The sequence below is a fragment of the Micropterus salmoides genome, unplaced genomic scaffold, assembly GCF_014851395.1.
Source record: "Micropterus salmoides isolate LMB-PRFRI ecotype aquatic unplaced genomic scaffold, ASM1485139v1 Ms_hic_scaffold_6, whole genome shotgun sequence".
In the NCBI taxonomy this organism is placed as follows: Eukaryota; Metazoa; Chordata; class Actinopteri; order Centrarchiformes; family Centrarchidae; genus Micropterus; species Micropterus salmoides.
In genome coordinates, this window is record NW_024044348.1 from 38,487,128 (window position 1) to 38,559,216 (window position 72,089).

General features: G+C 40.0%; 2 protein-coding genes across 2 annotated transcripts; one reads left to right on the plus strand and one right to left on the minus strand.

Annotated features, from left to right (window-relative positions):
- The first annotated feature begins 16,958 nt into the window (after positions 1–16,958).
- vstm2b (V-set and transmembrane domain containing 2B) lies at positions 16,959–38,324 on the plus strand. The gene is made up of 5 exons (XM_038701858.1): positions 16,959–17,592; positions 18,135–18,322; positions 18,972–19,001; positions 19,840–20,278; positions 37,294–38,324. Exons 1-5 carry the CDS (start codon positions 17,520–17,522, stop codon positions 37,380–37,382), a joined length of 819 nt encoding a protein of 272 aa, XP_038557786.1. The 5' UTR covers positions 16,959–17,519; the 3' UTR covers positions 37,383–38,324.
- Positions 38,325–59,065: 20,741 nt separating this feature from the next.
- On the minus strand, positions 59,066–61,171 carry LOC119889899. Its single transcript, XM_038700812.1, has 5 exons — positions 60,955–61,171; positions 60,194–60,345; positions 59,743–59,956; positions 59,412–59,629; positions 59,066–59,238 (listed from the first exon to the last, which is right to left on the minus strand). The coding sequence occupies exons 1-5, from the start codon at positions 61,169–61,171 to the stop codon at positions 59,086–59,088; spliced, it is 954 nt and encodes a 317-aa protein (XP_038556740.1). The 3' UTR covers positions 59,066–59,085.
- Positions 61,172–72,089: the final 10,918 nt, after the last annotated feature.

The following is a 72,089-nucleotide window of genomic DNA, read 5'->3' on the forward strand; positions in this document are numbered from 1 at the left end:
GAGATGGAAACACTTTTTCCGAATAAGTTTTGACGTAGCAAACTTCTAACTCACGTCTAATCAGCTTTTTCCGCAATGGGAATATCTGGCATATCCAGCCTGGTTTATTTGCTCAAAGCCAGCTGATGGTAACGCACTTATTTCTATAAAATTTGCATGACGCATGAAACATGGCTACTGTGGGTGAGCCAGGCCCCAAGAGATACTGAGTGAAGTAGTTTTTGGTTGCGAATGTGTGTGTGTGCAGCTGTAATATTAAATAAAGGTGTGATAACAATCTCCTGGGTAGGCTTCTGCACTGGGGTAACCAAACTAGCAGGACATCTTTGCTACACTCGCTTTTAGGCCCGTATTATCAAATAAACGGACGTGAAGCATAAATAAATGCAGAAAGACTAAAATGCAAGCGTATTTGTTGCATTTTACAGAAAGCAAGTGAAATAATTTACCAGTCTGAAGAGAAGTTGCTTTGGCTTGTCAACTGCCGATTCCGTTGTGAATTAACCAGGCAGGGAAGAATTATGTTTCTGATTTATAACTCGCATTAACTTGCTTAGTTGGTCTTTGCTTAGTTGGTTGCTTGTTAAAGTTAACTGGTAGACATTGTGGCATTGTTGCTGGCACTAACTGAGCTTGTTTGCCTGCTTCTAAGGCAGGCTCTCGCCCCCTTCTGTAAGAAAGAAAGCTTGGTTCGGCTGTGTCTGCTCTAAGCGGGCTCCATGCAGAAGAGACCTCTGGCCTCAGAACTGAGAGGCAAGCTGAAGTCCAGGGAACCAGCTGCAGTGAAGATGATTCCTGGAGAAAAAAGAGAGAACAGAAGGTGAGCGGAGGTTTTGTGGACCTGGTGACCTCATCTATCACAATAAAGGTTCAGTTTCGATCATACAAATGAAAGTCATCTGTGGAATAATCATAACAAATACAAATTTCCACAGATACGTAGACGACACTGAGTTATACATTTCTATTGAGAAAACTAGTATTAACCCAAATGGCCTGTTTGGCTACAATACAACAATTGATGAGTGACAATATTTTAAAACTTAATGAAAATAAAAACAGAGCTAGGTCCTAAATCCAAGACAGAAACACTTTTTAAACAGACCTGGGAACCTGGCTCACTAGACCAAAATAGACGTTTAGTCTTGGTGTCATCTTGGACTCTGATTTAAGCATTGAACCCTATATTAGCAAAGTGACCAAGCATTAATTACTAGCACATTACACAGATTGTAATACACTCTTCATTGGCCTACCAAAAATAATCAATAGCATAGTTATGCCGCCCAAGACTTTTAACAAAGACTAGGAAAAGAGATTGCAATACTCCAGTTTTAGCTACCTTGCAGTGGCTACAGGGTTAAGGTCCTTTTACTTACTTTCTATCTGAGGTGATGTCTCTGAGTGCAAATTGAACCTCCGTTTGTGCTAACAAGGCTTTCTGAGAACTCCATTAGTGAATTAATGAATATACATTATGTAGCATGCACAGCAAAAATAAAATCTTTCAAACAAAACATGTGGTGCACACACACAGTCTCTACTGTGAAATCATAATAATCAGAAACACACATACTATCTACAATATTCTGGCAAAATATGTCTAACAACCCCTATTTAATGTTAATGTCAGTCTCAGCCAGCAAGTTTATCTTTCCCCCCAACAAATGTTATGTTCATGAATTCTCAATCACAGCCAATGTCACAACACATTGATTCAATCATGAAACTTAATGTGGCAAACCACTGTTCATATTTTTTGATTACATTTTAATTCCCTCCATAATAAAATTGTCAGGAACTCTGCTGAGCACCCTGGACACAAATCAAAGACCTGCTGAGAAAAGCATAGTTATGTTTTGCAAAACTTTGGGCCAGATTTACTAAAGGTTTGCGTGAGTAAAAACGTGTGTGTGCAAACTTGATATCACCAGCAAATTAACATGTAAGCTGATCTACTAACGGTGTGCACACAGAATGACGTCTTTCAAAAGTGCAAGATAGCACCTTTTGTTCATTTATTACTTTTGCCTTAATGAATATGCAATTCGGGGCGTTTCAATTTTATTGTGAAAAGTAATGGGAGGGTAACATATTTATTTACTACACGATCTAACAAGCTTAAACGCATTTTCATGTGAGTGCAACAGCATATGTATTTAATACGTCTGAAAGGAAGGTGCAAACCGCCAAGTGTTGCGCAGTGATGTCTGATGTTATCGTTTCCAGGAGACACAGCCGTAATGAAATAAAACTTAGAGAAATTAACAATATTAGATAATATTATTCTATATACAATATATAGAAATACAATTATTTTATTTATTGGATGAACTATATGAATTGAATTTTTTTTTTGTATTTTCCTTTAGCTTTGGCAATATTGTTGTATTAACATTCATGCCAATAAAGCAAATTTCGTTTCGACCTGACTTATTTTCTCTGTGAGATGGAAGAATTTAGAAAGTTGCGCTGCGGAGAGCCCCCAGCTGCAGCATGGATCACATGTAAAATTTATCCAGCCAGAGGGAAAGATCACCAGCTTTTCACAGCGTGCCGGTCGTAATAGCGACACAACCCACTGTAGGTACCGGAGAGGGAATGGGGCGTACAGGGCCAGGAGATCGCAGAGCTACCGGGCACTGTGCGGACGGTTGGTGATTGTTCCCTCTGGCTGGATGAAGCACGATCTGCTGGCATTTCCTCGCGTCTGATCATTCCAGCACACTGTAGCTGTTTCTGCTGGGGTTTTCCAAAGCAATTTTTCAGGTGCGCTGTCCCAAGTACTTAGTGCAATCAGGATGGGCAGGTGCATACGATTTCCACATACTCGGGATGCACTGAATGAAACAAACCAAAGTTTTTACGCAGTGGTGGTCCAGACTGAAATATCTGACATTCACAATCCCAACTATTTGGATGGATTGCCATTAAATTTGGTACAGATATTCAAGGTCCCCAGAGGATGAAACCTAATGACTTTATTGGTCCTCTAACTTTCCCTTTCCCTGCAATAACTTTGTTGAAAAAATAAATAAAATCCTGCTGGTACCTGACTTTTCCTAAAAGTGTCTGTATTTTCATTTAAAATGTCATATAAATTACACACAAGGCAAAAAAACAAATGAACACACTTTGGCCTTTTTCTATTCAGCAGGCACTCTGGCATGTTTGAGACTACCACAAGAGGATCTAGTTACCTGGAAGGAGAAGCAGAGGAGATGGCTGGTGAGCAGTTCAGGCAGTGTGTCTTTCCATGCCCGCGCTACATCACGGCTGGGGACACTCATGCCCTGTGTGTTTCCTTCTGGGGATGCCGCATGCCCAGGCAGCTCTCGAGGGGGCTGCTTGCGGCCATTGCGAGGCCCTGCCCCTGAGGGTGCTTGGGCTCTCTCCCCACCAAGCTGTGTCGGACGACATCCGCTTTGGTGGGCAAGGCCTACATGGCAGCGGGTCGAGCTAGTGCAAGCCTGCACACTATGGCCATCTTGCAGGCGTACCAGGCCGATCTCAAGACCTAGGGGGAGGTCCCTCTGAGGAGGACCTGACTGAGCTCTGTAGAGCTACAGACTTAACGCTCCGTGTTACCAAGCATTGGTGACTACGGAGCGCCATCTGTGGCTCAACCTCTCGGGCATCGAGGGGAAGGAGAAGGCTTTTCTCCTGGATGTGCCCCTCTCTCCTACTGGCCTGTTTGGTGAGGAGGTGGATGCTGTTGTCATTAGGTTTCAGCAAGCTGGAATGCAGGGAGAGGCGTTTGAGCAATATCTCCCCTGCTGGTCTGGGTCCAGGACGGCGACGGCTGAAGAGAGACGAGCTCAGCCCTCGTCTACCTCCTACCGCAGGAGCCAGAAGCGAAGCGTTGCTTCCCATAGTCCCCCTCAACAAACCCGGGACGCGAGGCGGCGCTCTCGCCCACCAGCCCCGCACTGGCCTGTTTGGTGAGGCAGTGGATGCTGTTGTGTTGTCAGCAGGTTTCAGCACGCTGAAACGCAGGGAACAGCCCCCCAAGAGGCTGACAGAGGTCCCCTCCCTCGTGGCGGCTCAGGCAACAGGCTGTATTTCCTGCCGTCTTGGCGCTTGGGACACGCTAACCGCCAGCGAGCTCTCACCAGTCTTACCGCCTCGAGGGGTTGCAGCTGGAAAATGATCGGGCTCACACACCGTGGGTCGCCGTTGAGTTTTCCCTGGCGGACCTCCGTTTAAGGGTGCCACCGAGGACCTACGCAAGACACCGTGACAGGTGTCGAAGAAAGCCCCCCTGCTCTGCAGCACCTCGGAGGAAGTTCATGCAGCAACTTGCAGAGGAGCTGAGAGCACAGTTCATGGAGGAGAAAAGTTGGCACAAGGTTCCAGTCAGCATCAGAAGCAACCACTGCAGCAGACACCAAAGCGGAGGCAGTGCCAGGTTTGGAGAAGCAGCAGTCAAAAACAAAACCCACGACACCTGCAAATGCTGCAAACCCGTGTGTGGAAATTGTGCGAGGAGAAGAGAGGTCACTTGCCTTGACTGTGAAGCTTAAATAGCCAAGCACTATATTGATGCAAATAGTTAACATATAATTTGTTATAATAGGCTAGTGTTTTTATGTTTCTGTAGCCTATGCCTCCTTCTTGGTCCTTCTTTATTAAGTTTTAGATCAGCTCGTTTCCAGCTTTTTTCTATTAGCCTATTTTCTGTGTTAAAATATTAAAATAAAATGTTTTATAATTAAATAAGATACTTTTAATTGTTATTATCTTGTTCTGAGTTAGGTTCAATGGATATGGAAATATAGCCTATCCGATAGGCTACTAATAATAATTATTATTTATAAATGTATAATTAAACTTGTTTAAATGTCCATTTTGGTGTTATTTAGTTTTTTTAAAAGATATCATAATACAATAAATGCATTAATCTCTCAATTGGGTGTTTATCATTAAAGACATAGAGTTGGAAATCTAGTGGTCATGAGGCAGTTCTAGTAGTTTTGGAATTCTGGCACTTCTAGTGTTAAGTAGGCTACTTTGTTAAATGGTTTCTTTTTTGTCTGTTTTAATAGTGCTTATTGTTGTTTTTACAATCGAGAATCTGCATTTTACTTTGAGTATTTTACTTTGAATATTGACCGGATGAGGTCAGGTGGCCGTGGCGTATAGGCGGACTCAGTGGAGGCAACACTGTGTGAAAGCACACACAAATGCCGCGTTTATTGCGGGATTTCTGTGTGAAAGTGGCTATTCTGCAAAAATCAAGCAGGTCTTTGTGCAGGTGCCCTCGAAACGGCACCAAACTACGTGGTTGGTACATGATTTGGGTTAAAATAAGTATGTTAGGAATAAGGGTGTGATGATACACTTAGCTGATAGAAGATACACAATATTGGGTTCACGAGAACGAGTGACACGATATTTTAACACTATTCAAAGACGGAATATATGACTGGAAAAATGATCTTTTATTTGAGTGAAAGTCACAAAATACAAAACAATGCAGGTGCATTTTGAAATGTTGCTTACATATTGTTTGTGTCTTGCCTGTCACTAGAGGCTGTTGTGGGTGACTGGATTGCAATCAGATAGTGCTTGAAGATTTGAAAGTACAGGTGTAAATGCCCCCGAGATGCAGGGAGGACAGATTGTGATCTGATTGGCAAAACCACCTCTGGAGGGGGTCAGGAAGGCATTGTGACCACATGGAATAGAAGTGTAAACACAAATGCGCTGTCTATCTGCATACAACAACTAAGTGGGCGGAATATGTACTGGTCGCAGCCTTTGGCAAATCAAATCCAACAGACAAAAGCTGAGAGCACATACAGGTAGCGTGTCCATACAGTGTTGTGCATAAACGTGCTAAAACAGCACAGATCATTTATTGTGAATGTGAACTCATGCACTGTTGTGTTAAATTCAATATAAACTACTAAAATAACAGAAAGGAGTGTATTTTGAAAAGTAGCAAGCATTCAGCTCAAAGCACCACTGTGTCTAAGTGCAGCTAGCACCGTGGATTCTTACATCTAAAAAGTTGAAATAAACAAAACAAAAACATACTGAACAATTCAGGAGCAATGACCATAATCAACAGATACGAAATGATTTATTGATAAACAAACAGAAAGATGTATGATGCTTGCAGTTGCTGAATAAACATTCAAAAAAACCTTATGGGGAAGTTACGATAGGGAAATCCGCCATAGTGCCCGGGCACGACGGACCCCCATGGAGAGGAAGAAGTAGATAAGGAGACCGGACAGAGAAAGGGGTGGGTGGGAGTGGTGCAGAATACAAGAGCGAAGAAGAGGATGTGGGTATTTATGGAAATGCCGGGAGTGATGTCACAGATGTGTGGTCCCGCTCCTGCAACTCTGCTAGTATCACCACTAAATGTCATACAGGATGCTCTTCCTCTAACAATAAACTTTATGCAGCTGGAAAATTTGAATGAGAAGATTTTCTGCATAACAAAGACCCAAGAAAAGTTTGTGGTTAGAATAGTTCTTGAATTGTGTGAACCCATTTGTGTGAAATTGGTACTTTTAAATTATTGTGTTTGAAGATGCTGTGCAAGTTGAACAGAAACAATTTGTCTTTTACTCCTTATATTTTTTCAGATCTAAAAGAAATCTGCAATAGAAAGAAAGATTCTGTCAACATACTGTGTTGTCCGAAGCAAATAAATTGGCTTTGCTGAAGAGACAGCTGGAATACAGAATGAAAAAAAGAACACGTTGAGAGCAGCCAAGACAGACTGAGAGAGAGATGTGGGCAGAGATGCAAATGACATTTCTATCAGAGTGACGACTGAGATAAATGTGCAGAGCTTTTGCTTCCTGTTTGATACGAAATTACTTTTTATAACTAAAGAACGTGTGCTTTTCTGTCCAGTCTCTTTCAATAGAGGCCATTAAGATGGAAGTCTGATTTGCCACAGGGAGGAGAGTGAACAGAGTGAATGTACTGAAAGGGCAAGGTCACTTTACAGCAATTTAATGACATGGATGTACTACACAAGTGTACTAAAAAAGGAAGGATATTTCGCTGTCCATATTTGTCATAATGTCAAAGAAAACATTATTTGTATAGCACAAAAAATAAGGTTAAAGTATCACATAAAATACCAGTAAGAGAAAAAGGATTAAAAAAAGCAACAATAAAACCTAAATGTCATAATTTATGGGCAAACATTGGATGACTATTAAAATATTAGATTAGATTAAATTTCACTCTATTGTCACTGCACAGCCTGCAGATAATGAGACTGTCCTGGGTGTGTGTGTGTGTGTGTGGGGGGGTGGTATGTTGCAGTCACGCTTTTATCCTAAACAACTTACAATACAGTTTTTTATGATTGCTTACGTACAATTTTTTCAACTGTAGGCTATTTTTTGCAAAGCTCTGCCCACTAATCACAAAACCTTACACCAAAAAAGAAAACATTCCACATCTCTTGCAAAAGCAAACAATTCTTGCAAAACTCTTCAAACTGTTTAAAAAATTGTGTTTTTGTATCAATACAGTACACACAAACGTCTTTGAGTAAAGCACATGGAGCAGCAATTACACACTGACAGTAAAAATGTAAAACAGTAAAAAACACTTGTGGCCTTTGTGTTTTCTATGTGTACGGCATAGCAATGAAGTTTTGTCATGCATTCAACTCACATACACACAGGTGCCCAAATGTGTCAAGTTATGGATACGTGTTCCTTACTTGTTTTACACAAAGTAAGTTTATTTTGAAAGGGACTCTGTAGTGACTAAGTGACCGTGATGGGCCCGAGGAAGAAATTGAGCAGGAGGAGAGTGGACGTGATCATGGAGTAGCTCAACCTGTAGGGAGGGAGCAGGGAGAGAGGGTGATTTATACTGGGGACGCTGGGGACATGTAGGCTACCCACCACTTTTTGAAAGCATTTGTTAAAAATGTTCTGAAAAAAAACTTGCACCAAGAAATGTTAATTGACAAATGAAAATGCTATGAGAAAGGTTTATTTGCACAATAAGCCTGCAATGCAATGTAAATATAGAAGAAAACTGTGTTGTCCAAAAAAGTAACTTAGGCTAAAAACAATATTATAGTTTTTTACAACTGCTTACACACAAAATCTTTACTTTTTGAAACCTCGCTCAAAGAGCAAAACCTCATCTCAAATCTCCAAAACCATTAGCTATTTCTCAGCCTTTCACTTAGTTTTCAATTGCATAAAACACTTTTTTCAAAACACTACACACAATTCCCTAGCTAAGACACAGACATCTAAAAGGAAGGGACCTGCTTTCCTTTTCCAAACACAACCAATGAAAATGCTACGCTTACTCACCAGGTCACACAGCCGCTCCTCACATGTGCAAACTGCTTTACTGATCACTTACCAATCACTGCTTTTTGTATACAGTAGACCTATACATATGTCACAGGTCAGATTACCTGTTTTGAACAATGGATGCCAACAATGGACAAAGAGCAAGGGGAGAGGAATAGGACGACAACAAGGACAAATTCAAGGTGGAAGAGTTGGAAGAGGAGGAGGAGGATGAGAGCAAAGAAGAGAAAGAAGGAGAGCCATCACTGATGAGTTCAGGGTCACACTTATTGATCATGTGACGAACCACAGCTTCTACCTATGCGGTTCAATCCCCGGCACCCCCAGGCCGCATTTCGAAGTGTCAAGATTCTGAACCCCGGGCAAGTGTATGAATGTGTGTGAATGTTAGTTTCTGTTTGAGCACTCAGTGAGTGAATGGTGAATGCAGAAGTAGTGTAAAAGCGCTTTGAGTGGTCAAATAGACTAGAAAGGCGCTATACAAATACGGAGCATTTACAGGTTGAGAATGAGAGAAGCCAAACTTGAGTCGCTTTAGAACAGGTTGCAGTTAATGGTTATTTCAACTGTACAGTATTGTAAAGTAAGTTTGTCACATGTTTGCCATTTCAAAACACTACCATTCAAAATGACACTAAATGAGCTAATTGGCCAATTACATGTGCCACCTGGCCAAACACCTCAATGGTTAATTGTTAACACTTCAATCAGTATGTAAGCACTATGAAAAGACCACAGGTGAGCACCTTTTTTTTACAACAACAATGGAAGACCTTGCAGAGAGAGGAAGAGGAAGAGGGAGGTTGAGAATAAGAGGGGGAGGAAGAGTGAGAGGTAGGGGTAGAGCAGGTAGAGGAGTTCATGGCCAAAGAAGACAAACACTTTCAAATGAAATCAGAGCAACCTTAGTAGATCATGTCATCAACCATGGGCTGACCATGCGTGAGGCTGGACAGAGAGTGCAGCCAAACTTGAGCCGTTTTACCGTCACCTCTGTCATCCGGACCTTTAGACTGGAGATCAGGTATGTAACCAAAATTTTATGTAGTACACCCCATGTCATAGTGTATCATTGGGTGACACCTGTTTACTTAGTGTATGACATCAGCCATTCATGAACTGTACAAGTTTCCTGTACAACGTACTCTACTGTGGGGGAAAAATATTTAGGCTGCATTGTCCAAGCCCTATATATTTTTTTATTTTATTTTTTCAAAAGGACTGAGAGACGACACCATGGTGGAGGAAGGGCCCAAATGTTCACCGGGGTACAGGAAGCTGGTATTGTAAACTTGGTTTGGGAACATAATGAAATCAGATTATGAGAAATTCAAAGCCACATCATCCAAGACAACACCTTATTCAACAACATTCAACGAGTCAGTCTGTCCACATTGGCTCGCATTCTCAAGCAACACCAAATCAGAATGAAACAACTTTATAAGGTGCCGTCATGCCAACCTTGGACCATACAACACAGCCCATATTCTCACATTTCTGGACAGACTTCACAACATTCTCATACCACCAGAGCGTATGAATGATGCAGACCATCAAAGAAACCGGTACGTTGTAGTATGGGACAACGTGAGCTTTCACCGTGCAGCCCCAGTCCAAAACTGGTTTGCTGACCACCCAACATTTCTTGTGCAATACCTCCCACCATTTCTGAACCCCATAGAAGAATTCTTTTCGGCATGGCAGTGGAAGGTATATGACCGGCAGCCCTTTGTGCGCATGCCTCTTGTGCAGGCCATGGAAGAGGCATGTGATGAGATTGATGTGGGTGCAATTCAGGGAAGGATAAGGCACTCAAGGCACTTCTTCCCTCGATGTCTGGCAAGGGAAGATATTGCCTGTGATGTTGACGAGGCGTTGTGGCTGTGCGGCAAGATGCTTCCTAATTATTTTTCTTGCCTCTTTTTTTTTTTTTTTTTTACTGTAATGTATTTTTTCTGAAATTTTCTTTTTCAGTTTACTGCTTTTTGTAAAAATATTTTTGTTCAGTCCCATGTAAATATATCTGCTGTGCGTATGTTGCACTGACTTGTTTACTGTAGTGAAAAATTAAATAAAGTTTCAACAGCATGTGTGTGTATCTGTAAATATTTCTGTGCATGTGAGCAATCTGATACATATTTTAGTATTATGGCAAAGCATACTAAAGATGGGGGTGCTTTTCATTATGCCCAACAGTGTGTAGTTGGTTAGGCAAAAATCTGGTAATATGAATGAAGTGTGTGCCATTTCATGCAAAAGTTTGATTTTGATAATGCTATGTGTAGTTTCGGTTGCAGTGCTTCAATTTTCAATATGAGGTATTTTTTTGGGTGTGTGGTTTTGTGAATTGTGTTAAGTATTTTGATAAAACCAGACTAGTTTGGAAAATTGTGTGTTAGCAATTGGAAAAAACTGTAATTTTTGGCAATAAAAGTAAAAATGATACTTTTGGTTTACATGTTTATGGTTCCCTTTCCTTGTATGCTGCTGAATACAATGCTGTGCTACTGTTACAACAGTAATGCTTTGCTGTTTCAACATTGCATTGGTGTTTACAGTGTACTTTTCAGCACCTCCTAGCAGATTACTTTCACTCTAGAACATTGTATGGAAATGTACACATAAGCCGTTGAAAGACAAAAGAGCTTTAGATTTAGAACAACAGTGTGTAAATGGTATATCAAAGAACTTACTATTTTGAAAAAAGGGTTTGCCATCTGATGCAAGTGCTTCATTTAGGGATGTGTTTATGGCATTTTGAATGCAGTGTTTCATTTTGAAGGACACATGAGGCATTTGGCATTTTGTGTGAGGAGTTTTGGGAATTGTGTGTAGAGTTTTGAAAAAAGGAGACATAGTTCTGAAAATGTGTGTAAGCAGTTGTAAAAAACTGTAATCATCCATTATATTTTATTATATTTTTATATTCTGAATTGTCACCTGCCATCTGAATTTTGTGCAGAAAATGTCCCCAGAATGCAGGAGTTAAGTTTTAAGTTTTTAATGCTTATAATCTTCTGGCCACCAATTTTGGTGGGCCACCTGGGCCAAAAATGCCAGCGCTGACTTTTTGTACCAGTCCAGCCCTGATGACCATATTTACAAAGTGGATCTCCTGCTCTTGGGTGAACAATTATCCTGTTCCACCAGATACTGGCTTTCATGCAATTCTATAAAAACAGTTGATTATTTTTACCATAGTGACAGATCCTTGTCATTACACTACTGAACTAGTACCACTGCTGTACAGCACAACTGGCTCAGATTGGTGGAACCTGTTGCCCAGGTTTCATCAGGTATGTTCCTGCCTACCCTCCCTCTTCCCCTTCCTGGTCTTCTCCTTCTCCCCCATCCTACTTGATCCTGCCCTCTCCTCCTCTTACTTCTTCACCTCATCCTCCTCTTCTCCCTGTCCATGTCCTCCTAATTCTCACCCCACTAAAGCATCCATTGTTAGCAAAACCAAATGTTTACCTGTGGCCTATTTATGTGTAGAGCTAACAAAAAATAAGTGTTTTTTCACATGTGTCAATGTGAAATGCATTTGGCTACAAGTGTTACTGGTTTCAGAAATAGCACTTCAGGAATGACTGAAGTATTCAGAAAAAAATTTAAGTGAATTTCAACTATGTGGATACAATCCAAGCCAAGTACTTGCTCATGGTGGGAAGTGTTGAGTCACTGTTAATATTATAAAGAGTACGGTCTAGACCTACTCTATCTGAAAAGTGCAATGAAAGCATGGCTCATTTCTAAACACAATTGTAAAAACTTACACACAAAACCACACACTCTAAATCTCTTGCAAAAGCAATTTCTGCATTCAAAACAATGTTTTGTCTTCTCAAAATCAAACTCTTCAAATGACACACACCATCAAATGAATACACATTTCTAAGAACGTGTTGAAGTGCTCATTGGTACACAATGCTATGAATGTAAAATGCTACAATGATAATTTTATCAGTAGGCCGTTTGCATTTTCAGTGTTACACACTGTATGTTAAGTTGCCTTATGTTTTCATACTCAAATATAAAACACACATAGAACAATAGAATGTTTTTATTCCGAAATACTGCATACAACTCAGCAAACACTGTGGGATTTGAAAAGCATTCTTCATACAAAACGAATAATAGGGAAAAAAGCCTTGTCCATATACTGTGAAGAAAAAGTTTCAACCTGGCCAAGTACTACCTAGCATGGTGAGTCCAGCCCTGAGAAGCTTCACTGTTAGATTAGTCCAACTCTCATCAGAGATTATGGTTCTCCGTGGTCTTCCTCATCCTCCTCCTCTTACTCTCACTTGCCTCTCTCTCCTATGTTTGCATCTATTGCTACAAAACAAAAAAAGCTTACTTGTGGCCCATTTTTGATAAAGCTCTGAATGCCTATTGAACAAATGTGCAACATGTGTCTGCCCATGTGAGGAGTCAGCGTGGATAGCATGAAATGTAAGTTTAGCGTGTGTTCCGTAAACAAAAGAGATTTTATCATGGAAATTGTTGCAAATGTAGAGAAATGTGTGTCGTGTGAAGTGAAAAAAGTGTGGTTTAGAACTGCAGCCTGAGCAGAAAATGTGCATTTAGCAGAACTGGTTCAGGCGGTTGGTACGTGAATTAACGATTGTGGTGTTTATGTCTCAAGTACTAGTGTAAGTGTGTTAAGAACAGCAAAAAACTGTAATATTTTTATTTTTCAAGGTGTAGTCTCAAGAGATGGCTTTTCAGTATGGACAGAAGGTGTGTTTTCACTCTGGACAGATGAGTTCTCCATCTGTCTCTCTCTCTGTCTCCGCCTGTCTCTCTGCATGGTGGGTGCTGTTGCTAACGTTTGGGTTTTCTGGCTCTTTTTACTTCTTGTGGGACAGTGTTTCGTTTGAGTGAGTTTGTTTTATTTTTCAGAGGCAGCGGCTGCCAGTTTGGACTAGTTTCATGACTCTGTTAAACTTTTCATGACGAACACAGAACATATTGGAAAAATAACTCTTACTCTTTTGGTTTAGATGCAGCTCAATATTTGATACATGCGACATCAAGCTGGGCTTTCTAAACATTAATGGTGCCAGAAACAATGTAAAAAGGGTTTCACTCAGGGTACATTTAGCTCAGTTGGTTGAGCAGGTCCTGAGTCCATAGCTTTCCAGGTTTGAATTCAGCCTGCAGCCCTTTGTTCCTATTCACCCCCTTTCTCTCTCCCACTTTCCTATCAAAAAGGCAAGAAATCTTTAAAACAAGAGCTTCATTCTTCTTAGTTTTCAGTTTTTTTGAAGGTACTCATAGAAGTGCACCTTTGATAATGAGGCAGAGTGAAAGAGGGAGTGGAGTGGAGAGGACTTTCTAAGCCACAAAAGCAGCAACGTTGATGGAGTTGGAATTTTGTTTTCAAAATATTTTTTACTTGTCTCCTGTGTCCCTGAGGAAATTAATGAAGGTCACTTGAATTTGTGCTGTATTTGAAAATGTACGGTGTTTCTAAATGTTAATGCTCCTACTGTTGGCATGAAGCTTTCAGCTATCCTGGATGTAACAACTAATGCTGTAAATAACTGTAATAGTGAAGATTATTTATTTTTGGGTAGAGATTTCAACTGCACTGAAAGTGCAGCTCTGGATAGGAACTAGGAACCACATAGAGCGTCCATAAGCTTTCATTAAAACCAGCATCAATACACCTGGGCTTATTCTAAAGATACTCATCAAAAGGCAGACTTGACAGATTCCATCATTTCAAAAATAATTAATTCAGTTAAATGTTGTTCAATACATCCAGTTGGATTATCAAATCATTCTCTTGTACAGTGCTCAATTTTTGTTGAGAATTCAAAATGTAATAGCGCATACAGGCATTTTAGTGTGGCCCTTATCACTAATAATGTTTTCAAAAAAAGCTTTTACTCTCTTTTGGAATTACTTTAAGAGCACAAATCTGAAAGTAGCCCTCTGCTACAGTGTGGGACAAAATGAAACAGCTGTGCCTTCAGTACACATTTTGGTGCTGATGTATTTATCACTTGCCACATTGATCCGTCAACTTTAACAGCAGTTGTTGAGCAACTGCCTTTGGTCCTGGCTGCTTTCACTGCAGCAACAGGACCTGTTGAAAATTGTGTCAGTGACTTAAACTCAGCCCTTTCTAGCCTCCTGCATTCAGTTGCACCCATGGTTCGAATTACGGGGTGGATTGGAGGGGTTTGACCCCCCTAATTAAGGCTTGGCGCAAAAGACGCAAAAACAACAGTTCAGGGAGGTCTTTCTTACCTGTCATTGTAAATATTACAATATATTTCCCATACTAATGCCTTATATCCAAGAATCTTGAAATAGGATTTCAGACACCCATGAAATGGACCATACCATTTCCTAACCTTGATGTTAGTTGAACGTCTTGTCCACTCGCTGAGACAGCTGCTTCAGTCCAGTGCATCACACGCTAATGGAGACACTGCAGATTGATGTCAGTAGTAGATCTAGCTTGTTTAATACGCTTAACTTTACTACCTTCAGAGTTTCGTAATTAGCATTGATTTACTTTAAATTAGCTATGTGATGTTAGCTAGCTGATCACCCATCATATCATTCCATTACCACTATATCATTTCATATTTTATGTATTTGTTAGCCAACACTGGTGCTTAGGCATGAGCAGTGAAATTGAGGATTAGTTATTGTAGATACACATTTTGACATCAATATAGAGTTTATTATTTCATTTTAAGTGTTTTCTACAAGCATGATATTTGTTTTCACTCTGGAATTCTGGAGTTTTACCTGGCTAGGTAAATGTTAAAATCCAAGTTTGTTATTTCAAATGTTTTCAGTTTTATTTAGCACCAATTCATAATAAAAGGCATCTCATTGCACTTTTTATTTAGAGCATGTCTAGACAGTAGGCTACTCTGTTTAATATTATGTACAGAGACCCAAAAATTCCCAATTCCCCAACAGTGTATGTCAACTGTTTTATTGAATGCAGATTATATTGCATTCACAGTCAACTTGAGAAAGAGGAAAGGAAATATTTGCTAAAAAAAAGTTGAAACTTAAAATGACAACAATTATTAATTAGATATGATAATGCAGACTGTATTTTATGATAGTGTCTTTGGTTCTGGCCATACAAAATTGCAATGCAACAAAATTAAATAAAGACAGATGTTTATTCTATTCGAGTGAAGTATTTAACGGTAATTTTACAGCAACCCTCTGTTTTGAAGGCGAGGACATCCAAAACAACATCATCCTGAGTTGAGTTTGTTGCAGAACAGATGTAAGATACAGGCTGATTTCCTTGAAAGGCTTTATACACTCAAGTCACACATCGGGAACAACTTGGGGTTTAGTATTTTGCCCAGGGACACTTTAACATGCAGACTGGAGGAGCTGGGGATCAAACCACCAATCTTCAGATTAGATGGCAACCTGCACTACCTCCTGAGCCACAGTCCCTGTCATTTCAGTCCTACAATAGTCAAGTAAAGACAAGACAGTCTGACTGAATGAAAGTACTGATTTTGTAGCTGTACAAAAATTTCACATTTCAGAATTTTGTCTTCCATGGCCACACATAGATCTATCAGCGCCTATACTGACCTTACTAAGGAGATCAGGTATCTGCCATGAGGTTGTCAATACACATTCAATTCAGTTTCTTCATTGTCACTATAAAAATCTGTGATTTTATAACAAATCTGTGTGAGAGAAACACTGGCATCGGTTTGGTACTCAGTATTGGCAGATACCCCAAATCCATATCAAGGGAGGGAAAAGTTGGATTGATGCTTCAAATTGCTGCATGAGGGAACACGAGGCAAAAGGAAAAAAAAAAACAACTAACATAATCTAAAATTGAAATGGAATGGACAGCCCTAGCTTGTCCTTGTATTTCCCCCAGTATTTGGACTTTGAATTTTCCCCCAGTGAAAAACCACTGCTGAACAATTGGTGATTGTTTGTATGCTACACATGATGCCACCGAAATTCATGCCTGATGCAGGTGTTGGAAATGTTCAAATGGGGACAACAATGTCTGGGGAAACACATTATAAGCCTGTGCACTTGTATTTGATTCAGGTGAGGGATTTAATGTGAAATAAGCTTAGGGAACTGTCTGTCTGAGGCTGTTTGTCTTGAAGCTCTTATAGAGATAGTAAGTCACACTGTGTGTGTGTGTGTGTGTGTGTATTTCATGTTTTTAGACCCTGTGGGGACTGAATGCACACTAACCAATGGGGACTTGTGCCACCATGGGGACAACAACTTCAGTACCCACGGGTAGAGACACTTTGTGAGGGTTAAGACGTGGTTTTAGAGTTCAGGTTACATTTGGGTTACAGTTACGGTGAGGGTTTACCTTGGGCATGCGGTTATGATGGTTAATTAAGGTTAGGGTAAGGGGCTATTGCGTCAATGAAATGTCCCCACTGGGATAGAGGAACAAAAATGTGTGTTTTCATAAATGAAAGAAGAAAAGACTTTATGGAAGCCAGGAGCAGTGAGTGGAAGACGAGGCACAACCACACTGTAGGGGGAGAGAGACAGAGAGAGAGAGAGAGAGAGAGAGAGAGAGAGAGAGCGCAGAGGACCCCTGCTGCTCGCGCCCTCGCGGTGCGCTCGCGACGCACACCAATCCTCGGGAAGGCTCCGGGTCTGTGACAGCAGCTAGAGGAGAGAGGGTGAACCGCAAACACGGGCAAACGTCTGTCTCTTCCCAGCAATCACTCCTGTTTCTCCGTATCAGGGGGAGGCTGTCCTTTCAGTGTCCTCCCCGGCTGTGGCAGCCTCTCTCACACAGAGGATCGGTTATGTGATGGGTGTTGGAGCGGAGCCCGGAGAGGGAAGCGGGGTGATGATGAAGAGCAGGTTTCTGCCGCTGTCCGGGAAGTTCGGTATCCACTTATACACGACGCTCAGCGGGGAATACAGGAGCCGCCGCTTTCACTGAGGGATTAACATTACTTCTTTGACTAATTTGCTGTAGATTTATCGCAGTTTTGTCTTGTTTCTGAGCTGAAACGTGGTTTAATGATGCTCCAGCTCACCTTCGGATCGTACATGTTGCCTGGCTGATACAGAGGCCGCCTCTGGATTGTGGTTCTTCTATGCCCATATTTGGAGCTATTTGAGTAGGCAGTTAACAGGACGCCACACATCCAGGTCAAATGACCGTCTAATGTCCCTGCTGAGAGTGACGAGCCTTACTGTGCCATGGAAAAAGCAGGATTCTACGGCCTCCTTTATTACTTCATTCTCCATTCGCCCTTTATGGTTTGTGCAAATGGTAAGTGAACCCCCAGAGAGGAAGCAAATGGAGAATGAGAGAAACAGTGGGAATTGACTGTGGCTTTTAAAAAGCTATACTTAAAAATAAATGCTAGCTGTCCACGGGATTAAACATGCATCCCACTAGTATTTAAACCAAGCCTGTGCATTTTTACTGTTCAGTTATTCCTTCTGTGTGAATAGTTGGATGTTTATAACAGTGCAAAACAAACCCACAGAATGACCCAGCCCTGCCCATAGCATCATGGAAAGCTTGGAGAACTGCTTTCCATTATTTGATTAAATAAAGCTGAGGCAGATTATAGATCACAGGTGCTCTAATAAAACCATTCCAGTCTACAAATGCCGGTTAATGGGGACTATAGGAGGAGAGCTTAAAATAGAGGAAGTCTGCATGATGGAGGGAGAATGGACGGCCACACACAGCAGGTCAAACTGATAGTTACAGGCTCATGAAATTTGTTTCACACACAGCAGTTTCACTTTGCCACCCCGCTCATTAATCTGGTGTCTCTCCTCTCTCCCCTTCATATGCCAAAGCTGCATTTACTGAAGTCCCCAAAGATGTGAGCGTGGGGGAGGGAGAGGATGTGGAGATGCCCTGCGCCTTCAAGGCTGTCAGCTCCGCGCCCATGTCTTTGGAGATCCAATGGTGGTACCTGAAGGAGGATGTGCCTAAAGAACTGCCTCATGAGCTGCAGATCAGCGCTCCGGCCAACAGAGCCAAGGTAACAACAACACTAACTCTGACAACAGACACGCAATTGTTTAATTATACATAATGCTAAAAATGTGTCCTACATGACCTGTTCCTATTTGTTGGACAAATACTGTACCTTCACACCTGAAAAAATCTGATCATAGGAATAGATAACAGTTGCACTTCTGCCATGTAAATTTGCCACCAACATTCGAACACTTTGTAGAAAGGCCACTTGTTGGTTATCAACATTATATTCCTCTCAGGTCTGCTGCCTAAAACCGCCATGATAGGATACTGTGGCAGGACGCAGTGGGAATTACTTTCCTCCTCGGCATTACAAATCAGTCTGAGTCTTTTTCAGTCATCGGGGGAGTCAGGGACAATCACATCTGCTGCATTTCCTCTGCGGTTTAAGCACATTAAAACATGCAGCGGGGGTGAAGAGAGCAGAGGAAAAAGATGAGAGGGCGAGAGAGAGAGGGAGAGAGAGTATCAATGGCGTCTTTGAGAAATGTACGCAAGCAGCTCTGCTCATGCCTCTCTCCACCACATGAAAGAAAAATCTTGTGTTATTGTTGCCAATGATGTGCATCTTTTAGTGTTTTAACAGCTGGTGTTTAGTTACTTGATAAACATGTTGTATATGTGTGATTCCCAATGCTTTCTCTTTTCAGGTCACTCCAAGGGAGGCCACAAAAATAAGTGTAAGTGTCTGCTTTCCTGACTGCACAGACTGAAGAGTGATGCTTAGCAGGCCAGAGGACAGTCATTCAATAAATTGCATTGATATTTATAATACTTAACATGTCCGAAGAGGAAAAAAAAAAAAACCTACTCGACATGGGGGAGGACATTATGTTTAAAAGGTGGAGTGTAATATTTATCCCACTGAAGAACATGCTCCTTCAGGCTGTCTCTTTGTGATAGCAGGACCAAAGGTCTGACTAGTGACTGATACACCCGACACGCATTCTTAGTGGATTATTTGACAAACTGGGTGAACCAGCATGGTTTCTGCTGCTTAGTGTTTAGCCTGTAATCATTTCTGGTAAAAAACAAAAAAACAAAAAAGAAAACAAAAAAGCTTTATCTTGGGACCTCAAAACTAAATTAAAGATCCATTTTATGCCTGAATACAAGTTGTCCATTTATATCAACAGATGAATTAGTCTAAGAAATCCTGTGACTATTATTCACCAAAGAATTTCTTCAGTGCTCTGCTATCCCAGTTCCTTCAGACTTGGTGTCCGTGTTACACATGCTGTGGCAGGGCTATAATAATATGTTAAATTTTTATTGTTAACATGTACCCTTATTAGGGATAATTGAGCCTCTTTAAGAACTAATGTGTCGGTCTGCTGAGCAGCTAATACAGGGCCATGAGTTGGGGCTTTTGCTGATGCCTGTTCCTCCCCCTTTACTCAAAAAAAATGAAGCTACCCGTATTAAGCTGCTGATTAATGCATATTTAAACTGGTATTTGATCAAGAGTTGCTGTTTGCAATGTTTCAGTGTTTCACTCCTCCTCTGCTTTGGTTCTAGACTGTGCGTGTTCAAGGCAACGCCATATCCCACCGCCTCAGCCTGTCCAAGGTGAAGAAGGAAGACGAGGGCGTGTACGAGTGTCGCGTGTCTGACCTGTGGGCCGACGAGACTCAGGAATTTATGGTTCGTGCCACGCTGCACGTCACGCCGGGTGATGGCATGGTGGCCGAGGAGGCCGTGTCGCACATCCAGAACCGCTGGCCCCTGAGGAATACCAACACGGCACTGGGAGGGGGCGGAGCGGGGAGGGCCACTTCAGAGCCCGGCCAGGGGCTGGCAGGAGGTCAGAGGTTAGGGCAGGGGAAGCACCGCGTGCCTCAGCAGGCCCAGCCTGGCCTCCTCCCGTCCATCTCGTCCACCACCACCTCGGTGGCCAAGTCGTCAGCCTCACCACTGCCAGGGAACGCAGCCATCCTCCGGCAGCAGCATGGAGCTGGTGAGTGAGTGTAGGAGGGGGGGGGGCGCTGGAAGTGAAACAGAGCCACAGTGACCCCTAGTGGTGGTGGAAGGGAGGAACCACCTGAGATTTACACACAGATCTTAGCAGACTTTGCAGGTGGCTGCTGTGCTGGTCTGCATCTGTCTCAAGGTTCATCCATCTTTGTAACTCAGATCTGAGCAAATGTACCGTTGTTTTTCTTTGACAGGGACCTTTTATCTTTGTGTAGCAGTGGAAGATATTTCAGTCTGAGATTCACCATGAAGTCCTCTGATCAATTGCACTTGCCACTATATTTCTAAGTATGTACAGTTTCTGCTACATACTTGACAAGTCTGGAGTCTGCCTTATTTCCATTTCATATTGGACAGAGTACTTACATAATACCATCATGCTTATATAGCTACTGGAATTACTAGGAATTTAAAATTGTCTTTCATTTGACCAGCTTTGGAAAGAGTGTGTATATATATATATATATATATATATATATATATATATATATATATATATATATATAAGGGGCGGCTGTGGCTCAGGAGGTACCCGTTAATTGGAAGGTCGGCGGTTCAGTCCCCGGCTCCTCCAGGCTGCATGTCGAAGTATCCTTGGGCAAGATACTGAACTCCAAATTGCCCGTGGCGGCTGTTCCCCCAGTGTATGAATGTGTGTGAATGTTAATTTCTGTTTGAGCACTTAGGCTCAGTGTATAAATGTGAGTGAATGGTGAATGCAGATGTAGTGTAAAAGCGCTTTGAGTGGCCAGAAAGGTGCAATACAAATACGGAGCATTTAGTATATAAATATATATTCTCATTCTGTCATCAGTAGTGACTCTCAGATTTGGGGGCTGCCCTGCATGTGAGATTATGGATATCTCTGCATTCACACACACTGTGTGTGTCTTCCCATGTGCTGTATGTGAGAAAACGAGTGTGATCACCCAGCTCCGCGTTCTCCGTCATCTATTCATATGCTGCTGCCCTACCTCAGTCACACTCTTCAAATTTCTCTTTAAATCAGGGAAGCGTTTTTGTTAACTTGTATACAAACACCTATTTATGGCAGCGGCTCTGCCAGTGGCTTGGCAGATGGTATGGGAGGGATGAGAGCAAGGGGGGGGTGGAGAGTTGTAATCTACCCCCCCCATAGCTCTTCTACCTGCCCCAGTTCTGAAGCATAATGTGAATAATTAAAACTCATCCGAGTCTAGTGGAGTCTTGTCAGCCGTGCTGCTGATACAGAGAGTCAGCCCCAAGGACTGCATGACAGATGCTGTCTGTCGGCTATGAAGGGCCTGCGCTCTGGTTGACTCCAACATTTAAACGTCCATGTGCTGGAATTGTATTGCGATATGACAGAAGCTAGTGAGAGGGTTTCAAGGTATTACAGTTGACATTGTTTCTGCTGCTCTCTGTGTCTGCTGAAGTCTGCTGTGTCAATTCAGAAGAGTATCAGTCCACTGTCCTCACAGCTTTGATCAGACGTTCAATGACAGGGAGAAGGGAGAGGACTTCATCACTCACTGATGCTGCTGCTCCTATATGTGTTGCCTTTTATGAGATGTCTGGAAAGACAGTCAGCATCTGTGTGTCTGTAAAGCAATATAAGCCAAACAGTCACGCAATAATAGCTTATGAATTTGTTCTCATACCCGTAGCAGGCATTGGATGATAGAGTCATTAGCCATAGATGTGCATTTGATGTATTTTAGGATCAATTTTACATGTAATGTTGTTTGCATATGTCAAACATTTCGAGTGACTGTAGAAGATTTGCCTCTTTTAATATATGCAAAAGGCAACAGCAACTTTTTCAGGGAACCTGTCAAGTCTCCACCTGCCCGAGAAATAAATACTACAACAAAGATTAGATTTCTGCACTTGAGCTGATGTAATGTGTGTTGAACTCATTCAGTGATTGCAGACACTTGAACAGTGTGGTGTTTAGTTTAATCAGGACAGGTACTAGCAATGAAGGGCTTTTTTAGACAGCTGCGTCTGCTCTGAGCATCGGAATCCCCTCTGGTGGTCATGCGGCGAGACATGTGCTGGCGCAGTGAAATGGAAAACACAGTATCTGACCACAGAAATGGTCAGTTATCAGTTTGTTTTAGGTTAAATGTGACAGGCCCACCCTGCAGACTAACCTGTGATAAGGCCCAATTCACACATCCAGTGATAAAACTGCAACAAATCCAAACCTGCTGTTACTGGGACACAGACTTCATCCTCCTGTATCTGTGTACCTTTCAGTAAGCCCCAAACCAAAAACAAACCAATGATTACCAAGAAGTTGTGAAGCCATGTGTCCACTGTTTATTTATGTAACCTACATCTGTTGGTTGCATTCTGGATGATTGCTGACGCAGCACATAAAACCTCACAGTCAGAGGCTCGACTTCAATTACTGGCCAGTCAAGCCTGATGGTTCAATGCCTCTAAGTGTTTGGGTCTTTTTAAAGCAGTACGGTAATGATGTCAACTGTTTTCTGATACAAGGCTGAGGACTCTAGAAAATGAAAGGTGACCATAATATAGATAACTGCAAATAATGATGATGATGTTTGTCATTTTGTGTGCTTCAACTACAGATAACAGCTCTCTGTGAGCCCGTTCCGCTCCGTTCTGTGCAGGCTACACATCCCACATCAAGCATTTCAGAATAAGAGCGTTTTGCCTGCCTGATTTTGCAGACTTCTTCAGATTTTGTTTATTTGTTCAGTTGTCTGTTCAGTGTTTAACTGTGTTTATTCTATAGACTCGCAGTGAATATTGAACTTTAGCTAAACCTTAAAAAAAAAAAAGCACATTGAATCGTAATCACAATATCTGGCAGAAAAATCACAATTAGATTCTTTCCCCAAATCATTCAGCTCTACTCTGACTCCAATTGTGTTAAAATGTGGTTGCCGTCGCACTAGTTCCCTCAGATCAGTGATTTCCAGTCTTTTTGGCTTGTGGCATGTACCTCGGTAACAATTAATAAACTGTGAATATCTTATTAAATACACACATTTATTACTTGTAATGTAAAATAAACAGAACTCATGGACTATGCATCTACTTTTTCATAGCACAAGAGGGACTCTTTTACAGGGCTGCTGTTGTAGCTAACTTCAGGGCTGTAGGGCCCTGTGAAATCAGTTGAAATTTGTTCCCAAATTCCGTGTTTTCCCATTTAATTTTAACGGGGCCCTGTCCACCTCTTTGAGCCTGTCTACAAGCTCTCTGATCGATTCCACTGCTGCTTTGCTGTCTATTCTGTTCCGTGTTGAAAGGAATTGCTCATGTTCACACCCCCTTTTACAGTATATGGTTACCAATTGAGTTAACCACCTCGTGAAATTAGCAATGTAATTATGGATGGCAATCATGTAGTGTATTTTACAGTATTGTATTGTACATCCTGTAATCACTGCAGTGGTCCTTTGTGGCTCTGTTAGAGCACTAAGCTACCAAAACTGAGGTTGTTGGTTTGAATCCCACCGAGGTCACATAAAAAGCTCATACCTGTGATTCTGTTCAGTTAGGAATAAGGAGCATAGTGATAGTAAACGGTATTTTAACAATAGCAGGGCTCAACGTTAAACTTTTTTGCAACTGGACCAAAAAAAAGTCATTTATCAGTGTTACAACAAAACCAAAGACTTACAAGTTATGTTATACTGTTAGCATGTTTAATCAGTTATTAAATACATCCTGGATATAAAAAAACTAAACTAAAATGTAATCAGTTCAAACGGTAGCAACCTGTCAATCACAAAGTAGTTCCGCCCAAAAGCATATGCTGCATTATCATCTATTTCCCCCTAAATAGGACCATAATTTACTCAATGAACATCATGTTATTTTTTAAAAATACAAATGTTTTTTCACTGGCCTGATTGGGCAAGTGAGTTGCTAGTTCAGCTGTCCCGACATTACTTTTTACTGGCCCCGGGCCATCGGGCCACCGTTATTGTTGAAAATCTTATTGAAAATTACGCATTTACTTTGTGTGAACATAATGTACTTTAATGCGAAACATGTCTTTCTACATGTTTTTGCTGTACTCAGTCAATGTCAGATGTACTAGTATATTACCACATAATTGTGTGATAGTACCATAGCGACAAAAAAAAAACTGTAGGCATATTTTGTCTTCTGAAAGAGTGTGTTATCATGTGATGGATAAATACAATTTCAGCAGTTTAATAAGAACATATTACAAATGGAATCAGTATCCATGAATTTGATGTATCATGCCAATATGCTTAGAGAAAAATTCAAATGTATGTGCATGTATTATTTATGGGAACAATTCACAATAAATGTTTTGCAACAGTAGGGTATTGAAATACTATAATACTATTTAATAGGGGACAATTCAAAATGAATGTGTTGTTGCAATACATGCACTGTGAATTGTCCCACATAAAATATGTTAATACTTGATTACTGATCATTTCCTCCCACGGATGTTCTGGAGGACAGCCTTATCAAATTCCAAAATTCCATCCATGTTTTCCACATTGAGGAAATCAGAGGGCCCTAGTGCTGTGTCTAAATATTCAGCTGCTGGTTAACACAACTCAGGAACTGTGGTTCTTTAGAGGCTGCATCACCAACTGAATATTTACTGTTAACATTCATGGCTAACCGGACTGTGCTCCGACCTCCAGCACACCTCCTTCACCTGAGCACGGACATAGTGCCTCGCTCTCTCCGCTACTCTTTCACTATTTCCACTTGTTTCTTTCTCACCTGAACTGGCCCCGCAGCTGCAATTCTCTAACATTGATACATGAGTTGTTTGATCTGTTTGCCATTCACAGTTAATTACATTGCTTAAAACTGCAGAATGGAACAATACTGACTCGACTAATGAAAAAAAAAAAAACACACACAGCAAACTCTGGTTGTGTATTTAAGCCTGTAGAGAGAGATTCTTTATTTTAGTTAAAGGGCAGGCATATAAAGGAATGAATTTAAACAATCAATATGACCATAATGTTGGTTTCTGTTACTTTTCAATTATAGTTTTTCTCATTTGCTTGAACACATTTGTCCATTCAGAAGTTACATTTTCAAAAAACTTCACACACAGGCCAAAACTGAATATTGCTGGCCAAAATTACACATTTTGTTTGCAAAATGCTCTAACCCTAGCAAAACATTGAAAACAGGCAACTAAGTAAATATTTCCATCAAACATCACAACTTATGGTCAAAGTAATATATTCTTAAAAACAAAGTACAAAATAGAGCTATCAAAATGAACCAGTTCAACCTTAATTTGTGCTGTATGCCTGTACCATTTGTTGATACTTTAGTATCTAGTATGTGGCTAAAAGGCAAGCAAGCACATCACAGCATGAATTGTATTATTTTCTCCAAAGATAAGAAAGTGCGACATGAGATGGTGGATGTTTTTGTTGTAGTTTCAAAATGTTGCAAGTGTCTTGCTCAGGGACACAATCCTGGATGTGTCACAGTGGGGAGTAGAACCCGAGTCTCTCACACCAAAGGCATGCGTCTAATCCGCTACACCATCACCACCCCCGCATCCACCACCTTTGCATCACTAGTTTAATCAGTAAATGACAACTCAGCTGCTTGGCATAGCATGTTTTTAAACATTAAAAAATCATATTTCAGAAATTATTTCAGCATATAATGGAATAACATTAAATAGATCATGTTAACAACAATGAACGATCATAAGTCATTAGCTTAGCTTTACTTCTTTTACCATTAAGGGACAAATAAACATTTTTTTCTACCATAACATATAGGGATGGGGATCGTTAATTTTTATTGATATTGATACCCTTATTGAGACTGCTTAACGATCCGATTCTTTATCGATACTTTACTATTATTTAGTGATGGTTATTTGGTAAGACCAGACCTAACGGGCATGAGGTACAGTGGATAGAAAAAGTCTACACACCCCTGTTAAAATGCCAGGTTCTAATGATGTAAAATAATGAGACAAAGATAAATCATGTCAGAACTTTTTCCACCTTTAATGTGACCTATAATATGAGCAATTCAATAGAAAAACAAACGTAAATCTTCAAGGGGGAAAAATGAAAAATAAAAACCTTACAATAACCTGGTTGCATAAGCGTGCACACCCTCTTATAACTGGGGATGTGGCTGTGTTCAGAATTAACCAATCACATTCAAACTCAGGTTAACTAGAAGTCATTACACACCTGCCATCATTTAAAGTGACTCTTGATTAATTGATTAATCACAAATAAAATTCAGTTGTTCTAGGAGGATTTTCCTGATATTTTCTTAGTTGCATCTCTGAGCAAAAGCCATGGTCCACAGAGAGAGACAGTCAGGAGACGGGAACAAAAGAATTTCCAAAGCATTAGATATACCACGGAACACAGTGAAGACAGTCATCATCAAGTGGAGAAAATATGGCACAACTGTGACTTTACAAAGAACTGGACGTCCCTCCAAAATTGATGAAAAGTGGTCAGGGAGGCTTCCAAGAGGCCTACAGCAACATTAAAGAAACTGCAGGAATTTCTGGCAAGTACATGTGACAACTATCTCCCGTATTCTTCATATGAATTGGCTATGGGGTAGGGTGGCAAGACAGAAGCCTTTTCTTACAGAGAAAAACCTCCAAGCAAGGCTGAAATTTGCAAAAACAAACATCAAGTCCCCCAAAAGCATGTGGGAAAATGTGTTATGGTCTGATGAAACCAAGGTAGAACTTTTTGGCCATAATTCCAAAAGGTATGTTCAGTGCAAAAACAACACTGCACATCACCCAAGGAACAGCATACCCACAGTGAAGCATGGTGGTGGCAGCATCATGCTTTGGGCCTGTTTTTCTTCAGCTGGAACCGGGGCCTTAGTCAGGGTGGAGGGAATTATGAACAGTTCCAAATACCAGGCAGTTTTGGCACAAAACCTTCAGGCGTCGGTTAGAAAGCTGAAGATGAAGAGGAAGTTCACCTTTCAGCACGACAACGACCCAAAGCACACATCCTAATCCACAAAAGCATGGCTTCACCAGAAGAAGATTAATGTTTTGGAATGGCCCAGCCAGAGCCCAGACCTGAATCCAACTGAACATCTGTGGGGTGATCTGAAGAGGGCTGTGGCGATGTCCTCGCAATCTGACAGATTTGGAGCGCTTTTGCAAAGAAGAGTGGGCAAATATTGCCACGTCAAGATGTGCCATGCTAATAGACTCCTACCCAAATAGACTGACTGCTGTAATGAAATCAAAAGGTGCTTCAACAAAGTATTAGTCTAAGGGTGTGCACACTTGTGCAACCGGGTTATTTGAGGGTTTTTTATTTTTCTCCCTCAAAGATTTCAGTTTTTCTATTGAATTGTTCATATTATAGGTCACATTAAAGGTGGAAAAAGGTCTGACATGATTTATCTTTGTTTCATTATTTTACATCATAACAAACTGGCATTTTAACAGGGGTGTGTAGACTTTTTCTATCCACTGTAGGCCTGCACGGTATGAGGAAAATATTCAATGTGCGATAACGTTATATATTGAGATGACTTATCACTTGCGATAAATAAACATATTTAAGTGTACATATTAACTGCCTGGTTGTTTTTAATTTAAGATTTTAAATACAGCTGAATGTTTCTAGACAACTGCAAAGTAACTCAATAACTTTATCTGACATCACATGTAGGGTGACTGTATCAGTCCCTCCTCCTCTCTCGCTGGCTGCAGGTAACATTACCAGGTAGAGGTTCTATTTAGCTTGTTTTTAACATTTGGCTAATGCCAAGCTAGCGTTAGCTGTGCTTGTAGAAAACATACAGCATGAGATACTGAGGACAGAGATTAACGTTACCTTACAGACAGGTGGACTGATAAAGTATTGTCTTTTTACTTGCGAAGGTTTTATTGCACATACTTACAGTAACGAGTGTAGCTGTCATCAACTAAAGTTACAGTAGTTTGGAGCTAACCGTATTCCACCGCGACGGCGCCGCCTCACACTCTGCTCAATACAAGTTCAATACATTTTCCATTAAGATATAGTGACTTAAAATGTGCTTCACCAAACATTAAAGGGTTTTACTATTTACAACACTTGTTACATTCACCCATTCACACATACATTCATACAGCGTCTACTGTCCTCAGTGCTCATGATAATACTAATATACCCATACAGCATTCAGGAGCAATTTGTGGTTCGGTATCTAGCCCAAGGACACTTCGACTGGCTGGGTATCGAAGTGACCCTCCAATTACTAGACGACCAGCTCTCACAGTTTAAAAAAACTTTAAGTTGTTTTTGAGTTTTTAGAATTATAACTGTCACTGACTGATTTCCGAATGCGTCACTGGATCTAGAGGATCTCTGGAACAGATTTCTTGGCAAAATCAGAGAGAAAGTGAAATCCTCCCTATATTTTACAGTGTTATTGTGTGGGTGTAGATCAGTTTGTACCCGTAGACAAGAAGTCATATCAAGACAGCATGGCTATAATGGAGTTGGTTAGCAACAACAGAATCTAATATTTAAAAACTACATTAAGACCTCTGTCTATTGAAGAAAAAAAATCTATTTCTTTAGAAGGATACACATTTCTCCAGAAACAGTGCAGTAGCAAAGATATGTATGGTATTTTAAATAAAGAGGGTAAATGTGATTACAGGAAATTAAAAAGCACGTATTAAAGCAAAAAGATGAGACAGAATGTTTAACCACACAGTGAAAAGAATGTACTGAACATCACCAACTGAAAACCTACAACTGTGGAAGAGTATCCAGGCTTAGAAATTCCCTTTTCTGCAGATCAAACTATTCAAATGAGATGATAGAGAAATAAATGATAAAGGTCAGCACTAACATGTACAGTAGAAAGATCAGAAGAATTAAATAACTCCTTCAACTAAGCCTACTAATAGCCAACTATTGAGGCTATATGTTGGTCATTTCTGAGGATTTATAAGCAGCCACAGATGCAGTGGCAACGTTTTCTAATTGCATTGCTTCCTCTCTGATCTCGCTACTTCACTGAAGCACATTATACCTTCTACAGTTTAGCTGCACCATGTTTAAATCACAGCTTCATTTTTCAGCTCAATGAATAACACGCCGTGTTCAGAACCTGGTGATACAAATTCACTTGAATCCATTTCATAAAGCAGCTAACAAAGGATCATCCAATGTATCTGTCACATTATGGCCATCAACATGTTGGTGGGATTAAAAAGCTTCACTGTTAAAATGAAATTTCCGAAAGTGTTTCCTATCCAGTCATTACAGCTGACAAGAGAACTAACGGAGCACAGTCAGCACAATGCTTATATACTTATATACTATATCCCGGATTGAATTACTAACATTGAATTTGTATTTGCAGTCTACTTTTGTTTTGACAAGAGGGAACACAAGTGACCGATCACAGAACAATTATTTTCTTTGTTCTTAATCCAGATGATCCTGTGTTGTCCTCTTTGCTCAAATACATTTATTGTAGTTTATCTAATCTATCTAATCTACTTTTTTCTGAAATGCTGCTGAAATCGAGCAGTCCTTTCGTTAAGTGCACCACTAACCATTCAGTTAAACAAAACGTATTCATCCTGTTTTATCTTGAGTTTCCTCCTCCACATTGCGTTCATGGCTAGTTTTAGTTTGTCTAAACTGCTGTTTACATTTGTTTCCTGTCTTTGTCACATCTTACTGTCTATATTCCTCAGGATTAAAAACCATAACAAGCATTACATTCTAGTAGGGCTGTGCAATATGACTAAATAGGTAAATATAGGTAATTTCATATTCCAATAATGATACATAAAGATCATTTATTGTTAATTCAATGAAATATCATGAATTACTGTTGGAATTTCCAACAGCAACTCATTCTCTGCATCATAAAGGTGGGATAACATGCAATTCTGGGGAAATCCTATACCATGACAAATACCATGATAATAGCTAATGTTAGCTAGGCTGTGGCTAACTTACTTGCTGCTGCAAAGGTAACGTGAGAGGACGAGACGCTCCCAGGGCAGCACAGTGATATTCACAGCTCTCCTGCTGCTACAGCATCACAGCAACAGCATGTTTTAGTGAAGAAGAAAGTAAACTGAATGTCTGTGGGCAACTCATTAAACGTTAGCTGACACACACATCATGCCTGGAGCTGCTGCAATAGTGTAGCGTGGTTCAACAGACTTCTCTCTTTGGTATAAGCTCCTCGTTTTTGCTTGCATGGTCTGATTCCTCTTGTTCAGTATCACCAAGTTCCGAGTAAATGTCGCTCTCGTCCACATTTGTTTGTTATGAATGCAAATTTCTTCTCCGCAACACCGGCATGTGTGGAAGAAAGGACCATGGTGACGTTAGTTTCAATTTGGATATTGGATATTACATTGGATATTCAGCAGATGTCTGTCAAAAATCCAACATAAAACTAACTTCACCACGGTGCAAACAGTACAAAGCGATGAAATAAACGATAGAGCATAATTGTAAACGATAGATGTTTTTCTATTGTCAACGGTAGATATCGTCATATCACAAAGCCCTACATTCTAGTGAACATTCCAAAGTTGTCCCAATTATGTCAGGCTGAATTTGGGAGAAATGTGTACATCTTTCTACATGTAAAAAATATTAAAACACGTAAAATTGAATAGGGCGTTAGCCTGCTGAGATCAACAATGATTTCCACACTGTCAGGAAAATAACTGTTTGTCATGCTCATAGTCAGTGTTGGGAAACTTACTCAGAAATTGTATTATACTACTAGTTACTTATTACTCCTTAAAATAATATAATTATAAAATGCGCTCCCCTGATTGGCTGCTGACAGCTTTGTTTGTTAGTTTCGCTGGATTGGATGGCTGTAGTGGAGGTTGTACCAGAGTGTGGTTTAAAAGTACTTTAGCCGACTTGTCTTAAATTCAACACAGAAGCTGAGAGTGTTACGCCAGGAATCCACAGACTCCGGCTACAGCACGTTATGGCTGCGCCACGGTTTTGATGCGTCCACTGGAAGCGTTTCAGCAGCAGAGCGTGCAGCCTCCTCCACTTTATTTACTTGTTATTAATTTGTCCTTTTTGTGCTTCTACTACCATCTTCTTCTTCTTCTATGTGGCCCCGTTTCGTTCCGTCCACTTCAGGCTGCGTGTCCCACAAGAAGCATTTCAGAATCTGAGCATTTTGCCTGCTTGATTTTGCTGACATGTTTAGATTTTGTTGATTTGGTAATCAGAGTTTGCTCTTCGTGTTTCTACTGTGATTAAGTAGGCTACATAGTTAAGTCATTTCTTTTTGTGTCTGTTTCAACCGTGTTTATTGTTGTTTTATGATTGGGAGTCTCCACAGGGTGTTTTATTTTGAAAATTGACCGGATTCTCTATGCCATTCTGTGTCTGACTTCCTGTCTGGTTCGATCTGCTCTGTGCTGTTTGACGCGGCTTGTGTCAAAAATAGAGCTGCTACCTTTTCTCTGCGGAGCGGAGAGCCACTTCTGGTGGACTCAACAGCATTGAATATAATGTCAATAGATTTTAGCCGTTAGAACCCTGCCTCTAATTTGCACTGTCCTCTGTTTCCATGAGCCTTCACAACTGCCATCAGTGTTGGTTTGGTCATTTTGTGACAGGACTCGATTTGTAACATTTACAGCCTGCCATGTAGTTGCTCGTGTGTACAATGATGCAGCAAAAAAAGAAGAAGCAGAGATTCTATTGATTAAAACATGATTAAGTGATGATAAAGTATAAGTGATGTTTTAAAATGATCTCTGGTTGTTACTGTGGTCGTATTTGCCTCATGATGATGAAGGTTTTTTATTAGATGGTTGGTTGTCGAAGTTTAGTTTTTAATAACTGCTTAACTTTATGTCTGATGTTAAATTTGCACCTGGGAAATGTTTTACTAATTATTCTTTATTGGAGAAAAATGTTAGATAAAATGGATTTTCCTTGAGTAGCATAAAGCTGGTGCAGATTTTTATCTAAAAGTGTTCCTGATTATTATTGTGGTGGTATGGGCTGATATTTTCATATTTGAGTCCTTGAGTGGATTGTCAACTGGGAAGGCTGCTGGTGTCTGTTACACACTGAATCCATTACAGATTAAGTGGGTTGTTGACACTTTTCTGTTGACAGAAGAACCTGTAGGAATCCATCTCTGCAGTTTTGTGTGTTTTTTTTTTTGTTTTTTTTTACAGTTTTCTCTGAGTTGATCTGCTCTAAGTATATAACAGATGAAGGTTACAACTGTGACAAAATTGAAAGATTACCCTATGCTCGCTCTCGGCTCTGCTGCCTTATCCTCAGTAATAACAGGAAACAGTAATGTGAGCGGGGGAGGGGGACATCTGTCTCTTTTCTGCAATGTCATCTGACATGTGAGTGGCAGAAACAATTAATATGGGAGGAGGGACGTTGGCGGCGGCTGGCAGGGCGAGGGGAGAGATAAGCTGTCAGGTGTCTCAAATTGCCTCTCATATTTTTATTTTTCATCTGAGGTTTGGGGGGGCTTGCGTAGTCACTGATAAGCCTGCCCCACCCTTCTCTCTCTGTCTGTCCATCTCAGTCAGGTGCTTTATGCTGAATTCACTGAGTCCTTGTCAACTTGTAAAGTTGGGAAACCACCGCATAACCAAGTTGTATTTACAAGGTATTTACATTCAGATGCTCGTCGATCACTGTCACAACTTTGTTGTTGGCCATTCCTGGTCATAATGCTGGTGTTCTGTGAACTTTTCTGTAAACTTCGTTTTATGACAGAATGAAACTAAATTCTGTGTATCGTTTGTTCTTTAATTATTCCATTTCAAAACTGAATTGAGAAAAAAAAAAAGAAGTTGTCTTTTGGTTTGCAGCAAATACACTTGGGAAATGGTAATGCCTTATTTAATAAAATGAATATTAGCTTTAACATCAACATAAGTGGGTTTTTAGTTAGAAAAACAGGAGGCTCAGCGGTGTGACATTGATGACTACATTAAAGCCCCATTCACAATACACAATATAACAAAGGAATACTTTTAAACAGTGGCGCTCTAACTCCGACAATACTGTCAAAATAAGCTAAATACCCCAACGCCATGAATCCACTGACTCGGGCTATGGCAGGTTATGGCAGCGCCACGGTTGGAAGTCCACTGGAGAAGAAGCGTTTCAGCGGCAGAGTGTGCGGCCTGCCCCACATTATTGAGTGAGTTATTAATTTGTCCTTTTTGTGCTTCTGCTACCTTCTTCACAGCTCTATGTGACCCCATTTTGTTCCGTCAACTTCAGGCTTCATATCCCACAAAGAGAATTTCAGAAGAAAATATTTTTTTTTGTTGTTTTACAATTGGGAGTCTCCACAGGGTGTTTTATTTTGAAAATTTACCAGATTCTCTCTGCCGTTCTGTGTCTGACTTCCTGCCTGGTTCGATCTGCTCTGTGCTGCTTGACGCGGCTAGCGGCAAAAATAGACCTGCTAGCTATTCTCTGTGGAGAGACACTTCCGGGACCATTGTAACGGTTTTGAAACCAAGACCAAGTTCACGGTCTCGTGTCGCGTATCCCAGAGACAGAACCGCAACACACCTGCTCCACGGACTGTTGAGCTCTCATTACAGTGCAACTGTGCCGGCGGCGGCGGCCGGTGGAGGGTGGGCTTGGTAGAGGTGTATATTGTAGGCTATTTGTAATAACAGTAGGTTATTGTAGGTAATTTTCCACTTTAACGTTAGTTGAGTGTTTATTAACTTGAACACACCGGCTTTCTCCGCCTCTTCCTGTTTCTAACATATAACAAACCTGTGTGATGACAATAACTCCGTTTCAACAATTTTTTTTTACGATTGTGTTTCCCAACCCTCTCCTGGAGTAGCGCAACGTTTGTCCTGCACGATTTTATTACTCCCTGCTCCAACACACTTGATTTAAGTAGCTTTAGGACTTCATGATGAGTTGATAGTTTAAATCAGCTGTGATGGAGCAGGGATAGATCTAAAACACACATGGTTATATAAACAGTTAGCTTACGTTATCCAGAGTATCCAGAGTAATAAAGCTAATCCTACCATACATCTTCAAGAGCCACCATTGGCGTATACTAATTTGTGTGATTTAGATTTACAAATATTGATAGTGGTAACTATTTTGACTGCGAACATATGCCAAGACCCAGCAGACTTTTTTTCAATGGATAATGCAAATCAGTCACTGCAACTCCTTTTCTAACTGTGTAATGTGTGTGTATAAAGTGGATTAAGTAATGGTACTATTGCAGTACTATTTACTAACAGTAACATGAACGTGACTCTAGGGCTGGACAATATGGCCAAAAATGTTATCACGATAAAAAGTTTCACATCTTCCGATATCTATAATTATCACGATAAGTATTAAATTGTTATTTCTTTTGAGTTTAAAGGCTGATTTTTGCTCCTTAGTGAAAGTTGAAGAAACCTGATGGTTAATTGTGGTTTTAACTTCTTTATGGTCAACACTTGAGGCGAAACAGTGGATCACTTCACAAATCTGAGGTAGAACATTCAAAACAATTATGATAAAATCTTTCTCAACAAATATGCACAAGTAAAAATGAAGTAAAAGCTTTTTTCAGTCCTTTTTCCTCAACAAGATAAACATCTTAATACAAAAATTAAGTCCTAATTTCATTCAAGTGAATAAAATCAAATAACATTTATTGAATATTTATTGAGCATTTGTTAAATTGTTAATGAAAAAAATTAGTTATGGACACAGATTTTACAGTTTTTGTAGTCCACCAGCTATAGTCCATAGTTTCCACAGTTGTCAGTTTTTTATATTAAATTCAGCTGATTGCATTGAAATTCCATAGTATGTTGTTTTTCAAACGGAAATCATGAATGAGTGTGTTTGTTTTTCTTCGCTGCCTAGACAGAATAGGCTCAAATCAAGACAGTCACCCTTTGGAATTACCTGCAATTTCTGCCTAAATTGGTCAGAAAATGTTATCTGATCTTTATGTAGGTTACAGCAATAGACAATAGACAGTCTGCTTAAACTAATACCACACAAATAATCATACGTGTTCATGTTTGTATTGAACACACCATGTAATCAGTCACAGAGAAGGGTGGAAAAAGTATGTGAACCTTTGGATTTAATAAGTGGTTGACCCACCTTTGGCAGCAGTAACCTCAACCAAATGTTTCATGTAGCTGCAGATCAGACCTGAACAATGGTCAGGAGGGATTTTGGACCATTCCTCTTAACAAAACTGTTTCAGTTCAGCAATATTCTTGGGATGCCTGGTGTGAATCACTCTCTTGAGGTCATGCCACAGCATCTCAATCTGGTTGAGGTCAGGACTCTGACTGGGCCACTCCAGAAGGTGTATTTTCTTCTGCTGAAGCAATTCTGTTGTTGATTTACTTCTGTCCTTGGGGTCGTTGTCCTGTTTCATTACCTATCTTCTGTTGAGCTTCAATTGGTGGACAGATGGCCTTACATTCTCCTGCAAAATTTCTTGATAAACTTTGGAATTCATTTTTTTGATTGAAGGGTCCCTTTCCAGGATCTGAGGCAGTGAAGCAGCCCCAAACCATGATTCCCCCTCCACTGTACTTCACAGTTGGGATGAGGTTTTAATTTTGGTGCTTCTGTGCTTTTTTTCCTCCACACATAGGGTTGTGTGGTCCTTCCAAACAACTCAACTTTACTTTCATATGTCCACAGAATATTTTGCCAGTAGTGCTGTGGAACATCCAGGTGCTCTTTTGCAAACTTCAGACATGCAGCAGTGTTTTTTTGGACAGCAGTGACTTCCTTTGTGATGTCCTCCCATGAACTCAATTCTTGTCGTCAACAGAGATGTTAGCATGTTCCAGAGATGTCTGTAAATCTTCAGCTGACACTCTAGGATCCTTCTTAATGTTACTGAGCATTCTGCGCTGTGCTCGTAAAGTCTTCTTTGCAGGACGGTCAAAAGAGTAGCGACAGTGGTGAACTTTCTCCATTAATTTGTATTACCGTGGACTGATGAACATCAAGGCTTTAAGAGATACTTTTATAACCCTTTCTAGCTTCATGCAAGTCAACAATTCTTAATCTTCTGGACACATCGTCTTCTGGGAGTGCTTTTGAGGCATTGTTCATATCAGGCAATGCTTCATGAGAATAGCTGTGCGACTGTGGCCGCGGAAAACAGACATCGCAAAGCAAGAACAGCGACAAGCAAGTGTTATTTGAACAGCACAAAATATTTTAATAAATATACCACAACAAAAACACTGTCAGAAGTGTTGGGATTTTGCTTTGCATGACTAATAAGACCCAATCAGGAAGCCAAATGTCAGTGTCAGTGTCATCATTTTTAAAGTCCTGCATTCTCTCCTGTCTGCACTAATATGCCAACCTAGAGTAAAAACAAAACAGGGTCAGCAGTGTTTTCAAACTTCTCCAGTTTAGGCTTTTGGATTTGCTGTTTTAGTCTGGAAAGCAGGCGTAAATGTAGCCAAAGTGCTGTGTTTTAAAATGACAATAGTAGTGTGGATATAGCCTCAGTTGTTTTTAGCCATGCTTGGCTCTGTGGTTGGCAATGTCGGTCGGTCTAGCACTTCGATACAGGATGAAATATCTATAACTACTTGATGAATTGTCATGGAATGTGTTTAAGGCGTTCATGCTACCCACTGGATGAATTGTAGTAACTTTGGTGAACTTCGGTGGTCCTTTTCATCTCCCACAAAATAATTTGTTAATTCCAATAATGACATTCCCATCAGCCTCAGTTGTAATATGCTGTTTTATGCTAATTAGCAAATGTTAGAATGTTAACATGCTAAACTAAGATGGTGAACATGGTAAAAATGATACCTGTGATCACATTAGCATTGCTGTGCGTAAGTACAGCCTCACAGAGCTGCTAACATAGCTGTAGACTCTCAGTGTTGTTGATTGAGTGTTTTGTTGCCTTTTGCAACATTATTAAATACGATACTTTTAAGTGCGATTTGTAGAATCCAGTTGTAAATTTCTTTCTCTTCTACCTTTCTGTCTCACACAGGCTGCAGTGTGATGAGCACCATGGATCCCCTCCTCTGCATCACTCTCCTGTTCCTGCATAAGCTACTCCCTTTCCTATTGGCCCACTGAAGAGACTTCAACCAAAATTATGTTGACCTGCAACTTTCTCACTTTCTATACCAAAAAACCCCCCAAAACAAGCAGCAGTCAGTGCCCACCAGGGCAGAAAGGGTCACATTAAATCGATGAATGCCGTTGCAACACATCACTGCAGGGAGTGAAAGCACTGCAACAGAGGATGGAGGAGTCGGACTGATGAGACTAAAGAAAAGAAGGATGCTCCTCAGACTGGAAACAGAGATGGAAGAAGACTGTGGAGAAGGGAAATGCTTACAGTGAATGATGGGAGCATCGCTAATGATCCACACAGATACAACGTGGCCACATGAAGCGTTGCCTCATATTCTGCACCTGCTTCATGCATGGCCCTCCTCAAACAGTCCACACTCACATTTCAGCAACACTGCAGCACTTCCACTGTCAGTTCTGTTCATCTGACACAGATGAACTCAGATCACTTCAGTGTGACTCCTTTTGCTGAATTCAACGTAGCCACTTTCATTCGTTGGAAGCCATTTTCCATTTTATCTCTCTGTTTTTTTCTTTGGAAGGGGCAGTTTGATCAGCATGACAGGTCGATCATTTGCATATTTTAATGTAGCTGTGTCAGGCATCTTCATTATACAGTCACTGTTAATCCAGTGTGTTAGTCTGATGTATGCTATGTCCATCCCCCTCCTACACACACACACACACACACACACACACACATTTTTGTTCTGAGCTATGTTCCATAATGTAAACAACAAAAAATAAGCTGATATATTTTGATTGAGATAAGGCACACCTTACCATTGTTGTCGTTAATCACCTCCAATAATGTTTATTTTTATTAAATATATGGTGAGTCATTTCATTTCTATGAGACAAAATGATTTATTGATAACTTGCCAACCGCAGTTAAGATGAAGGTTTATTGTTTTTGTAATAAAAGGTAGATTTCAAAGGTTTCATATGTTAGTGGATTTCTTTCACTGCAGATGGTTATTCACATTAGCACAAGTAGTTTCACAGGAAATGACATTAATCCTCATTACTCACAGTCAACACTAGCTTTGTGTCCATGCAGGGACAACTCCATTCCACTACAGGCAAAGCTTAAGTATGTTGATGTCATCTACACAACTAGTCCTTTCTCAAGCCCCACCGTCATCTCAACAGTTTCCCAGGACAAACAGACTCTTGGAAAAGGTTTCCCAAATACCAATGCCTTGATTTCCATGAAATTCTCATCAATGTTCATCAATATTTTTGTGATTTATGACCTCTAATGATGCAAACAGACCACTTGTACAAAAGATAACACAAAATGAAATGTGCAAATTGCCAGCAACATTAAATAATATTTAAATTGGGATAAATCCTTTTAAATTATAAATTATTATCAACAACCCAGTGAAACAACTGAAACCAGACTGATAACAGGTGAATCACTCCTCAAGAAGAAGAAATATACAGTACTGTGCAAAAGTTTCAGGTGTGAAACTAATGCTATCAAGTAAAAATGTTTTCAAAAATAGACGTGTTAATAGATTATTATTATCAATTTCATTATCAATTAGCAAAATACAAAGTCAGTGAACAGAAGAAAAATCTAAATCAAATCAATATTTGATGTGACCACCCTTAAAACAGCATAAATTCTTCTAGGTACACTTGCACAATGTCAGGGATTTTGAAGGCATATTAATGTGTATGATTTAACAATTAGATCAGATAGGTCAAAAGTTGTTCACCATAGCAAGACTGAGCAGAGCAACAACACACAAGCTACTTATACTGCATCTGCAAGGACTCTCCAGACAGAAGGCAGACAGGGGTTTCCAGATGTGCGGTCCAAGTCTATGTCTATTTTTGAAAGCATTCTTACTTTATGACACTTTCTTCACACCAGCCTAAACCCTTTTGTCAGTACTGTATATCTAATCTATCTGTTAATGCCTATGCTTGTATCATTGTCTCCTTGGTGAGCTTCATGTAGGTATTTTTCTCCTAAACTTTTTAGCATTTTAACCTGATGAATACCACCCTTTCATGAGAACTTGCGTGATTGTGAGATTTGATCACTAGCATGATCAAAACCCCTAAAATTGCCATATAAGGCTGCCTGTTCTGATCTGTGTGGACAAGATTCATCCACAAAATAGTTACCAAAGAGCAAAAAGGAAGACTCACAGTATGGAGCTTTAAATTTAGCATAGTAGTACTAGAGGACCTGAAACAATTAAAAAAAATTAATAATACACCTGACAATAACATGTCATCAGAGCAGACAGACAAAGGCAGAAATGATTGATATAAGGTTAGATGCTAAAAATTTCTTTCAAAAGGAACATATAATGATTAACATGAGGAGGTCATGTGATGTGTCATGGATATTGGAGTTGCATAAAATTGCCTCTTATTACATTGGCAGCCATGATGATGATATGGTGAATAGAATGTTAAGTTTATTTATTGTTCATGTACCTGCAGCCTGATTTAGCTCATAATTAGTGCAAATCTAAAGAATCTACAGGGACGTTTGCCTGAGGCTCGCCTTTTCGGGAACAGCCTGTTTACACCCAGAAGCTGCTCAGTACAACCACAGATTGATCTGTTGGCCAGGTTGGGTGTTAAGATAAGGTGTTGCTCTTCCACCTTATGTATCTGGATCGGATCAGCAACCTTCCTCTTCTCTAACCCCTAGGCCAGAGTGCAGGCTTATGGTCAGGTTCTGCAGGGGCTGACTTGCTGTGGACATTTTAGTGAGCAAGCCCAACACACAGGAGTGGTTTTCTTTTTGTGCATAGTGTGCCTCTGTCAGGTACACCGTCTTTCTACAGGAGATGCATGTATGACGCGGGTCTAGTGAGGCTCCATTCAGCCCGCATCGGACCCATTCATTTGCAGGTGCATCTCAAAAAATGAAATTCATTTGAACTTCACTGAACCAGACAGAGAGATTAAAGGCTCAGGAAATCTTTTGGGATGTTCGGGGTTAATTACCTGATTAGAGCTCTTCTTAGGCGGACATATCTGTATTATAATTTTGTTATTCTAAAATTCTGATAGTTTTGATTTCCATGACCTGTAAACTGTAATCCTCAAAATTAAACCAAAAAAAAAGGCTTGAAATATTTCACTTTATGTGTAATGAATTTTGAATAACTGAAACTTTCACTTTTTGAATTAAATTACAGAAGAAATTTATTCAAATTTTCTGAGATGCACCTCGTCTGTCAAAGGTTCATTGCAATCGGCACAATGGTGAAATACACTCTGATAAACCAGAGAATGTCACAGAATTACATTACATGTTTACCAAATAAAGTTAAGTTGCGGTTTCACTTTCCTTGCTGACTGGCTTGCCCGTGTTGATTTCACATAAACAATAGATTTGTCTGTCTGAATGGATTAAATAGTTTTGTTCAGACTGCAGGTTAATCAGATTTGTTTCTTGAATCAGATCTTTAAGACAGACTTGTGATCAGATAGGGTGTGTGTGTCCAGACATCACCAAACTATCTGCATGGGTTGCTATGGTAATGGAATTTCCAGCATCAGTGTAGGCATCAGCCACTATACGCAATCTTTGGATTTGGTGTGGCCCTGGAAACACAAAGAACTCTGGTTGAATTTACGCTCGAGTCCGTCTCATTCAAGGCATGCAGCAACCTCCATCAATTGCAGGAGGAGATGCAGCTGGTGAGGCTCTGCTCTAGCTCCAGCACGCCGGTGTCCACTCAGGCAATCACAGACCAACACAGACAAATGGAGGGGCGGCTATGCAGAGGTGGAGGGCATGACAAGCCTGCCAGTAGGATCGTCATCATTTTCTGAGAGGTCGATGCAGCTGAGGCGAGGCCAAATGGAGGTCGGCACTGCGAGTGATGCTGAATGCTACCTGCATATAGCAGCGAGTGATGATTGACTTTTTAGGCTCCATGAGGTCAACATGCATGTGAGGCTTTCCTCCCTCCTTTCTCTGGGTTACAAATACTGGGGAGATCCACGTAGAGTTCCCTCTTTGCCCACTAGTTATTCCCCCTGTCATCTGATTCAAGGCTTTCGTCAACATCCACAGCTGTGCTATTGTCTTGTCTTTATATTGCTACGCAGAATCTCAACATCCTCACTTTCCTCAGATCATAATGTGCTCCAAAGGTTTTTAATGGTGGTAGTAGTGTTTCTGTGAAATCTCATATGGTGAAATCAAACTCTTCCACACCTCCAAATGTGTTTATACCTCTTAGAAAGAACAGCTCTTTAACCATTCCCACGATATCAGCCAGTGAATACACTTGGGAACCAGGTGTCTAGTGCCTCCACCACTTAGCTCTCTCACTGGGACAAAAGATTTTCTTACTTTCTCAAACACACACAAGTGCAGTGCTGATGAACAGTACTAGTGCTATAGTCTGCATAGCACTAGTCTACATTTGCCATGCCAGTTCACATCTGTGAGAAGTCAAAACTCTGAATACTGTAAACACTAATATACTAAACTTGGTTAACGTTCATGAATATTTTCACTGTAACGTAACAGCCTGTTTATTTTATTTGTTTTCATTGATTCGGCTGGAAATCATGATGTTTTTCTTTAGTTTGAGCCTTGAGACACAAAATATATATTTTTTATATCCTGTTCAAAACAGGTTCAACAAAAAGGCTTAAATGCCAGGCTGACAAACCTGGACCCTGCTAGGCTAAACTCTATAATATGCTCAGTGTGACAGCGTGTGTGAGGGCTAAGGTATGTACGGCAATTATATTCAGCTAAGATTTTGTTGAAGCAATTTGCATGAGTTGGGCTATTTCTTATTTTCACACAGTGGGTGAAGAATGCTTAATGTAATGAAATTATCAAAGTTGAACTAGGTGGTTATGTGTTTTTTGGATTGGAGAGCCACAAGAGAAATTCCAGAATGGCTGGTTATATCCAATCGCCCCATCCCTGGTATGGACATTCTTCCAATTCTTCCTTGCATGAAGCTCATGCAGGTGTTTCGGCATTCTCTTGACATTTTTTGTGTCAAGAAAATCTATGGTTACAGCAGTTGAAATGTTTTCAGGTGTATGCCTAACTGAAGGAAGAGGTGATAGAATGTTTAAAACATGCTAGAAGCTAGAGGTTTATTGAAGTCAAGCATTATAGTCAAGCTTATTCAAAGTGAAAAATCACCAGTGACATGGTCTCAATACGCTTTACAATATACAATGCAGAAGGTGACAAAAAGAAAATAAACAAGGTAGATTTAAAAACACATAATAAAATACTTGAGGGTAAAAACAACAAGATAATAAAAAAAAAACTTCATCAAATTTCTAAATAAACCTAAATGTCTCATCAAAGAGAAGAAACCAGCCCTAACAATAAGCTTTATCAAAAAGAAAGGTCTCAAGCCTACACAACAAAGGAAGATGTTGGCTGCCTCCCGAACCCAAAGAGGGACCTGATTCCATAACAGAGGTGCCTGATAGCTGAAGGCTCTGGCTCTCATTCTACTTTTAGAGACCCCAGGCACCACAAGTAGCCCTGCATTTTGGGAGCGCAGTGCTCTGGTGGGGTAGTACGAAGATATGAGCTCTTTGAGATAGGATGGTGCCTGACCATTTAGGGCTCTGTAGGTAAGAAGTAGGCCAGGTAGTCCCGGCCTTTCTGTGTGGAGTTTGCATGTTCTCCCCGTGTCTGCGTGGGTTCTCTCCGGGTGCTCCGGGTTCCTCCCACCGTCCAAAGACATGTGGCCGACGTTGATTGGTGACCCTAAATTGTCCTTGTCTATGTGTGGCCCTGCGATGGACTGGCGACCTGTCCAGGGTGTACCCCGCCTTTCGCCCGATGTCAGCTGGGATTGGCTCCAGCCCCCCCGCGACCCTGTACGCAGGATAAGCGGTTGAGGATAGATTTTTCTGGGAGCTAGTGCAGAGCACGGCGAAAACAGGAGTGATGTGATTTATTCCTGGTTCCAGTCAGTATGTGAGCCGCGGCATTTTGGATTAGCTGTAGGTCCTTAAGAGACTTGTTTGAGCAGCCTAATACTCCGTTACATCCTGCACAAGACCTCGTTACATCGTCATTAGCATGCAGCGCACCCAAGTGGAGCAGCAGTGAAAAACAAACATAAAACTGATGAAGTCAGTTAAAAGTAAATCAAAAGTAAATTAAGTAAATCACCTTCACCCAGCTGATGCGCCACCGGCATACGCAGTGATTGTAATCAAGTCACTCACACAGAGCTGGACAGCCCCATAGAGCTCTCATGTCAAAGGTCAAAGCGAGTGTTAATGTTTACAACTTTAATGAGAGGGACTCTCCCTCTAGGCACTAGAAGTGAAAAAACTCGGAGAGTGAGCTGCGGGAACAGCAGTGAGGTAAACTTGCAGTGCATCTCTCTTTGTCTGTCTGTTCTGCTGACCCAGCTCAAACCAGCACTGGATTTTTCTAGAAGAGGTTTCCATTCAGGCTTATAAAGGGAGAGGATTGTAGTGAGAGCACTGTGGTGTCAGGTGTGACTGTGCAGCAGACCGGATCTGTTTTTGCACTGAGTCACAGCCAATTTGTGACTGAGTGGAAAGTAACTGGTAGAGTTTTGAAATATAAACAGCTTGAGCTTTATTGCACTTTATTGGCGGTGCTGAAGTTAACATCTCTGTGGATTTGTGGTGATATTTGATCTCAAGTGTTTCCAATTGTTTTGGTTTCTACCTCTGTTACATCCCGAGGTGTCTAGGGGTATCGGGACATAAACCTAAATCAGATGTATTTGATAGTGAAAGGATATTTATTTGAAATAAGGTAAACAGAGCTCACAACGGAAAATGGGCCATTGAGCCAACACTGTACTGTGTGTAGGAATGGTGTCAGTTATTAGATCTCAATCCCTGGCCCACTTCCTTACCTTTACAGAGTTTTAACAAAACCACATACAACAATGTCTATCAAAACTAAGCAAGAACACTAAATACAACAAGCTCTGAGACATGCGGCACCTAGGCAAGCAAATCGGGTCTGACAGCTGCCCTGAAAGGCAATCCAAGTAGGGTATTTAAGCAGGCGGACTTTGCTGGAGCCCCTCGATTGGCCAGCGGTAGCATGACCCACCAATCAGCATCAGTGTCACTGTCACTGTGACCCAAGAAGTAGGCGGGACTGTCCTTAACCACACAGCCAATCCGCAGTGTGGGATTGAACAGCCTGCTCAGCATAATAGATAGACAAATTACAGACGAGTGCCGGCGGCAGCGGTAATACCTCCTTGTCCACTGGTCGTCTTGCGACTCAGTTTTCCTCATTGTGATTCACTGTAACTTATAATGCTGTCTTGAAATCTGTCTTGATTCAATTTAAAGATAGGTTGCTTTTTGTAAGATCAATAGATTTGAATGTGTAGAACTTTTGATTACTTAAGTATTTTTATTTTTAAGTTTTTTTTACTTTTTCTTGAGCAGGTTTATACATTCTGTGTGGTATCTGACTTTGACTTAACGTATGAAGATTTTAGTACTTCTTCCACCACTGCTGATAGTATGGAGTTACAGTAATTGAGCCTAGAGGTAATAAATGTATGGATAACTTTTTTAGCAACAATTTGAGGAAGAATGTTTCTTATTTTTGCAATATTATATATATATTTATATATATATAAGATGGAAAAGGCGGTTTTTGTAATTTGCTTTATGTGGGAATTAAATGATAAATTGTGATCGAAGGTAACTCCCAGATTCCCAGTGGTGATGAGGGCCAGGGTGATGCCTTCCAGAGCAACCAGATCCTGATAATTACCTTTGGGGACCATATATAATGTAGATAGAATTTGACCAAGCAAGGAACCTTGTGAAACTGTACAAACTGGGAGCAATATGATAAATACGACTTAAACCAGCTTAGAGTGGTTCCTATTTTGGCAATTGAATTTTCAAGCCTCTGTAATAAGATATGGTGGCCAATCTTATCAAATACAGCACTGAGGTCTAACAAGACCAGTACAGAGACTAATCCTTTGTCTGAATTAGTTAAATGATCATAAGTAATTTTCACCAATGCAGTCTATGTACTATAATGCCCTCTAAATTTAAAAAAACTTTATTGCAGTGTAAAATTCACAGAGCTGATTTGCCACAGCTATCTCATAGATCTTAGATAAAAAAGAGAAGGTCAGAGAAGGTCAGATATTGGTCTGTAATTGTCTAAAAGCCCTTGATCATGAGTACACTTTTTTAGAAGTTGTTTAATTTTAAGCTCTGCGCAAAATGCAAATGAGAAATCTATGTCTGATCCTAGTATTTCATCACCGTATCAATGCCACACACCACCGTGAAGCTAAGAGGCTCATCTAGAATCTCAAATAAACCATTTTTATCCACACCTAACACACATCAAACACCAAGCATCTAAATGAGCTTATATCACAACATAAATGTAATCACTGTACATGGCTTCAGTTATTGCCATCTAGATATCTCATCTCATCCTGCACTGCGCTGCGACCACTCTAAAGAAAGCTCATCTCCAGCTCTGATCAGCTGTGTAACTCACATCACTCAAATCACCAAACTCACAGACTTATTAGCTGGAATAATAAACGCACCAATATACAGTTACCCCCGCTTAATTACTTTGCTGTTTTCGCTGTTATCCGTCCAAGAATAGCTCAGTTGTTGACAAATATAATTCCATCTGACATTTTGGATATCGCACAATCCCTCGAAGCTCTCTCTGAGTTCCGTTCCTAAAACTGTAGGCAGGGAAAAGTGTTGCTTTGGAACAGACGGTCTTTATCGTCGTCTGCTGGTCAACTCATTGTAGTTACACAGACATCCAATATACCAAACAATCCATCTGCTCAAGACGAAGAGATAGAGCCCGCAGCCCTGCAGGACGTTCTGTTCTCAAGTTATGGGCCTGTAAAGTATGGGAGTTCATTCGGTCATAAGAATATTGATGAACATTCAGTGTTTTTATCAATATTTCAATGTTTTGGAAGCTTTATGTCATTTGGAACATGGTTGTATGGAGAGAAATAGTGAAAGAATAGAAAACTCCCAATTCCAGTGAACATATAAACAGTAAATATGGCCAAAACATGGACATTGGCCTGGTATATCTTTGAAAAAGTGTGCAATAACTGTTGTATATTACTTCATCAAATTTATAGTGAGTGTATTCCAGTTGGATGATGGTTTTGATGGTGATATTGCTATTAAAATATAGATTTTACTAAATACCTGGTAGTTACCAACAGGTTAATTACTTCTTTAACTTCTTTAAAAGACTGAGGTACATAGCTTGTTAACAAATAAAAGTGGACCATATCTAGTAATGAAGTGCCAATTAAGGGCAAAACTTCTTTTATAAGTTTGGTTGGGATAGGGTCTATGACACAGGTTGATAGTTTTTTGATAGGACACCAATGTAGTAAGCTGGTGAAAGTCGATGGGAGCAGTCAAAATATCCATCAGGTTTTACAGATGCTTCTGAGATTCCTGTGTCTGAAAGCAGATCGGCATCCATTGTGAGCAGGAGATGATCAGTATTGTCTCTAATAATTACAATTTTAAGAATAAGCTGCTCTGGGGCTACAGAGGGCCTTATAAGCATTCACACCACCCTTCTGGATTTGGCGAAATCCTTCATGATATGTAGAACGTCATTTCCTCTCGAGTTTTTGTCATGCTTGCTTCAAATTGTGTGTTTGGCAGCTGTACCATGGAGCACATCACAGCACTTCTGTGTTTTATTATTTTCTTATTTTTTTTGGAGGAGCAAGTGTCATTTGCTGCAAGCCGGCTGCGCTATCAACAAAAAGATCCATTTGGGAGGGGCAAACATTGATGTAAAAGAGACGCTTCCTTAAATTTAGCTGCAGTACCATCAGGTAGAGATCTAGTGTATGAATATTTGCTCACTGGCTTGAAGTTGTGTAGGAAATCAGAAATTATTTCATTGAACAAAATTATATTTGTTTTTGCCCCCATTCATCATGAGCTGAACTCAAAGATCTAAGACTTTCTCTATGTACACAAAAGACCTATTTCTGTCAAGATAAATCTCAAATCTGTCAAAATCTGTGTTAGTGAGCACTTCTCCTTTGCCAAGATAATCCATCCACCTCACAGGTGTGGCACATCAAGATGCTGATCAGACAGCATGGGGATTACACAGGTGTGCCTTAGGCTGGCCACAATAAAAGGCCTCTCGAAAATGTGCAGTTTCACTGTATTGGGGGGTCCAGAAACCAGTCAGTATCTGGTGTGACCACAATTTGCCTCATGCAGTGCAGCACATTTCACATTTCTGCAGTTGATCAGGTTGTTGATTGTGGCCTGTGGAATGTTGGGCCACTCCTCTTCAACGGCTGTGTGAAGTTGCAGTCAGGTCGAGACCGCGATGAGGACGACGAGCATGCAGATGAGCTTCCCTGAGACGGTTCCTTTGTGCAGAAATTCTTTGGTTCTGCAAACCGATTGTTGCAGCAGCTGTCTGGGTGGCTGGTCTCAGACGATCTTGGAGGTGAAGATGCTGGATGTGGAGGTCCTGGTCTGGTGTGGTTCCACGCGGTCTGCGGTTGTGAGGCCGGTTGGATGTGCTGTCAAATTCTCTGAAACACCCTTGGAGACGGTTTACACCCAGTTTCACCAAAATCAGTGAAGTTATAAAGTTTTTTATACTGTAATCAGTGAGGCCGTAGCTGTGTCTCAATTCAGATACTTCAGTTACACTAACATGTACACTATGTACTTGCTTGCATAGTGTGTGAATTTTCGACAGGGTAGTGATGTAGTGATCAAATCAAACATTGCTGTTGTGCACTTACAAATCACGATCACAACATTTGACATCTTCTTCATTGTCATCGTCGTCTTCTTCTTCTTCTTTTTTTTAATTGTGAATTGTAATGAGCAGATCATTAATGCAAGTATTTGAAGGCGATTGTCACCCACCAAAATATCAGTTGGCTTGATTGCTCACTTGACTTCAATTCAATTTTATAAAAAATTTTTTTAAAAATTAACGTACTTTTACAATTGCAACCGCTGCAGTCTCCTTTACCACCATTTTCTCAAGTTGTAAAATAGGTTGATGGTCCCTCCCCTTCCACTACTTAGTCAAGATGGTGACAGTTGAGGGTGCGTCGTGTCCACACTTGACTTTTGGATCATTATGAGTGTACCATACGGGTACTCATGTACCCATGTACTCATACGGTACTGTCAGTGTGAATGCACTTATGTACTGAAAATGGTAGTGTGTAATGGAAGGGCGCAAATTGAGACACAGCACTAGTCTTGGATAGCACAAGAAAAATGTTGTCCATTAAAATAATGTTTAATGTTTTTTGAACATTAAAATATGTAAAAATCTTCTAGTAAACGTAAATGTAAATAAACGTATGAACCTGAAAATTACCATAATATTGGACCTTTGAATCAAAAGCACACAAACCATGCACTAATGACTAATTAGCGCAAATTGTTACTTTTTTTCTCCATGACACCTCCTGTGCTCCATAACATGATATACTGTAGAGCGAAAGAACAGCATGGTGTGAGTGATTAAACTGATTTCGAGAAGAATACAAGAATCTTAGCACAAACATAACTTCACGGATATCTGCAGAATCTCCAGTATGATGTTGTACAGAATCAGTTTGTCTTCAGGGTGTATTTAAATACATCTCCCAGTGCTAGATGAAGATTAAGATAGAGACAGGAGTTTTCTCTTGTACAGCCTGGGAGAGTGTCATTCAAGATCCTTTTTCAGAGTTTGGGACATATAAAGATATGATGACAAATCACCGGAACATGAATTAATAAGATAGATAGAGATCTCAGCAGGCAGCTGCCCAGAGCATTACACTAAAATTCCCACTTTTTCTGAGCCAGCTCTCAGATTATTTTGCAGCCAGAGAGCAAACATCATGTCAGACTGAGGCAGAGGCTGCATGCTGACTGCTGAATTAATCTTGTCTCACGGAGGCCGAGCGAGGGAAAGAGAATCTGACTAACCTGGAGCTTACATAAGCCACAGTGCATTCTGCAAAATATCATTCAATAACCGTGACCTGAAGAGGATTTTCAACCCGTGTCATTTAAGGATGCATTCATTTTACCTGCCTATCAAGCTATAATCTATCAGACAATTGCAGGAACACATTACAGCAGTTAAGAAGATAATAGTGATGATGGTAGGTGGTAACAGTTTTATTTGTGTGCTTTCTAGTCTAGTTCTTTCTGCTGACTTTCCATTTTTCAACAGGTCACCAAGCTGTCACATGTTGTGGACAGGATATTTTATGCAACAAAATAATCTCAGTTTAAAATTCCTGTTTAAAGTCTTTTTCAGTCTTTCAACCACCTCTCACAGTCTTCATCAGTAAATGGAGCTGGCTCAGTCATTGCATCACATGAAAAATGTGGAACAGTCAGAACACTAAAGCCAGCTTCATGACCACACAGTGTAGTTGGTGACACACCAAAAACAAAGGTGATTTTTTTAATGGCATCTCAAGGCTGAATGTCTGATTCTTGTATTCTGCTGGTGGCCTAAGGCTGCTGCTGTTTGAGGAGCATCATGTTGCTGCATGGCATCTTAAACACTTCACGAACACAGCCCCTGATAGAATAAGTGCTCAAATGGCATGAGCAAGTGCATCTAGCACTGATACACATGAAAAAGGAGTGACAACCTGCGGAAACTAAAACCTGATAGGAAATAGACATCATGCTATTCAATAGACAAGTACACTGGCTTTACTGCTTTATCAGAACTTTAAATGGTCTAACGCAGGGAATAAATATTGTGCGTGCAAAGTGGTCTATTCAAAGATTAACATTATACAAAAGGAATAAAAAAGGGATAAATATAGTGGAGAATGGCATCCACAGAAGAAGATAGAGACAGAATGAGAAAGAAACAGTGAGATATTTGCCGCGAGGCAGATGCCATAGTGAACATCTGGCTGTGATGTCTGTGGTGAGCTGAAGCTGACACATCTGACGAGCATTCCGGTCTTTGCACAAATCTCATTGGATTCCAGGTTGAACAAGGTCAGAAGGGATAACATGGGGTGGTGCTGGGGCAAACACACACACACACACACTAACAGATGTGCAGATGCATGCATGTATAGAAATGTAGCTGCAAATGCAGACTTGGTTTCCTACCACAGTATCTTGATCTATAGACATCAGGAAACCAACACTAATCCTGAATTTGGCACCAAGTATAGTGAGCTATTTGTAAAGATGTTTTGGTTTTTGTCTGTGCTGTCAGTGCAATCCTCCTGTAGGCTGCAGACATGTGACTCATTTGCACTTGTTCTTACTCATGACATTGACCAAGCCGAGATTATACTCAGCCTACTTAAACAGACATACAGGCAACAACATAATCTCAAGTAAAAAGTCTTCTGTGACAGGCTTAGCGAGGAACATAACACTGAAATGGAGAGAGACATGAACTGCAGGGGTAGACATGACACCACCTTTCTGAGAATCTCATCAAAAACCACCACCACAGAGTAGAGCAGCATTATTATTCATTAGCGTGTGTCACCCAATGAATGTCAGTTCAATATTCACTCTCTTTTAGCTCTTTAGCTGCTAAATACTACACCATGTTCAGAGTGGTTCCATCCACCTGTTACACACAAAGGCTCCCCAACTGGGAACCTGGTGGAAAGAATGAGCAATAATCTGGAAGAATGTCTACTGCAGGTCCTTAAGGAGCTGAGGAAATTGCATTTCCTTGCAGTCTCCTTCCAGGGTTGCAGAGGGACCAAGAAGATCAATTGGAAGCACAATGTGTATATAGAGGTCCTTTATAGGCAAAAGGGACCTCACAAAAGTGAGATTTTTGTAAATATTTGATTATATCTTGTCATGTGACAACACTGAAGAAATGACACTTTGCTACAATGTAAAGCAGTGAGTGTGCAGCTTGTATAACAGTGTAAATTTGCTGTCCCCTCAAAATGACACATCACACAGCCGTTAATGTCTAAACCGCTAGCAACTAAAGTGAGAACACCCCTAAGTGAAAATGTCCAAATTGGGACCAATTACCCGTTTTCCCTCCCCGGTGTCATGTGACTCGTTAGTGTTAGGAAGTCTCAGGTGTGAATGGGGAGCGGGTGTCTTAAATTTGGTGATATCTGTTGTGTGCGCGCCACAACAACGCATTGCGTTGTTGATTGGATGGATGTTTTTTTTGCGTTTGTTGGTCGGGTCGGGGTCTTCCAACGCTGGCGTCACGGTGCGTCTGGGAGTCGTTTTTTTTTTCTCCCACCACTACTGGCTACTATGTGCTCAATGTGAGACTTAATTCTCAGGAGAGACATTTGAGAAGAATGAGAAAACCACTTTGGTCTCAATTCGTGCTCATTTATATCTAGGAGATGTAAATGTGACATAAAGGAGATCTCATCTTCAATTTTGCTTTGCTATGGGTGGGGTTCCAACAACTACATTCTGTAACAGGCTTATGCACACACATGCGCACACACACACACACACACACACACACAAACATAGGTTGTCTCTGGTTGTCACGGGTAGAATTGTTCTTGATGCTTTTCTTGAAGTTACTTATTTAAATGAATTGTTATTACTCCAGCTTTCATGGCTGTGCTGTGTTGTTTATTTGTTTAGCTTGACTGTTTCTCATTTTCATTTCTCCCTCAGTTGTTTTTTTATGTCAGCTGTTTATTGCTGCTGTTCGACTGGTTGTCTCTTTGTTTTTGCTTTTTGTTTGTTTATTTGTTTGGTTTTCCTCTGCCCCAAGCCCCCCTCCCCGTTGCCTTGCAGGTGTTGTCATTTCTGTTTGTGCGGTGTTTGTGCCCCCCCATCCCCGTGTCTGCCCCCCTGTCCGGCCCGGTGACAAATCAATACATAATTAAATAAATAATAAAACAGACAAAGTAGTATATTAATACTCTCTTGTTAAAATCTGTCCGGCACAACATGGTATCCAGCTCCTTAAACTCTATACCAGGCTGCTGGGCAGGCCAGGTTTAAGAAAAATAAATAACTAAAAATAAATAAATAAATTTGGTGATATCACTCTCACACAGACTCATACTGGTCAACATGGCACCTAATGGCAAAGAACTGTCTGAGGATCTGAAAAAAGAAGAATGGTTGCTCAACCTTTTTTGGGCCAGCGCCCCCTGAAGATGTTGGCTATTTTCCCTGAATATTGTTGATTATTATTGTTGTTGTTGTTGTTTGTTGTTACTATTATAATCTATATAATCATGAAAAAAGCACATAAGTGAATAACAAACAATAATTTTATGACTTTCCCTGGGAACAGCAAAGCCATGTCAATGGTAATTATATTTAATTAATAAATGTTCCTCAGAAACATTGTAAACACAGAGACAGCTTTCTTGGATGGTGCACTTTTAAGACTTAATTTCCTGCATTCTGGTAAAATGTCTGGTCCAATTTCTGGTGGAAATGTGTTTATTTAGATAAAGGGAAATAAGGCTCTCAGGTATTCTTAATTGCTTTATAATATGTTTCTCCTGTAGATCAACTTACTAAATATCATCCCTGCTGAGTCAACACACATGATTTAGTCTTCCCTCCTTTTTGTGTCTGTTGTTTTGGGGGAGTAGCCTCTTTAAATGTGATTGTGGCACCTTTTCAACTCAATAATAAATTAATTCATTTTAATTCAGCTTTAACTCCTGGGCTTTAATAGGCCAGCTCCTCTGTTTTAACACTTTTTCCATGTACAGGATAACTGCAGGATAGAACGGCACACGGTTGCAACCAGGCAGAGATCTCTCCACAAATCCGCACGTTACCTTCAGCAGCTGGATAAAGTGCAGCTGACAGTGTCACATTTTTGAATTGAAACTCTCCATGTCACTTTACTCACTGGCAGTGTTGGGAGCTTTCTGCTGTAGCATTATTAGACCTATAATGTAAATAATCGGCAAATACCCATTACAATCTCAGTAAGGTGTGTTGCAATAATTCACCAACATTCAGAAACATTTCAGCACCAGAAAAACAAATCTATGAGTAAATTACATTAAAACATTATTTCCTGTTGCTGGAATCCGATGGTCGAGATTGCAGGCAGGGTGCTACGGGAGAGCTCAGCTCTAACAGGTAGCTGTAGGGTTAGCCGGTCGACATGCATATATTCAGTGACTTAGGTTTAGGTACTAACATTTCTGATGGTTATGGTAAGGGTAGGGGCTTCGGGGGGCTGTCAACACCTTTATCACGAACATAGCCCGCCAACTAACTAGCACTTCCGGTCTGTACGGGACGCCCCAGAGCGTCTCATAGAGGTACCCACATAGCTACGCTTTGTCACTCTTTCTCAAATCATCGGTATATTGTGGAATGTTTCCATTTATAAAATCCATTTGCAAGAATTCTTGTCGGGTGCCGTTGACTTCCCGTCTCTGTTACAGCTAATGTTCTAAAGTTACATACTGCAACCAGCTATACTGGAGGGGAACGTAGCAAACACTTCAAATACACCCAGTGTTTAAAAATAAAAACATTTATAGAAAGGTTAAAAATACCCTCGGGTAAAACGGGAGGGTTGACAGGTATGTTCATGCCACTAACAGGGATGTACTGGTACTGAAATTCAGCCCGGGACTTATTTTAATACTAATAGTGTTTTTGCTATATAAAGTGAATCAGATGCTGAAGACCTTCAAGAAACTACAGGATGACACCTGCCTCTTCAGTTTGTATAAGCAAGGCACCACTGCATTGAACAAGACCAGGTCAGGCAAGCCTTAAATAAACATCAAACAAAACAAAAGAACATCAGTAGTAAATATGACTAACAATAATCAATTTTCTAATTCTATCTCTACATATGATTGCCTACTCAGCCCTGCACACTGCCCCTGTACCTGTTTTTTTTTCTGGTTCCATTGTCGTCCTCCTCCTGCAGGTCCTGCTGCACCTTCTGCAGCTCTTCCTCTTCCTTCTCTCCCTCCTCATCAACATGCCTGGGGTCATCATCACCCCGTACATCTGAATCACCTCCACTGACCAACAGCTCATAAACATACAGACATTCAGATATTCCTCACTTATAGAAGGATGTTGTCATTGTCTGATATTCACATTGCAACCTGCTGTTTATAATATATGAAATATTTCTGCCTTATATGTATATAATAAATGCATTACTAATCGTTCCTTTTTCTTCTGCTGCTGGGTCCTGCCTCATCTTTGCCTGCCACAGCAACTTATCCACCAAGGAATCGGTCGGTTAATCCAATTGAGCATCAGTGGGATGTGGTTCTCACTCACCAGTGCAGTAACTACCCCCTCCCCCCCACTGTCTGATAATCCCTCTGACCTTGTGGATTACTACATCCAAACTCTTTCCTCCTGTCTTGACCTGCTGGCTCCCATTATAACCAAAACCGTCTCCTTCACACTCTCAGCTCCCTGGAACCCCCTAAACTTGACACAAAATAAAATCCTGCAAGCGTCAACTGGAAAGGCTCTACAACAAAATGGCTTAACAGTTCACCTTCACGCATACACAGACTACCTTCACCAATACAAAAATGCTCTCAACACTGTCCAGTCCACCTTTAACTCACACCTCATACATTCCAACTCCTCAGCCCCCCCGAGACCATCTCTACAACCTTTACAGTGGACAAATGCAGCTCCGTCCAGTCTTTCTTTCAATCTAAAATTGACAGTATCTACAGAAACTTCACTAGTTCAATCTGGATTCCGCTCACAACACAGCACTGAAACAGTCCTCCTCAAAATAACCAGTGACCTCCTCCTCTCTGCCGACTCCGGTCACCTCACCATCCTAATCATGCTCGACCTCGCTGCAGCCTTCAACACCATCAACCACTCCACTCTTCTCTCCCAACAGGAAACCTACTCCAGTATTACTGGCACTGCACTCTCCTGGCTCCGCTCCTACCTCACCAACAGACAACAGTTCATCAACATCAATAACTGCACCTCCTCCACTGCTCCTGTGTCACAAGGCGTCCCCCAAGGTTCGGTGCTTGGTCCTCTCCTGTTCATCATTTACATCCTGCCACTCAGTAACATCATACGTAGATATTGTCTCCACTTCCACTGCTACACCGATGACGTCCAGATCTACATCTCCACCTAATCCATCACCACAGTTACCTCTGCAACTCTGACCAACTGCCTCACCAACATATAAACCTGGATGCACACCAACTTCTTACAACTCAATTACAATAAATCTGACATGATCATCATCTGCCCCAAATCACTCACAAAAAACACCAAGAACTTCAGCCTTTCCATCAACAACTTCATCACTCTGCTGCCCGCCTCCTCACCCACACACGCACCCGTGACCACATCACACTTGTCCACCAGAATCTTCATGGCTCCCTGTTCCCCAATGCATTCAGTACAAAATCCTCCTCCTCACACATAAAGCCCTCCATAATAAGGCCCCTTCCAACCTCACAGACCTGCTCCACCACCACAATCCATCCCGCAACCTCCGCTCCTCTGACACTTACCTCCTCTCACCTTAAATCAGGACCAAGCACCATACCTGGGGTGACAGAGCTTTCATCATTGCAGCCCCCTCTCTCTGGAACTCAACCAATACACATCTGAGATTGCAGCAAAATGTACTTTTTCGAATCACTTCTCAAAACCCACCTTTTTAGACTAGCTTTTAAAAGCAAATAATGTTATATACACCTGCTGCTGTTTGTTATTTATATGGTCGCCCCTTGCTCTTATGTATTTCTGCACCACATTTCTATCTACTGTTCATATATTTTATATTATACTATTTATGTTTTTAATCGGTTTTAAATGTACATAACTTCTGCTTTTACATGTAAAGTGTCTTTCAGTGTCCTGAAAAGCGCTGTAGAAATAAAATGTATTATTATTATTTCCCCACCTCAAAAAAGGATCTTAAAGGATCTGCTGCTAATGTCTTGGTGCCAGAAACCAAAGTGCACCCTCACAGGTCCACGTCTACACAGGTTAGGGCTGTTTTGGCAACAAAAGGGGGACCTTCCCAATATTAGGCATACGGTCATAATGAACAAATGCCCTTTGCTTTGCTATGCCTTCAGCTCAGTTAATAAAGTCTATCCTAAGAATCAGCTTTTACAGTCCAACAAGCTTCCTACATTTAACTGATGTACAATATGGTTGCTGCTCAGGAAAATAAGGTCACACAGTAAGTGATGAGAACAGCCCAAGCCCCAAACTTTGCACCCATCCATGACATTTAAACCAAATGTTGCACCAGGTGAGTCAAGGAGAAACAAGCCCAGCTTTTATCACCACTCTTTAATAATGTCATGTTAAATTAAGGTATGTAAAGTAGTACAGGCCAAACATTTTTTTCCATCAGGTATCACTGCGTTTCTGCATTTTTATTTTGTCCCGTTTCCTCTGCATATTCAAAATTCCCTGGCAGCTGACCTGGTGTCCCCTCATGTGTTATATATGTATGTAATTTTTTGTGAACGTAATGTAGTCTACTTCCTAAAGATATCCCATACGTTTTATTAGTGCTAAGTGTAGTGTCCAGCAGTGCACTTTCTGTGAGTCAAGGTTGCCAGCATGATGCCTCTGCTCTTTAGGAAGCAGACCATTAGAACTGCAAGAGACAAGCCATTGAGAGTCTGAGCCTATGTATTACAAGTACTACCTACCTTTCAGGGGGTTCAGGCAATAAATCAAACAATTCAACTCAACATATGACAGAAACGTGAACATACATAAATGGGCTAATAAAGTATTGACCACAACCTATTCAAGTCGCAGATGTTTATTTTTAGCTGTTAATCATACAATTTAAAAAATAACTTTACATCAAAAACATTATTTATTGCATGCAGTTATAGAAGAGATTATGAAATGCATAATTACCATAGGGCATTTTTGAAACAACGCTTACAATGAAGTTTGGCCCTTTTGATTCTCCCATTTTAGTGACACAACACGTACCTAGAAGTCTTTATAATAGACACAGTGGCCAGTGATGGCAGGAGGCAGGCAGACAGAAGGGTGTCGAGAAAGAATGGAGAAAGGCGATCTGGTGGAAGTGTGATCACAAGTCGCTAAGGTTAAAGTTGCTGTCTTTGTGATATCAAATGTTAGCTTAGCAGGCTTAACTTAACTAGCTAGAATATTAGGTTTGTTACAGATGTTCTCCTCACACAAGATTAAATTAGAAAAAAACATGTACAAAGTGGTATCTTTCCTATTTACTTCTGCTTTCCAAAACTGGAAACTGGCTAAGCCCCCATATGGAAAAGAAACAGAATTTCCCATTGCCTACAATAGTAAATGTTTATGTTTTATTTGTATTATATGTCTCATGAGAGTTATATGGCTCATATTATGATTTACTCATGAAAGTGGTCACTTTTGCATTTTTCTCATACAACATAATTATATGAATTAAGTATGAATCAAACAAACAATATATATGCTGTTTATAAGGAAAGTACATGGCAGTTTGTAAGTATGTTTTTCGTATATGTTCCATATCATTTTTGCATTTTTAATTACTATTTAAAACATGTCTTATTTATAAAGACATGTGCATTTTATTTATTAATATTTACAATTACATATATCTTTCTTGTGTGGAAAGTATATCTAATTTAAACGTAAACTTTACTTTCATTATATGTTTTTTATAAGTTTGTTATATGTCAGCCAAGTAAAATGGCCATATATGTATAAAAACATATACTTTTTAAATATGACTATATACCATTCTATATAGGTTTTTTGTATGTAATGTAAAATCACATCAGCCAATGAATATTACCATAGCAGCATTAAAAACATACTTTCTATAGTCAAACATTTGATGAAGCTGAGTTAAAACTGGCAAGGCATGGTTTGGGCAATGCCCAGATGAACTAATTTCTACCACACAATGACATAAATACAGTCCGAATAGATCTGTAATATTAAAAACAAAGCTGGTAGGCAATCTTTTCAACAGTCTTTATTAACAGTTAAACACTGCTGGGATTACAGTGCTGACAGCAGTAAAACCTAATCTTAAGAACAATATGTTTTCAAATATACCATTTAAATGAAGGAGCACATGGTTATTCTATTCTTATTCTAATATGGGAACAGTGTCACCAACAACTTGTCAATACAAACAGGTGTACTCACATTCGAGGTACGAGGTACAATCAATCGCTCTGAGCATAATGCTAATACTGCCGAATACTGTTTACTTAGATATTTTGAGTATACTCAATTTTGAAATTGCAAAGTACACAAAATTTCAACAAAAACTAAATTTAAAATGCCTTAATGGCTTACTTATGCCGGTTTTATTCTTACGCACACTGGATATCTCAGAGTAAACAGGCACTAAGCAGTAAATGCAGTAGTCAGAACCTGTTTTGCCTCAGGGCCAAGGACTATGTAACACACCTGTGTGAAACTCAGAGCAAACAAAACAGTTTAATGGGGAGCTGGGTACGCACCAACATTTTTACTTTTTGACTGGAGCTCTGTAATCTTGGCATTGATCGTGCTTTCAATGCTGGAGAGCTGGGTCCCTGGCCACCTCTCAAGAGTTGCACCTAAACATGAAAAAAAAAAAAAACAATGCAAAAAATTATTACAGTAGGCTGGAATCAGGAAATACACAAAAACAGAGACTGTTGATCAAACACCCATTAAAAAGAAGAAAGCATACTGTAAATGGCATCCAATTTATTTTTATCTAATGGTAGACGAGCCTCTCCTCCGCCTCGTTTGTTCCCCTGAAGATTGCAGTGAGCAGATGCCTCACAAAGACTGTCGCTGAATTGGCATTGAGGGCATAGGCCCACGCCAGTTTCTCAACCATGACTCCGCTCCCAGGATGGATCTCGACCTGGACACAAGGTGAGCATTAAAGTTTAAAATATCGGCATGTCTGATTTCTTCAGCCAAACAGACTTTAGTCATATAAGCAAGTCAGATCTGCCATACTCATTAAAAGCAAGTCTGACAAGCAGTAGATCTATTTTATATGCTGTATTTATTTATTCTTAAAAAAACAATTACCTTAGAAGACTGGGAGGCAGTCAGTGATGGAGACGCAGATGTGGAACTGGAAAGCGTAGATCTGGGGAGGGACAGTGAAGTGGCACATGGAGAACTGGACCTGGACTGTGGAGAGGCTGGAAGGGCCAGTAATGGTGTGGTGGGCTCCGCCCTGGATCTCTTAGGGCTTGCAGCCGAATCGATTATACTCCTCAAGCTCAGTAAGAGTCCTGGCACATCTAGACACAGTACATCAAAAACAATTAATTAATTATTATCACACTTCTTTAGGACAAAGTAGCTTACAATACAGCCCATCCAGCCTACAGTAATTTAGAGAAAAGTTTATTACTTGTCTGATGGTTCAATGTTTGATATGAATCAATGATACCTTGAAAAACAGTCTCCTTCAACTTTGCGTTCTCTGCTTTCAGGTCCTTGATCTCCTGCTTTAATTCAACCACAGTCTGAGTCGGACTGTTGTGATTATCTGAAGAAGGCTGTGATTGACCGTATTGCTTAAGAAACTCTTCTGCAGGGTCTGTCCTCCTGGGAGCCTTTGACTTCTGGGTGTCAAGAGATAGGAAAAAATAATTACTGAGACACAAAACCAAAATAAAAACACAGCTATTGCTGGAGTTGAGCAGCCATTTTGTACAAGAGATTCAGTATCAAGAATCAATGATCCTTACTGATTTAGATAGATAGTAATGCCTATTACACAGTAGTGCCAACTCCTTACACATTCTATGTACCACTGGGAAATATGGTCATTGCATAGGAGCTAAGTAAATTAATGTCACCTTTACTTGCTGAGACTCAGTCTCAAGATCAGTTGAGCAATCTGAATCATCCCCATTATTTTGGGGGGCCACTGAGGCCCTCTTTGTCAGCTCTGTAGGTTCTTCTTCCTTCAGCAGTGAGTTCAGTTTACATATTGTCTCAAAACGAGTAGCTAAAAAACAAAAGCAAAATACACAGACCAGAGTTATACTCAAACAGCTGATTACACCAGATCACTCTCTTGTAACACTAAGACTGAAAATGTACTTGAAGTTAGTGATGTGTGCTCCTAAATGAGTGCAAGCACTGCATGCATGCTCTGTATGCATTGCTCATATACTTGTGTACTTGCATACCCTATATATACTCTAGGCAAATTTTCAGGGGGTTATGCATAGGGTATACATGGCATCTGACATAAACATACATAACTATTCAAAAAACTTTTTTCAACATGGTTTCAATATGCAATGTGTTATTATCTCATCTCATTTTTAATGTCAGATTTACAGAGGCTTACAACTATGTGAAGACATACTGATTGTGGCACTTTCAGCATCAAAACGACATAGTACTTGTGTTTGTGTGAATTAGAGTAGTTGTGTAACTATTATAGCACACAACAAATGCGAGAAAGTCTTTAGTCATTTGGCAAGTTGACACATCAGCTTAAACAGGCTGAATCTCACCCTATTTAAGTTTGGACACTAAAAAAAACTTTTGAAGTGCTGTAAATTAAAGAGGACAATCATCACTTAAAACCATAGTAACTCTAACTTACCACTAACAAAAATGACAGTGCCTCTGTAGTGAGGCCAGCCTCCTCGTTGCTTCCTCCCATGGCGCCATTCAATAACGGCTGAGTAGGTGGCAAAGGGATTCCCATCCTGGTCCATCTTGGAATCATGATACCCCTTTATGGCATCGGTTTTTATGTCACTGAGCTTCCCATAATCCTCCCCTTCACTCCACCGCACCACTGCAAACTTCCTCTCCATGTGTTCTAAAATGATCAAATAAATAAAATCATTGTTTTGCTTAGCAATCAATAAATGACTGGCAGAAACTGTTAATAAGTTAACATTTGACATCAGTATTCTAACAAAAAAACACTTCTACTATACAAGGTATCTGCAGGGTTAGGCAAGTTAGATTTACCGCAACTCAAAATGAAATTTAATACTCATTTTGAATATATTGTGATACACAATTCTGTTGTCTAAATTGATAATATCAAGCACATATTAAACAAATTTCTTACTAAATTTGATCTGAAATATTCAAAGGAACATAATCTGAAAATTGCAGCTTAGGTTAAACAAATTGTGATTTAATAGAGGTGAGCAGAAAATGTGATATGTTCTTATGATTATTGTGATTTTAATTTCTTTCATATAATGTTAGCCCAGTCCTACCTGACAGGTGCCTCTATAGCCTACAACCAACCAGAAATGGTCAGGTAACGTTAAAGAAATACAGAAAGCACATTAACTTACTGACTACAAGATGTTCTTGAACATGAATATTTTGGCCAAAGGCTGTGCAACCAAATGCAGTAAACATATAATAATCATTCTATTTACTGATTTTAAAAGCTTAAAGTTAGAATCAAAAACAAAAGGTTCACTAATATAGACATGGAAATCAAATGGAGGAGACCAAATATTTAAGCAGGCATTGAAAAAATGTTAACTTTGCCATGTTATCTTTGACTTGTGCTACTGGATCTGTCACTGTCCACTGTTTCTTTAGGAAAATCAACAGAACTTTGTCTGACATCGAAAAACACACTGCGCAACAACATGTAAGTGTTACCCGGTTCATGTCCTCTTGATCTTATCAGCTAAAGTTATAGTTACATTGTAACATTAACAGTTATGTAGCTTATATGATGATAAGTTAATAACTTACTAACTATATTATAGCATTTAAGATATATTTGCAGCTCATATCTGTTGTGAAAAATTTTGACGTGTGAAATTCCTATGTGACATATATCATATATATATCTATCCCATCCCTTCCCCTCTTTCTCGTATTATTTTTAATGAATTATGGACTTAATGGACGTAATGAAGATGCCAGCCAAACAGAAAAGCAGACAGCAGAACGTTTCACATTAGCACAGGTAGGACAGAATTACAGTATAATCTGAATAAATTTCTCTCTCTTTCTCTCTCAATTCAGTTTCAATTTCGGTTTGCTTTATTGTCATAAACGTCACACAAACAATATTGTCAAAGCTTTAGGGATAATACAAAAAAGAAATTGATCCAGTTCATTAAATTAAAAAAAATTATTTAATAAAAGAATAATTGTATGTGTGTTTGTGTGTGTGTTTAAGGAACTCTGAATAAATTAATAAAAGGCAGAGTTAGTTGTGGTCAGACTAACTGCAGCTGTCATGTGTTGTGATGGTTTTCTCTCAGGCTGTGACATGCACTGACATATCTTGCTGTTTATATGGCGCTGACACTATTTTCTACTAGTAGGAGCAAATCTAAATCTGGGAATTTACATTTCATTTTTGTAAAGAACTTTGTTCTGAAATCTTCATATGTGTTTCAGTGTAGCAGGAAATGTTTCTCTGTCTCCACCTGTGAGACCAGAGCTTTGTAATGGTAGGAGTTGGGGTCACTTGCTTTTAGGTGTTTGTAAATTTGATAGCTCTTGTTTGTATCCTAATCAAAGAGGGATTCTCTCTGTCTTTTTCTTTATCTATCTATCTATCTTTATCTATCTATCTATCTATCTCTCTCTCTAAGGATTTGTTGATTTGTATCCTTCCTATGAAAGTGATGAAGATGCCCAAAGAGAAGAGCAGAGAGCAGAACCTTTCACATTGGCACAGGTGAGAAAAAACTACGGTAAACACATTTATGAAGTTATTTATATTAAATTTGATCATACATGTGTGGTGTCCGAAGAATAATCAAATTAAATAATCACGAGACAATGCTATGACAAAATGCACAGATTATCTCTGCGGCTCATGGAAATGTACAGCCACAGTCTGTCTTTCCTCTTTTTGTTTGTGGCTTCCATTTCATTTTTAGTAGAGTATTTAGAGTAGAGCAAAACAATTTAGAGAATTTAGAGAGAATTTAGAGTAGAGCAAAACAAGGTTAAGTAATGGAAAATTAAAAGTAGACGTTTTATTATGGTGCTTCTTTTTCTGTAATTTTAGGAAAATACCCCTCTAGAAATACAGGATGATGTCCACTCTCATGGACTAACAGAAGGGCAAAGTTGCATCTCAATTCTCTCCTTTGCATTGAGACACAACACTACAGGTGTATTGACAGAAGACCTGCTGAAACTTCTAAAGTTACATTCTGCTGAGACAAGTGCAGTCCCAGCAAGCAAGTATTTTTTGGAGAAACCATTAGCTGGTATTATAGATCAATTAAAACGCCATCATTACTGCAGAGTATGTACTAAGTACCTTGGCACGTCACAATCACAAGAAGAAACACTTACATGTGTGTCATGTTCCTCGTCTAGAACAGTAAAAAACACTTTACACGAAGGACATTTCTTTATCAGTATTCCATTAAAGGATCAACTGAAGGATGTTCTTGAGAATCAAGGTATGCATGATCTCTGTTTTCGTGCTGATGACAGTAGGCATGTAATAAGTGATATATGTGATGGCACCTTATATCAGACCTTGAAATCAATTAGTGAAGAGGATTTCCTCTCCCTTACATTAGCATTAGCATAAGCATGTGCTTTTATGTGCTTTATGGTTTGGATCAAAAAAAACAGACGTGACCTGCTTCTTCCAACCATTTGTAGAGGAATGTGCCAATCTTTCACAAGCTGGCTTTGAGTGGCATCATCCTAGTGATCAGTCATGGAGACACGTGAAAGTGTGTGATGCAGTAGCAAGGCCATTACTACAAAATTTTAAGAATTTTAATGGTGAATATGGCTGCGGAGTCTGCCTTCACCTGGGGGTGCAAGTGAGGAAAGGAAAAGGAAAGTCAAGGGTTTCACAGAAATCACAAAACCACAGTAGAGATAGGACAGATTGCTGAAAGAGAAGGGACGACAGTATTGGGCATAAAGGGCCCATCTGCCATTGTAGATTTACCAAAGTTTGATCTAATTAATGGAATGGTCCCTGACTATATGCACTGTGTGTTGCTTGGTGTGTGCAGACAAATGGCAACTTTATGGATCGATTCTAAAAGCTATTCTGAGCCATGGTACTTTGGCACACAAACAGCTATCTTGGACAAAAACCCCTTGTCTATAAAACCTCCAGGTATTGTTGCTTGAGTTCCAGGATCTCTCACTGAATGCAAATTCTGGAAAGCCCATGAGTGGCAACACTGGCTTCTGTACTATAGCTTGCCAGTTCTAAAAGGCATACTTCCACAGAAGTATCACTCTCATTGGGCATTACTGATAGAGGACATAAGCATTCTGTTGGGGTCTGAAATAAATACAGAACAGATAAATCACGCCAATGAAGCATTAGTGTACTTTGTTGGAGGTGTGCAGTCGCTGTATGGGGAAGAGCACATGACATTCAATGTTCATTCACTTCTGCATTTACGCAAAAGTGTTGTGCATTGTGGTCCTTTATGGGCACACTCAGCCTTGATGTTTGAAGATTTCAATGGATACCTCCTGAAACAAGTGAAAGGTAGCAAAGCTGCACCACAACAAATATGCAAACGAGTGCTGTTCTCCCGAGCTTTTCCCCATTTAGCAAAGCAATTTTTAACAAATTCACCTGCAGAAGTCACAGATTTCTGTAATGAAATGAGAACTGAAAAGCATCATGTCAAGAAGTTTGCGAAGTTCACTGGGGTGACTGCCCTTGGTCCACCAAATGTAAGATTAGTATCTGTTAGTGATCAAGCTGCCCTCCACGCAGTGAGAGAGGTTTCCACAAACTCTGTGGTAAATTACTGCAAGAGAATTGCTGTAAATGGAGAAGTTATCCATGGTCATACCTACAGCAAAACTAAACAAAGAAACAACTCAGTTGTGCTTTTGAAGGATGGGAGTATATTTATTGTCTCCCACTTTATTGACATGGGTGATCAGAGTTTATATGCCATAGGAAACTATGGTAATTGCACAGTACAGAAGTTAGCCAGAGGTTCTCTTATCAGAACTCCACTGAGCTACATGTCAACTGTTCACTTTCCCACAGGCTTTCACAAAGCCATAAACACTGCTCAGGTAGTTAGACCATGTATGTATATTCATTTTCCACAGTCCAGCTCAATTGTATGTCGGCTACTTAAGACATATTACTGTAAATAAATTAAATGTGAAGATGGTCACCAAATCATTCAGGTTCATTCAGGTTGCTGAGCTGGAAAGTAACTAATTGCTTTTATTGTTACTGTAATCTAATGTGAGAATCTGTCAAATCTATAATGAAACAGCACACAGCAGTGTGAAAAGTTTACTACAAAATGTAGATTTATTCTTTAATACATTTTGCAATGCATGTCATTAACATTTATGTATTTCATTGTAACATCTAAAAAGGACAGAAGTGCAAGGTATGGAGTCAAAACAATTATTAAAGTAGCATCTTAATAAACTTAGGCCATGTAAAAAAAATGTATTGAAACTTGTATAATGTCATATACTAATTAAATCTTTCTATGGCAATAAATGACTGGGTCTTTTTTTATCTCCTTTCATTTTGCTTAATATTAAATACATTACATGGCAATTTTCAATCTTTGCCGCATTCACAAGAACTTAATAAAACTTCATTTTGACCATTTTTTTGGATATAATTGCTCATAAATTCTTAAATAAATAACAACAAATATAACACATGTAATCATTTGTAATCAAAATTCACTAGTTGAGATTGAAGAAAGTGTGAGCTAAAAACCAGAGACAATGCTAGTGTCATAAAATATTAGAAATACCAAAAACTCTTTTTGGTCATCTCATCATGTGCTTTTCCATGTACTTTAATGTCTCATATATGTGACATCTTACATATCTCTCCAGCCCAGCTCATATAACTTTGATGTTACACATATCTACTAAGAATACTGTATGTAGATTTACTGTCATTTATAGTACTTCTAAGTTCCCAAATTATCTTATATTATCTCAAGTTACACAAATTTACTAAGGATCTTGTGTCTTGTTTGACTGTTATATATATTACTTACAAGTTTCAGATAAAAGATATAAACATTTAGCTAAATTTATCTATATCTTTTCCATATGGGCCTGGCCTAGCATATAGCAAAATAAATCAATTCAACAGTTTTATACTGCATACTACCATGAAAAGCAGTATGCAGTCGCCATTAGTATGCTGTAGCAACAGCCCAGGAGTATTTGAGCGTGAAGTAGATGAGTAAATTGTAATCAGGTGTGAAGAAGAGCCAGATGACTGGAACATAGACCATGCCGTTATTTATTTATTAAGCTGTTATTTTATGGTATAATACAGCTCAAATTGTCCTCTCTGTGCAAAAACACAAAATTGGCCCCATTCAGTTTAGAATCAGTTCAAAAAGCAGTTCATCCAAAGTAACAATGTAAATTCATTTCAATCAATCCAGCAAAATCAAAAGTTAAATTAATCAAAAGTTAAGGGTCAGGTTAACAACACAAAACAAACCAACAAAAAAGAAAGGCTGTGGTGCACTTATGACCAGGCGGTCTATCTGGAAAAAGAATCCTGTGTGTTAGGCCATTTTGGCGTTATGCCAGTGAGTAGATAGACTTCCCCAAACTACTTCTCTGAGATTGAAGATGATTTGAAGGGTGGTGATGCACGGTATGAATGGTCAGAGGATGATGCAAGTGTAGATGGTTGAAACCATTCGTTAAGGGATTACTCTACCTTACTTTTACACGTTCATTCCAACAAAAGAGTGTTTTGCTCTGCAGCAATCGTACTTCATTCACCGCTCCGCTCACTTCACTGTCCTCTCCACCACATTTCCAGCAACTCTCTTCCCTTTCTACTCTTGTATTTACTAGGGAGGACACAGCAGTGGCAGTGGTGCAAAGCATATCAGTGACTAGGTGGGTGGTATCGGCAGTCCTCACAAGAGAGTTTCAACCTGAGTGTTGCAGGTTGTGATCAGTAACATTACTGTAAGGGCTCTTGCATAGGTTGCTGTCTAGCATTGTTGGCTACCTTTCCAACCAATCTCTTGCTTGGTCATGCAATCTTTTTCTCTTCCTCGCTTCCTCTGATGTCTTCTTCGGTTTCTTCGATGCCTCTGCCATACTGACAATACTGAGCAAGCTTATTCCACAGAACTTTTCTATTCTGTTGTTAGATTAGTTTTATTTCACTTATCTGTTTGTTAGTTTAAGTCTGCAGCTAAGCATCTAAGAATTGCATATACATTCTACTGTGTATGTGACAAAAAACTTGAAACTTGAGACCATCCTGGGCCCCGACGTCATGTGTTTGTGGAACACAGAGGCTTCATAGTTCGGAGGAGTTTTCAGTAACACCACCTGGTGTGTCCTGAATTGCAATTGTGTATGATCTTTGAGTATCATGCAAAGTCCTCGCTACATTTTAGTTCCAGGAGCTGGCTGAGGATATTTGAAGGACAAAGCAAATTCTCCACAGCAAAGTAAATGTTGTCAACATGTCTGAGCCTTACACAGCAGTGCAACAAAATTGCCAGTATGGGCAGCAAAAATGCCACCAATGAGTCAGTGGTGGTGAGAGAGAATTTAACAACCTACAGTTCCTCTCTAGCTGGTGTAGTGGCTTGGCAGACATCCATAGAGCCTAACACCCTAATCTCCTTCCAGCCCTAATCTAAAAAAAACACAAAGGCTCTTTTCAAAGCCACCTAAAACCATAATGAAGAGCACAGTCCTTAATCTCAATGATGGATGTGTAGAGCAAGAATTGTACATTTCATGAGTCCCCTCTGTCAGGACTTTATATCTTATCCTTGACTTTTTATAGGCCTGTGATGTGACTGTCCTGTTGTGCTACCCAATTTTTTTGCAAAGGACCAGCACATAAGCAAATGTTGATCTTTTGTAATTAACGCATGTAATGTAATAATCTCTTATTGTCTACATTATGACAGTACATAAAAAATGTTTTGTGAAATTGATTTAGGATTTAAATTAAATAAAAAATAGGTATATTAATGCCCAAGTTATAATCAAGGTAATAAAAATGGTGTTTCATTTATAGGGTTGAATAATGAATTTCTCTCCAGCCTGGTCATTTACGAGACCCCCCTCTGGGTCGTGCAACAGGCCCTGCAAAGACTCCTCGAGGACATCAAATAAGAATTAGTGACAAATGACCAGTTTACAATGACAATGGGCCTTCACTAATCCGACAAACTGGCAATACTCCCACATTTCCAGATGTGGCTGAGGAGTTCACAAAGGGACAGGCTGGCCATTTGGAATTAAATGTGTGTTAACTGTTATATGTTTTGTTGCGAAATCATGACTAAGCATGCTGACTTTGGTGCAGGAACAGCAGACTAACCAGAACTAGTTACACATATCCACTAATCCAGAAAGTAGATTAAAGTCTGCCTGACACACTCTCACCTCTCAGGGTACAGATGTGTCTGTGAGTGTGTCTGCCTCCACTTCTCCTTATTCGTTCAGTTGTAGGTTTAGTAGTTATGGGCTGTGTGTAGTTGGTGTTTTATTGTGTCTTGTTTGTCTTTCTTTGTTCATAGTAATAAATGTGTTATTTATAAAACCTTTGCCTTTGTTTAATGTAACTTACTTTCAGTCACTTTACATATGCAATTCCTTTTTCTTCTTTTTACCCGAGTTCACGTTAATTCCTTCCCAATGAGATTGTATTGTTGGACGAATAGTTAACGTGGTTCTGTGTAATAATTCTGATTAATGCTGTATTTCCCCACACTGAGCTAATTTTCTCTCCACTAACCAGTGTTGGGCTACTGTTACTGAGTAACGCGTGACTGTAATATTACTTTTCCCAGTAACTAGTAGTGTAACTAATTACTTTTCTATAACAGTAATGTTATTACAGTTGATAATTCAAGTAACGCTGCGTTACTGAACGCACCATCCTTGAGGTGAATGTGCGACTGTGCGGCAGCTCAGCGGCACCGGACTTTGTTGTGCATGTCCGCTGCTAGTCCAAAAACTAAAGGAAGAATGGAGAAAAAGGGAGAGAGGCGTTCTTTCCTCAGCTGTAAGGAGCTACTGCTATTATTGTGTCACAGTCTAAGATGCAAAGAATAATAATATTACTTTTTAAGGAGTAATAAGTAGCTAGTAATATTACAATTTCTGAGTAACTTGCCCAACCAGCCTGTTCTCATGCTCAGGCGTCACATATACACGCTCCTTTAAATCTCCACATGATGCCGTGCCTTTCACATGCCATATTGTTCCTTCTAATCCCCCATTTGGAAACAGCCGTCTCAATGATGTAAGAGGCTTCTCAGAAAACGTCCATCTTCATCATCCTCTCTGTTCAGGGCACTTAGGATGACAGCTTGTTGGTATGATGCCACAAGAAGAGGTCTTACAAAAAAACCTTGTGGTTTAAGCAGGAACGTCTGCAAACCAGTCTGCATAGATCTATAAATGAATTTAAATTATTCTGGCAGTATCGCTTGTCCACAGCTGATTTATACTGTAGGAAAAGTTTCTCCTTCAGTTCATTAAATCCCTGCAGCATCCGAAGGCAGCAGGACACATGTGTTGATAAATCTGCAACCTCTGATTAGAGAAGGGAGGATAGTGGCTAAATTATCCTGATGATGGAGAACTCATCCCACCCTGTGCAGGATGCTCTGAAGACACTGAGCAGTTCCTTCAGTGACAGGATACTGCACCCGTGCTGCGTCAAGGAGAGGTACCACAAGTCTTCCCTTCCTGCTGCTGTCAGACTTTACTATCAGCACGGCTCCCAGTAGACTCATAGACAAAATATACATACACCAGGACTAATAAACCCTGAAATAATGTCATTGTGCAATACTGTAGATATACAGCTGTTTACTATTTATTCTCTGTACTTCAATTATTTATTGTTTGTTCTCGTCAGCAGCAAGTACGAGTATCTTCATTAATCCCCATACCAGGGATTAATGAAGGATTTTTTAATTGAATTGAGAAGTGCTGTGTCACATCCACTGTGTTTACTTTAATTACATCACATGCAAATGATACCAGGCTGATATAGAATAACCACACACACACTTCTACACATGCTACATGGGCTGCAAAGCTTATGTCAGTTGTTAGAAGATGTGGCCGGGCGAGAGGAGCTGCTGACAGTTTAGTTCTAATAATATAAATAAAGTTCAGCTGTTCATATCAAATGAAACAGTCCCTTCACTTCTGGTTTCAATGCTAATCCACTACACGAATGACAATTACCAACAAAAAACAATCTATTCTAAGCAGACATGTTTAAAAAAACATCAATCATAAAGTAACATCACGTAAACTTGGTATAAATGACTTGGTAGAAGGTGGGCCCGTGATGAAACTCTGCCCCCACTGTGCTGAGAGTCTAGCTCTGGCCCCAGTGTGGAGGTACCAAGCCCAGAGTGGAGGGCTGGGAATGCCACGCTCAGAGTTACACACCAACACAGTGACAAAACAGGGGAAAAACAGATATATATAACTGTTGGTTAGATCATATAAATGACTTCAGTGAACTGTTTCTACATTAAATGTTATATCTATGATTGTACTAATTAACTGTTAAAAAAAGTGTGGTTCTGTGTGGTTCGCTCAGCTGATTCAAAGCCATGAGATCAGTGATATGATTTGCTGAGAGTGAATGTATTAATAACCACACCCCGCTGATCTATATTCACTTTCACTCAGCTGTTTTACACTTTGCGCTGCTGCACATGCATGAACCAAAGCACCAGGTGGAGACGCCCACACGGTCTGTGGGAGCAACACTGACCACTTTGCAAATAAAACAGGGCCCTTCATTTCACCTTTATTAGTTTGATATTGCTGGAGATCAATGTCGTTTCTCAACTGTACTTATAAATTTGGTCTCAAACACTGATAACAATCATGTCACTTCATAATGTTTGTAATAAAGATGTTTTCGGGATTCCAATTCTCTCTTTCTTTGTGATAAGTTTATTGTATAGACAACTCACATTATGAACAACGTTCATCATGGTAGATTGCCTTGTGTGTTAAATGTAAATTGACAGTTTATCAAAAGTAATACCAAGTTCTGATCATGTACAGCCAAAGAGATTAGTACAGTTTTAAAACCAGAAAAACGGCTGTATAGGTCGACTGTGCAAGCAGTGTATCACCATCCATATTTACGTTTATTGTTAGGCTATAGTAATTAGAATGGTAGCAAGGTAAAAGAGTTACAGAGAGTTGGTTAAACTGTCAGCAATCGCAAACAGGATGTGTGAGATATTACTGTTCTTGTTGATGATCTCAGAGAAGAATGATTGCCCTAACCTTAAATGGAATTTTTCTTTGTAGATTTCAAAGTGAATCTGTAGTTTTGATTTATGCAATTTCTGCTCTGCTTTTCGGCACTTCCTAGCAATCAATTGCACTTTGCTCAGTAGCAGAAACAATGGCATCAATCACATTTGAAATCTTTGAACTGAAGGTATTCAGTACATCGACATGATTTGAAGCTGGGACAGTTACAGATTTGATGGCTTTAATAAACATTGTAGCGTGTGCTCATTGATGTTTTTCCTTTTTTTTTTTTTAGATCTAATGTTGATTTTTGATGTAATAGAAAGATCAAATAATACACAGAAATCATCTGATAGAGCAACATCAAACACAGTGACATTTAGCACCTTATAACTAAAGCCTAGCTCACACTACACGATTTTAAGCCCAATTTGCCAGTCGGTGAGCTCGGCGACCGTCAGGCTGTGATCAAGTGTAAATCAGCGATCGATCGCAAGTCGTTATGTGTGAACT

What these genes read in the sequence shown, in the direction of transcription:
- vstm2b (XM_038701858.1), top strand. Translation starts at nt 17,520, where the DNA reads ATGGAAAAAGCAGGATTCTACGGCCTCCTTTATTACTTCATTCTCCAT. An exon ending in CTCCGGCCAACAGAGCCAAG is followed by an intron (nt 18,323 to 18,971) that starts GTAACAACAACA and finishes TTCTCTTTTCAG; the next exon opens with GTCACTCCAAGGGAGGCCAC. An exon ending in GGGAGGCCACAAAAATAAGT is followed by an intron (nt 19,002 to 19,839) that starts GTAAGTGTCTGC and finishes CTTTGGTTCTAG; the next exon opens with ACTGTGCGTGTTCAAGGCAA.
- LOC119889899 (XM_038700812.1), bottom strand. Translation starts at nt 61,171, where the DNA reads ATGGAGAGGAAGTTTGCAGTGGTGCGGTGGAGTGAAGGGGAGGATTAT. An exon ending in CACTGTCATTTTTGTTAGTG is followed by an intron (nt 60,346 to 60,954) that starts GTAAGTTAGAGT and finishes TTTGTTTTTTAG; the next exon opens with CTACTCGTTTTGAGACAATA. An exon ending in AACATTGAACCATCAGACAA is followed by an intron (nt 59,630 to 59,742) that starts GTAATAAACTTT and finishes TACTGTGTCTAG; the next exon opens with ATGTGCCAGGACTCTTACTG.